General features: G+C 39.3%; 1 protein-coding gene across 2 annotated transcripts; it reads left to right on the top strand.

Annotated features, from left to right (window-relative positions):
* The first annotated feature begins 29,697 nt into the window (after positions 1-29,697).
* On the top strand, positions 29,698-41,359 carry LOC148015406 (ATP synthase small subunit 6, mitochondrial-like). 2 transcript variants are annotated; one of them, XM_087664958.1, is made up of 4 exons: positions 29,698-29,853; positions 40,653-40,782; positions 40,870-40,915; positions 41,033-41,359. In XM_087664958.1, exons 2-4 carry the CDS (start codon positions 40,665-40,667, stop codon positions 41,034-41,036), a joined length of 168 nt encoding a protein of 55 aa, XP_087521084.1. In that variant the 5' UTR covers positions 29,698-29,853; positions 40,653-40,664; the 3' UTR covers positions 41,037-41,359. The 2 variants fall into 2 exon arrangements, with proteins under 2 accessions (XP_087521084.1, XP_087521085.1); XM_087664959.1 differs by having other exon boundaries at positions 29,739-29,933.
* The last annotated feature ends 30,730 nt before the right edge of the window (positions 41,360-72,089 follow it).

Here is a 72,089-nt window from a genome sequence, read left to right as displayed (position 1 = left end):
TCTAGCCACTAACCTTAAACCTCTCCAAGATCTCTTGGATGAACCTAAGTGGCAATGGACCAAAGTGCACAACTTAAACTTAACGTACAATTAGGCCCAGTCACCCATGAGAAGGAAAACCCTATCAAGACCTAGGAGATGACAAATAGTCACAAAGAAGGATGGTTCTGGAGAAGAATACGAGGACTGTTGTTCCTTCGATGATGGAAGCGAAGGAGATATGGACACGGTGGAATATGACACCGAGGGAGGGTGATAGAGTAAATTCAACATTCAAGCCGACTCCAACCCGTGTAGGAAGAATGCATTTTGAATCGAGAGAGGAGTCATGTGCATTGATTGCGATTGAGCTAGCTGTAGCATGTAAGGGCAATTAACTACAACCAAGTAAGCATTACCCAGCCAAGTGTTTCGCCAGTGCTTAGGACAGAGTCACCATCCGAACTACAACCACCAGGCAAGACTCCCTCTTCTAATGAAGATGGAGGGTTTGATTTTGAGTCAAAGGTAAGTTTAGATAGTGATCCTGAGGTGCCACAACCACCTAAGACCAGACGCACCAAAGGGGACCTACCAATCCATTTCAGGCACCGAAGGTTGAAGGAAGAACAACATAAATAGCTTAGGGATGCATAGGCTGAAGAGAAAAGGAAGCTACAATACCTTTTGAAGTGATTTACTGAGTTTAAGAAAGGTGACAGGGTAGCGATCTTGCTAGAAGCCAAATGGCAAGGGCAAGCAAGTGAACCGATAGAAGGACCAGCCAACGTCAAGGATGTTAATCTAGCTAAGGAAGGGACGACATCCCAATGTGTCTTTATTGCCAATCACTTGACCGAGAAAGAGGAGGCAAGTCTCATTGCTCTCTTGCGAGAGTACATGGACGTCTTTGCTTGGTCCCTCGATGAGCTGAAAGGGGTAGATTCGAGTGTCATGACTCATAATATCCCCATGACCCCTGATGCAATGTCAGTCAAGTAGCAATCATACCATAGCACGACAACCATTTGAGAAATGGGGGATCGACTTCATTGGGTCTATCAGTCCTGTGGCTCAATATTCACAAGCCAAATACATGATCATTGCCACCAATTATCTCACGAAGTGGGTGGAAGCTCGGGCCACCCGAAAGAATGACACATGACCACTGCTAAGTTTTTATGGGAGTAGGTAATCTCTTGATACGGCTACCCCATCAAACTTGTCAATGATCAAGGCACACACTTCATCAATGGTGATCACTCATCTCCTGTCCACATTCTTGATCGTCCATCGGAAATCCTCACCCTACTACCCTCATGCAAATGGCCAAGAAAAATCTATAGATAAAATCCCAATAAACATCATGACCAAGGTAGTCTCTGCTTCACACAATGTTTGGGAATAACAAGCTAATGGCAGCCTTATATGGGCCTATCAGACAACCTATAAAATTGCTGTGGGACAGACCCCTTCAAGTTGACCTACGGAATTAAGGCAATTCTACCTATAGAGTTCTTCGTTACCTAGCTTAAGAATCACCATTCAAGAGAGATGGGAGGGGAAGGAAGCATGGATGTCTCTGCTTCACACAGTGGCTAGGATAACAACCTAATGGCACCCTTATATGGGCCTATCGAACAACCTATAAAACGACTGTGGGACAAACCTCCTTCAGGTTGACCTACAAAAATGAGGCAATTCTACCTATAGAGTTCTTTGTACCTAGCTTAAGAATCACCATTCAAGAGAGATGGGAGGGGAAGGAAACATGGACGGAACGTCTAGTTGAGCTAGAATGCTTATCGGAAACTCGACTTCTAGCCACCCATGCATTAATCTGCGAAAAGCCATGACACAAGAGTTGGTTTGACAAACATGTTAAGCAACACGATTTCAAATAGGGAGACTTAGTACTATTGTACTCAATCAAGGGACATAAGCAGAAAATGAAGTTTAGGGAGTTAGAACCTTTCAAAATCTACACCATAAGCCAACCGGTAATGTGGAACTTGAAACTCTGGAAGGCGAGGGCATATGCTTCTTTAATGGCAGCCACATTAAAAACTACTACCCCCCCATGCATCCACTTCATGAACCTTTGATGCTGGAAGTCCCTATCATGTGAAAAGCTGCAAATCTAGAGCATGTCATAAGCTATGGTGGATGAAAGATGAAGACCAAACTCATAATGATATGAACAAGTAGAGACAAATTGTTACACAAGTGAATTAGGTTCCAAGATAGATTAGCTTGGACTCATAAACACAATCTTGTGTAAGATTGATAATGACACTTGAAAGTACAAAGCATCATGACCTTGTATTCATCTCATATTCAAGTACAATGCTTTATAGAGTTTGGGTTGTTCCACTTTCCTCACTGTGCATATGGGATTCAGGACAGCTCTTCCTGGAGCATACATCATTTGTCTATTTTTCAACACGCCCCTCAAATGATGAGTCCCTACACTTGTTGGCTTTTGCCCCCCTTCATGATAACATGGCTCGGAAGACTAGCTCATAGGTAACCTAGTCAAGTTAAAGCTTGAGACTTTACATCTTTGGCAAGGGTTTTACAAATCAAATCCACTAAGGGAAACATAGAGATCCACTATGGGAACAAATTCCTTAGAACAACCTGTCAGAGTTATTGATGGTAGCGGAAGTATCTTTTTCTTCTTCTTCATTCATAAATTGACTTTGGTGATGGTCATTCTGCATCTGCTGTGCTCTTTTCTTGTGGAAGCATTCATTGACAATATGGCTAGTTTTACCACAATAATGGCATATCATCCAACTTCTATTATCGTTGTTGAATCCTCAACCTCTTCCTTTGGGTCTAGTAGCTCCTCTAGTGTATGAGAGGTTTTCCCTTTAGTTGGTCTCTTTTGCACATTTGCTTTTAAATTTGCTTTCTCCATCAAGCAGTAAGTGCTCAATATCTTTGAGTGAGAGACTCGGAACATTACTTAGAGTGGACACAAGGTTCTTATATGGATCCTTGTTTACACTTGCAAGCAGTACAACTATTGCTTCATCTTCATCAATATTCTTCTTAAGAGTTGCAAGCTGGGTTTTTAGGCTCTTGAACTTATTAATGTGTGTGGTCATAGAAGTACTGTCTTTGATATCTAGTTTATAAAACTACATGAGGAGTTTTACCTTTGAGTTCTTTGCTTGGTTACCAAACATTCTGTCAAGTTTCTCCCAAGCGGTTCTAGCATTTCTAATGCCAGATATATGATGTAGCACATCATCACTTAGTCCCCAGGCAATGATGCCTAGTGCCTTGTTATTCATCTTCTTCCATTCTTTGGTTTTGAACTGGTCTTCTTCAATGAGTCCATCTTCATCATCTTCCTTCTTGTTATTTGCATCATCTTCTTACAGGTCCCACAAGTCCTTTCGCATTAGGTGATACATGGTCTTTTCCTTCCATGCATGAAATCCTTCACCGTTGAATTTAGATATTTGCTCAATCTCTACCATGTTACTAAACTTCAGTTAACCAACAAAATATTGTATTTTAATGTGTCAAGAGACACAAGAGAATCAGTGTCAAATTGACACTAATACTAGTCGATACTTGATCTGCTTTCTCTCAGGAACTTCATGGACGGCTTCTGAGCTTCCTCGGGCACTTCCAGAATAGTAATGAACTTCAAAGAGTATTGCTCAGTGATTAAAATTACTATTGATGATGGTAGTGAGAAAAGGAACAAGGTTGCCAAGCTTTTCAAATTTCTAGATATGGCTTCCTCTAGGGTTTCAGACAGCCAACTATTCTTTCAGTTCGTGCAGCTCAATGAGTTGACCATTGCCCAAGATATTGCATGGGGAGTAGGCTTGCATAGTGAGCTTCAAAATCCCTATGCTCAAAGGGTCGATCGCGAACTGTACGATTGGCGATAGCAGTAAGGCGCAGACAGGACAGTGTGTTTCAATTTCTGCAATGCTAGAGCTGGGAAGTAGTAATGTCATCAATTGAGGTGCCAGTATGAAGCGTCTTGAGCAGAGGAAGATACCTCCAGAAGGAATCACTTGAAGATATGGCCTATAGAGAGAGATCCAAAAGCTCCAAGGTGGGTAGGTGCAATCTGCTGGCTATGGCTGCCACAAGGTCCAACTGAGATTTGAAGTTGAAACTAGAGATATGAGTTGAATGTGAGCTGGTTAGAGATCACCAGAGGTGAAGGGAGAATAGAGATTCATAGTATGAGCTATGCCATGCCCAATTGGGCTCTAATACCATGTGAAAAGCTGTGGATCTAGAGCATGACACAAGCTATGGTGGATGAGACCTCTCGCGGCGGGTTCGGTCTAGGTTCCTGGCGCGGTCAACAACCCCCTTGGTTAGGGTCAGGCAGGCAGTTGGGGTTAACTGAAGCTGCCTCTCCCTTCAGGCCTTCAACCTGAAGTATAGATATTTATTTATTTTGTAATTCATTGGTCAAACAAGTCAAACAGTGCTCTAAAATCTCTAGTAAGCACAAACATTTCCATTGATCAATTTTGTTATTGGCAAACTGCTAAGGAAGGAATCCTTCCTTTCGAATGCATCCAGCACTTGATCCGAGGTGTCTTGCAACTTGGCAAGATCCCTTATATTCTAGGTTAGGGCGTACCCTATTAACCCAACTTGGTCAAACCTTAAAGTTCATTGGATACTTCAATTTCTGGTTTTTAATCTCCAATTAATCTTCCTTACTCAGAAGGATATCAAAGTATACATCCTCTTGCAAGATAACTTGCGTACGGATCCACCATCCTTGTTGCGAGAATTTGGCCTTTCTTCTTGTGATTCAATCACAAGACCATATGACTCCGTACTTGCTGCGCAAGTCCCGCATCGTACTATGCGATAATGGAGTTACGAAACAATCCGTTTCAGTTTCTTTAAGCGGACATTGTTAGACCTAGGGTTTCCTAGCTTTATTTTTTTGTAAGAAACTCAGGGACAAACCCTAGTTCCTTTTACATTTACAATTCACTGACCCTACAATCAGGGAATGTGGGCAAGTATTTAAGGTATAAACGTTTCTTGGATTTTAATTCATTCCCAATGAATATTTCGAAGCATAGGTATTTCTAAGTCTATATTAATTTGGTTAACTTTAGAAGGTAATATCGAGATTACCTCCGCATGATTTGTTATCTATGTGTCAATTGATTTTTCAATCCAAAACTTTATCGATTTGAGGTTAGGTTAATTCAACTAATCTTCCCTTTTCTTTGCAAACAAAACTCATGCTAAATAAGCAACCTTTCCATTGCTAAGTTATGCAGTTAGCAATGATAACTTCCTAGAGTTTAAGCATCGTAAGAATCCTTTCATGATTTGCACTTTCCATGATGATTCGTTGTAAAAAGAATAGGGGTTAATAGTGCAAGGTGCAATTTTATACCTTTAGGCTTAACCGAAGTATACTACTTTAATGGGTAAATAATCTTGCTCATAATTCATTTCAATGCATAAAGCTATTTGAAAAAAAATATGTTTATACTTTATTTATTTTGCATGTTCCATTAGATGTATTTCGTCGTGAATGACTAGGACAAGATATATCCTATTTCTAACAACTAACCTTGCATGATTAAATTACAACGATATAAAATAAAAATTAAGAAGGAAAAACCTGGGTTTGGGGTGAGATATCCACATGGATTCCGGGAGATGACCCTCCCGCAGCTACGCCTTGGACTTTCTTAGGAGGCATCACAATTGTAGTCGTTCGGACGTGGAAGCAGTTTTTACAACTCTTCTTTGGAATTCCACCGTCGCTCCCTTGCACCGTCCGTCAAAAGTAAATTTTTTGGAAGGCTCCCTCCTTGAAATCAGGAAATTCGGAAGGGTGTTTCAGAATCTTTTATGACTAAGACCTATTGAAGCCATGGGGAAGGGTTAATGGCCTTATAATGACTCGTTCAACGAGGCATGAAAAAGGGAGCAAAAAAGCACAAGGTGCGGAAGAGAACTCCAAGGAAATATAGTAATCGTACTGGTTATAAGTAAGGTCAAAGGTCCTTGGGTCAACTTGGAGGGAAGGGTTTCAATACGCCACAAGGGAAGGGCTAGGGAAGGTTTTAACACGGAGGAAAGAGGGGTGGTTCCAAGGAAAAGGGGTTTTAAAGGATTAGCACGCGGGTGTGGTTCCAAGGAAAAGGGGGCTTGAGGGTTTATAAAATACGAAAAGGGGGCTCAAGGAAAGACTTCTAAGCCCACTCTTTATAGGGGAAAAAAGAGGCTTATGATCCTTTATACACGAGGGGGGGTGAGGTTCCAAAAACATAAGAAGGGGACCTTGGGGATTTTTAGGACACGGGGGTAATAATAAGGCTTTTGAAAGATACAATAAGGGGGGTGAAAGGCCCTTAAGAGAATAAAACCGGGGGGGGTAATAAGGCCTTTAAGGCCTTAGATCTTTGGGGGGAATAGGGAGAATTTGGTGAGGCACAAGAAGGGGTGGGGGGGTGGGGGGGGGGGGGGGGGGGGGGGGGGGGGGGTTAAAAGGGGCTTAAGGGCCCCTTGGAAGCTTCCACGCCACCTGGAAGAAGAGCCCAACGGTGAGAAAGTGTGACAAGGAGATGCGGGGATCTTCTGTGTACGAGGGACCCCGAGTGCAGGTGGTGCTTCCCAGCGGCGGCGAGCAGGCGACGTCAGGTCTTCTGGGCGCATCTTATTTCGGCCGTCCTCCTCTATCCCATGGCAGCAGCATAGGGAATCGGCAGCCCTCTCATTTTCCCCCTCTCCATGACAGCAACCCCTCTCTTGAATAGGGGAGGGAGGGAAATCCTCCCTCTCCTTATGTGTCGTTATGCATGGCAGTGGAAGACGCCGAGCTCCATCAAGGAGCTTAGTCCTTCATTCTATTTCCCTCCCCTTACAACACGACAGTCGGTTTTGGGGAGGGAATATTTTTTTTTTTTTTTGCATTATCGTAAGCATTTCTCAAAATTATCCATTTGAAAGGGGTTAGTTCATGCAAAGGGAAATGCAGAACTTTACAAAAGCCACTAGTAGAGAAACCCACCATCGAGCCTAAGGAGGGGGATTGTAATTCGTCATCACCTACCAAACCTCAATACCAGTGAAAAGCCAACCACAAAGCTAAAACCGTTAAACACTAGCTCCAATGGGTGCCAAAACATCCAAAATCACCGTTGAAGAGCGCCCAACCACGTACTCGCCAAAGGCTAGAAATCTTCCCTTGAAACCTAGGCGGCTTGGAAGGAGCTATAGGCATCGATGGACGGTCAAGCCATGATGGGTTCTAGGACCTTATTGCAACTGCAAGGCTTTTACGAGGGTAATACCTGGATTTGGGTACGTAAAGCCAAGACGACCAAGCACACTACCCAAATGCCACCCTCAAGCTTGACCACATGAAGCATCAAGACAAACCAAGCATCAATGCCACAAAATCCCCTAGCTGTAGGCCCCATTCCCCTTCCAAAACCTTAACCCATGGAAACTCAACAAGTCTATCAATCCAAACCATAGCCCGCTACTCCTAAACCACCTCAATCTCCCCTTGCTAGTACCCCAACTGCCACCCAAGCATTTGGTAGTGCGCCACCCACCGCATGGGCCACCCCTAGTGCACCAATGCCAGAACCACAACTAGAACTACACCCGACAACTGCGAAACTATCCAGCCCAACCAAACCTCACCCACTTTCCTGCCTTAGACCCTCTTACGAGTGGAGATCCATTCTAACCTTGGCCGCTGACTTAGCTGAGAATACATGAGATGACTTGGTTGCTTGCCTCAGATGCTTGGATGCCACGTTTACCATGCTTGCTAAAAGCTACAATCAACTAGGACAGAGGTCTTTTAGATGAACCTTTAGCAACTGAAGTGAGAACGCTACCTTGCTTGTGGGAAGAATCTGAATTTGTATTTGTTGAAACTTCCCAGGCAGTCGATGAACTCATTGCCACCGAGCTCTCCATTGAACAAGCATGCAAACAATGCCTTATTGCAACTTATGTCAAGAGCAAATCCCTTGCCAAACAGACCAGGAAATTGAGAAGCTGAAGCAGCTCATTGCCAAGCAACTCCTCTTTGTTACACAAATGGTATGCTCTCTGACTTCAGTAGGAACAAGAAGGCTACCAAATCATGACCAATGCTGAACAACGATGCGACATTAAGACCTCCGAGTATGATCCCACTTAACTAGATCCTACCTCTTTTAGGGTATTGACCATCACTTGCAATCGATCATTGGAAGATCATGTCATGAGCCACCCTTACCTAGATCGAGTCCTTACTAAAGAAGAGCTACTTATTGCTAGCAGGATCAACTCTGGTGATGTTATTGGCCAATGTCCTCACTATATCACACACGTAGGCACCAAACCTCACGATATGGACCGCCATGCTCAGTTGGAATATAACCCACAATTCTATGCTTGGCTTCTGCAAGGTAACGTCTCACCCAAATGTGCTTAAATGCCCTTATCCCTTCGCTCTCCAATCCTAGGAAGGATTCAAATCATTCTCAGGGGAGGGAGGGGGTAAAGTGGAAAGGAAACAAGCATAAAAAGAAAACTAGAAAAGAAGAAAACAAACATGCCTTAAACGCCAATCAATGACTAAAATACAAGACTTACAATATGAAAAAAATTATCATGGATATTTTTGAATCATGCAGATTGCTTGAAGCAAAAACTTAACTCTATACTTAAGCATTTCACATTCTTAAGAGCTTTCATGTATGTTTTATCTACCTCCTTGTGGAATATGACTCAAGAAAACTAATGATGAGCCATGATATATCACAGGAACCTAAAATGGTAGGGCAAGATAAAGGTGGCAAGCTCCCATTCACGAAGGAAGAGCAAGAAAAGTATGACTTGACAGTAGAAATGAGGGGTTATAGCCAATTCACGTTCAAGCATGCCCTAAACCTAGAAGACGCCATCATGGAGAAGTGAGCTATAAAACAACTCTTGGACTAGTGCACCCTACAAAAGTATGTAGAGAAGGTCGGGCACGCTATCGATTACAAGAAGTGCGCAAAATTTTTGAGGATCTTCAATGCCGAAAGAAACTGTGGCACGGTGATGATAAGAAGAGGAGAAGCCCAAAAAGTAGAGGTGGAGTTGAGCTGTGCGATGGTGGAGAAGGCCTTGGGTTTTTAGCCAAAAAGAGATTGAGAAACACCCAAGGAGGGATGCGTATAACATGCTGGGGGTGAGAAATGATGTCATGCACGTAATGGATGGGATAAGCTTGGTGAACATCCCAAACCCTGAAATCAAAATGCAGGCAAATATGGTTCATGCCCTCTTCTCCAGTCAAAGATATAACGCCCTTATGAACAAAAACAGGGTGCCATTGCTAGAAAGCATTGCAGCCGGATCCCTGGATGAGGTGGATTGGAACGCCTTCCCATCGAAAACTTAGCGAAAGCATTGGCCACAAGTGCAACATCAACAGGTGGGGAGTCCCCAACCTCCACAGCGAGGTCAACTAGGAAAAAGTCCTCCTCCAAGGCATCCACCATCAAGTTCAATGGAGTACTGATGACCATCATCCAAGAAGCCCTAAAGGATGCAAAGGGAGGTGAAGAGGAAGTAGGGGCCAAGAACTCAAAGGTTGAAGCAGTTTTGATAGTATCAAGCAGGGGGGCAAGACCCTAATGCACCCCCTCCCATCAATCTTCATGTCCCACACCACGACCACCTCAACTACCCAAGACACTGCAAGCTGTTATGGACACTAGCAAGTTAATGTCCATGCTATAGTTTTTGGTAAAATGAAAATGTAGGAGATAGCTCCAAATTCAAGAGCAGGGGTCCCCACTACAAGAGCTAAAAGACTGGCCACTTGTAGAGCCGACATTGAGTCAAGGCAGGATCCCAAGAGGCAGAAGCTAGAGGACTATATGCCTATAGCATCTCCCACGACCACAACATATGATGAGTATGTCAAAGAGATTCTAGCATAGCTAGAAAAGGCCAAGAAAGAGAAGAGAGTAGTAGCAGCTGAGCTAAAGACTAAAAGAGAAGCCTTAGTAGCACTCAAGTTGGAAGCAGCCCACCACACAGCAAAGCATCAACGAGAAATTTGAGAGCTAAAAGAGTAGCTCAAAGCTAAGGAAGGAGAAGAAGAAAAGTGGGAAGCAAGGTTGGTTTAGGAGAAGCAGAACCTCGTGAGCATGCATTGACTTAATGAGGAGCTAGCAAAGTTGTATGAAGAGCTACAAGGAGATAAGAAAAACATCCTGGATGCCACAAAGGGGCTAGAGGCATCAAGAGAAGAGAGGGCATGTAGATATAAAAAAGAAATAGAAGACTTGAAGAAGAGGACTACCCTAGAGTTGGAGGAATAGGAGAGACTGGAAAGGGAAATCAAATGCTTGGAGAAAGACAAAGAAGAAGCCATCAAAGAAGCAACCAAGGGCTGCAGGAAGAGCTAAAGAACCTAGAACAGGAGGTGGAGGAGATAAAAACCATGGCTGAATCTGAAAGACAATGTGATAAAGGGAGACAAGAAGCCCACGTGCAGAAGAACAAAGATCTATTTAAAAGGCTGTCAGAAACTTCCATGCAACTCTCATTGGTGCAACAAGCCTAGAAGATAGCCAAGGAGTAGCTGAACCGCCGAAACAAGGAAAAAACATATATGCTAGAAGTATGGAATGAACAACAATAGGTGGTAATGATGCTGTCTCAAAGCATGGAGAAGATCAAGGAGGGGAGGAATTAAAAAGAGAACCAAACAGTGTGCAGAGTACAACTAAGCACAATGCTCCATGTAACACAAGTGGATAGCGAGGATTCTGTGGAGAGAACAAGAAGGAAGTTAGAAATGACCACCAGAGCCCTGACGTACGGCCTGCAAGAGCATGCTCTTCCAACCAGCACTAGCCTAAGGAGAAAAGAATGATGCGAGTATTTGAGGCTAGTTGAACTCTCCACGGAAGAGCTAAAGGAGCTCGGTTTTGAAGAGCAGGAGCAGCTACATCGACCCCCAGCTCCGACCCCACAAGAGCAAACACTAGAGAAAGGACATCGAACTTTGAGCAAGAGCTAGAATAAGAGCAACAGACCTGATAGCTTAGCCCACCACTGCCAAATGTGCCTTAGGAAGTTCCAGAAGGCAGCAGCCAAGTACCCGAGTGCATCATTGCAGCTAAGAGAAGAAGACAAGAATTGGTAGAGCAAGCACAACAGAGAGCTAGAGCACAACCCCAACAATTTCCTAGAGAGCCCATGCCACAATGCGAGGATTGCTATCCCATCTCAACTGCCCCCCCAGGAAATGAGTATTTGGGAACAAGGAGAACTCCAAACTTGGCCCTTCGAGCTATCATTCCTCTACCCATGGGCCCTAGACCGAGTTCTACAAGTGGAATTATTGGATATCATCATTCAAATGGCCAACGACTTGGCAAATCGATGGGTGTCGAGGAGCGGACCATAGTTATCACTTGATGGAGGTGGAAGGTCCCATACTACTAGCATGACAAGATGTATGAGATCCCCAAGATGATCCAAGGCTATGAAGCACAGCCCATGGTGGCAAAGAAGGATCTGGGATACAAACCTTGATGCATGGATGGCATTCTGCAACACACTCCTTAAAGAAAGAAATGATTCTATCTACATGCATTACCCTTGCAGGCACAAAGTGGATTACAATAGGGAGGAGCATGGTAGGTATGACTTTCCCAAGATCTACAATGCCAATGCAGAGAATCCTGAGGAGTGCCTAACCTTCAAGGCAGGAGACATCTGTCCTTTAATCATGCGCTTCCTCGATGATTTTTCATCCTGTCCAAACCCCGCTTTTATCGCAACTTATAATTATCTCAGGACTATTAGGTTTCTACTTTCCAACTACACCGCTGAGGAGGCCCACCTCCCTCCACTCTTTTTTTATCTCAACCTAGGAATAGATAGTTGAGCCATGGCCTAGCTAATGATGAGGGCCACGTTGTTACCCTCTTTTTGTATGAAGGTACTCGAAGACATGAACGATAGCCGGTTTACGAGGTGTGTACACCCCTTTTTGTCAACCACACCTTTAAATGTCATGGCTAATCTCAAGAGCTACATGCAAAGATGTGCCTTTTTTAGCAAATCCCTTAGGCCACCCCATGATGCATCATCAGAAGAGGATCGGGGTACAGCCCTGAGAGCACCCCTGTATCTATGGTATTGATTGTGTTTATCTATTAAAAAAAATAGAAAAATAGAGAAAAAAAAAGGAAAAGGAAATAAAAGAAAAAAAGAAAAGAAAAGAGGAAAAGAAAGAAAAAGAAAGAAAAGGAAATGACTAAGTCCTTGAAATCATTCGAGTGCCACAATCACTGCACTTAGTTTTTTTTTTTACCTAGCCCCATCCCCCACTTCATGCTTAGGGCACCTCAAGGGTAGGAGTTCCAAACCTATCTCCCTAAGCTGCACACTGCACCTACAATGATGCATGAACTAGGTCCTCAAGTGTGGGACAACACCGTAGGCTTCGACCCAACTCCCTGTTCCACTAGCACCTGCACCATGAACTACAGGAGAGGTAGATATACCCCTTAGGAAGTGCACAACTTTGTCTTACAGGTTAAGATTGTGTTGTATCGACCTTGAAGGGCATGAGGACGGATCCATCCAATACCATCTTGAATTTCAAAGGGCATATCCATCCAACACCATCCTCGGCAAGGGCTTGTATACAAACCCAAAAAGCCATATGGCTACACCCACCCCACCTTCCAGCTACTACCCATCAGTGCCATGGGACTAGCACTCCGCTAGGAGGGGAATAATGTTAACCTCATCACAAGAAAAAGCAAAAAAAGTGAAAAAAATAGAAATACGCAAGTCGGGAGCTGAAAGAGGTGGCCCAAAAGGCAATCGGACTTGGAAAATCCCAAAAGTGCATTCATGGCCACACGAAGTCCAAGGCACAGTTACCGGAGCCCAAAAAGTGCTAAAAAATAGAAGGTGCACCTTTGAATGTAAAGGCGCATCCAAAATCCTTGTAAAAGAGCACCAGGCTCCCTCCTGTGCAAATTATAGGGTAGACAGGTGGTAGAAAGGAAGCTAGGAAGATAGGAGGACAATATGAAAGAGGGCCTAGGCCATGTAAAAGAGGGGATGACTGCCCAAAAGGGATAAGGGTTTTGTACATAAACTCAAAAAGTGAATGAGAAGCTCATTCTTTGGTGTGTGGAAAAAGTTGTTCTTCTGCTTCTTCTTGCCTTCTTACTTGTGCTTGAGTGAGGGAGTGAGGGAGTGTGAGAGTGTGAGTGAGTGAGTGCGTGAGGGTGTGAGCATAATGGTATTGGGGTCTAGCATGTAGGGTAGAGGAGCTAGTTAAAAAATAGGGCCTAGAAGAGCAACACTTTTTAAGTATTGATATGACCCTTCCACTTTATTCCAAATGGGACCAATAGTGTGATATGAAATGTCCATTGGTGTACTTGTTTAGGTGAGGTGTCATAAGGCTAAGATGTTCACATGCCGGTCCTTTTTGTTGTTTCACTCATCCTCTAGTGTAATTATTTTTGGCAAATGCAAGGGATGGTTTTCCTAAATTTATTAAATTAAAAAATTTCATCGATTGTCTCTACTTGACATGTGGCATTGCAAAAAAAGGTTGATATTTTCTAATGCATTAGCAAGTGTGACTTTGCTCAGCTATTAAAGATCAAATTTGATGCCTTTTGGGCCATGCATGAAGCGATAAAAGGAAGATGTTATGTTATTGGCTATGAAGAAAAAATTTAAAGGAAAAAATGCGATGAAATTGTGAGGAATTTGATGGATCAAGCCAAAATTTGCATCTTTTGAGTGGTTGGGGAATTTGGATTTTTTGATGATGCGAGGAGGAGGACTAGGCCAAGGTCATGAAATGAATAGCCTAGGCCTAGCAAATGATATTTAACTTCCATATACAAAACCTCTTTTAGGTTGGTTACACACCAAGTGGTGGACACCCACCTTGCAAAGTACAAACCAATCAAAGTGCCTCTTTAGGGCTTGGGTGTCCACAGTCCTTTACACACCACCAAAGAGGATATGACGTGTTGTTTAGTTGCTAAATAGGTGGATTCCCTACCCACCTTTGGATAAGGAGTCTCCCCCGCGTAGTTTGTAAGTGATGGACAAGAGTGCACTTTTTGCAATTGCAACCAATTAAAAAAATAAACATATTTTTAAAACTTTTTTGTAAAATGTGTCCTTTTGGTATGTAAAGGCTTTGTGCCCATATCCATGCATAATTTCAGAAATTGCACGTTGACACTTTGGGCAGGAATTAGGCATTCATCATTTGTTGTATAGCCAACCTTAGCTTATGTATATCAAGCACATGTGGTGAGTGGGTTTGATAGGAAACCAACTAGGGGCACTAGTTGTTTCTTGTTTATTAATACTCTATCTTTTCATGTCTAAAATACATCTATATATCTCTTCTTTGGCCAACACACAAACATAGGTAGAATTCCAAAAATCCCATAAAAATAGTCAAAAATACCATTTCTTGGTAAACATGTCACATTTTGATATTTTCAAGCTTGGAAGACTTGTACCACTCAAAATAAGTCTTTTACATTGGTAATGTCCTCTAACACTTTATTTTGGTCACTTACATGTTCTATATGAACTGGTATTTTACAATGTCATACATTGACTTAAACTTGATTCATCAAATAAATAATTGAACAACTCATTTATAGGCACACAATGAAATCTTGCAACATTGAAGAACCTGTTTGTTATCACACTTTAGACATACAATGTCTTGATAACATGATAATACAAGGTAGTGTGTGCGGTGTAGTGGACTAACAAGGATAGTGCAAAAGTGTATATGCACTAGGGATAGTGCATTAGAAGTTGCAACATGAGGGCTTAGTGCACAATGGTATGCTAAGATCAAGAGTGGATTGTTACTGCACTTGGGGAATGTATGTACACTAGTGCAACATGCCATGCGTAGTGTACTAAGGTGAAGCTAGTGCACTATGGAGTGTAGGGTGCTAGTGGGTGAGTACTAAATGCCAATGGGTGGGTTTGGTGTATGTGTAAGGATCTAGTGCATACTAGTGTACGTGCCAACATCAATGCCAATGTGAGTGTGTATGCACATGCGCGTGCAAATGAATGTGCACTCAAGTTCACACTATTGTACTAGGGTGTATGCAAGTGCACAAGGATGTGCGGCTGAATGCACCAAGTGCACAAGCAAAGGCCTCATGGTCTTCCATTACTCCCCCTTGGCCCTCTCTTACAAATAGGGTGGGTGTCACAGTTGGAAAGGAAGAAAGAGGGGCTCTTTGTGTGTGCACCAAGGTTGGCTAATATGCAACAACTCTACGGTAAGTGCACTAGAGTGTGCTATAGTGCGAGTGTGGTTAGGATTAGTGCACTAATGCAAGGTGCAATGCAGTATGGTGTGTCCTAAGGTGCAAGGTGACTACATGGATGTGCAAAGGTTATTATGTAAGTGTAAGAGGTGCTTATGGGCATTGTGCAGTACAAGCTACAAGTCTAGGTGCACAAAGTGCACATGGGTGCGTCAATGCAAGTGCATGTGCACTAGAGTGCACAATTGTGAATGTGATTGCATGTGGGTACACATGGCTACACAAGAGCGCACAAGAGTGCATTGGGGTACAAGGATATGTGTGCTACTTCTTCTACTAAAATGTTGGGATGGTACATAGGCACTGCGAGGTGCCTTGTTCCTTGCTCCTTCCACCCATTACCCTCCCTCTTGCAAATAAGGTGGACACTTGGCCAAAGTGAGAAAAGGAAGGAGGGTCTCATTGAGAGCCCAATATGAGTGCCTAGTATCATGTGCATGCATGGTGGAGTGTGCAATGGACGGTAGTTTAAAGTGTGCATGGTGCATGTGCCAAATGTGTGAACATGTGTCAATACACATGCTAATACATGTGCTAGTGTAAGTGCCGGTGCACAAGATTGGGGTAGTGCATAGTGAGGTTTACTATGCAATGTACATAGGAAAAAAGAGAAAAAATCTAAAGTCTTAGTGAATCAAAAGTTGAAGGGAATCAACACTTCAATCAATGTAGCACATGCGGGCAATTGCATTGAGGTTCACTCCTCTCTTTCTCTTTCCTATTCCTCTATTCAATGTTCAATGCACCCTACCCCCCAACTTCAATGCTAATATGCAATCTCCATTCAATGTTTGAAGGAGAGGCATGAGTTCTTACTTTGTATTGCCATCCCTTGCTTCTAGTGGCGGCTCCTCTTTGCTATTGGCAGTCCTTGCTTCTTATGAGGTAGTCCTTCTCTTTGACGGTAGCTTCTCTCTCTCTTTTGTGGCAGTTATGCCTCCTTTCTAGTCATATTGTTGGGGTAGCCTCCCCCTTTTCACAACACAATGGTGATGGGATGTGGTGAAATTTAAGGATGGAAGGGAGAGGAGGTGGAGGTGGAGGTAGAGGTAGTGGAGCAGATGGTGCATCCTTCCAAGCCACCTTCATATGAGCAACAAAATGGGATCATGGCATGTTTACATGTACAACACAATAGAATCTAGGTTACGAAATACTAATGATTGTCGACCAACGGTGTGATGATGGTGAGGCAAGTAGGCAATAATCTCATTATGGAGAAGGCAAATAAGTTGATGCAGATGTTTTCATATGCAATGATGATGAGGAAGAAAATTTGCAAGTGATGGAGGCAACACATTGTGGTGCAGACATAGGTAGGTGGTTGCAACTGCAAGGCACTGATTCAGCAACAATTCATAAGACATGGTCATTAGCTAGGAACGATGATGGTGATGGTGATGGGGATGAAGTTGATGGGAAGGAGGAGGATACGATTGGTGATGTTGCAACATGATGAGTTGCACAATTGTTGTTGTTGGGCTCCATTATGGTAGCTTGCAATGAGTATTGTGACTAGCTTCGAGTGTGTAGTGGCCATGATAACTTGCAAGCTGGGCACAAAGGTGGCACGATGACTCATTCAACACTATAGGTGACACAAAGTGGCCACACTATGGATGACATGGCGGCTCACATCCATGCTATAGTAGCCGGTTAATGTCTCCATTGTGGCTCTAGGTGGTGCTTACATACTGTAGCATCAACAAGGTGGAGAACTTGGTAGTGAGAAACCACTTGAGCTAGTGATGGGGGTGATATGAGAGTGTTGTAGGGGCCAAGACTAGATTAGCAATAGCGAGCATGGAGGGAGCGATAGTGTTGTTGTGGCAACTCCAAGCAATGGAGCATGAATGAGGTGATGGAGATGACGGGGGGTAGCCTAGGGTTAGACCCCCTTAGAAAAGCAATAAAATGTTTTTTACTTTTTTTTAAAATAAAATAAGAATAAATTTTTTTGTTTAAAAAATTAAGTGCCTCCCATGCAACATACCTTTGTTTCCATGTCTCTTCCCCTCTTCATGGAGGTTCTCGCTATCCTTCTTTCTATGCCCCCTATGCACAGGGATGCACCATAAGTGATTGTAAAAAAAAAAGAAATTAATACGTTATGTCGACCCCTTTACTCACCTCCATATTGAGAAATGGAAAAGAAAATGTTCACGCTATTCTTATCTATTACTTGGTAATTTCATTGCAAGTCAATGTTATAAATCTCATTATATCCAACAAAAACACAATCTATGCATTTGGCTAAACCCAGAAACAATTCCTAACTTACTTGCATGCATATCAAAGTTGATGTTTGTGCACAAGCAATCATTCGAATATGAGTCCTAGATCCAAGAGCCAAGACCCACCAGAAAGCTAAGGTATCAAAATACCTTTATAGGACTAATTTCCTTTAGATAAACATTTTCAACATGTTGTTGTCTTTATTAAGATGCAATTGAAACACTTTACACTTCTCGAAGTTGAGTTTTTGAGCCTGACACTTGACAATATTATTACACACCCTATAGCCATTGCCAAAACTTCCCTCATGGTCTAAGACTATTTTTGTTATTGTCTACAAGACTTGACAAGCAAATTATGCCATGTTTGGGAGTGGAATATTCCAATAACCTTATGAGATACTACAAACTCAATGTTTCTAATCAAATGGCCATTGAGAATTGGAGATAAGAGGGGTGTGACGACCGGGAAACCCTACCTAACGGACCTCTACAAGAGAGGGAATTCTAAAAGTAGGTATTGATACAATGTTGTGGCATTCAACACAACTAGAGGATCGTAAACTCCCAATGAGCCTATGATACACTTTATCCATGTCCATATTTATGATTACAAATTTTGGATCCAACTTATGAGCACCAGATTCATATGACTTCATCAATCCTTCAACCTTGAACATAACCAAACTATGTCTATAAATAATCACCCCAAACACGCAAGCCTAGGACCTTGGTAGTGATCTTATAAGAGACATTTAACAAAGTAATAGATGTCCAATTTTTGCATATAAACCTCCTCGTAGTTTTTGGAGTGAATTCAATTAACTTCTACATTGACCTTTTCTGTAAGCTTGTATGATCTCCTAACCTCATACACCATCAGGATAAGATCCTAGGCAAATAAATACTAGCATTCTTGAAAAATTGCCCCACGAGTCCATCCATACCTAGGGACTTATTGTTCTCCATCTTCCCTATTACAACTTCTAGTTTAGGACAACTTTTAATTCAATGAATGAGCAATCTAGCACCATAGCCCTTTCAACCAAAGTACTAGATGATGCCCTTTGTTGGAATTGAAAAGTCTACCACTACCTCTTATCCCACTATGTTAGAAAAAAAGAAGTTAAAAGCATCACCCACTCTTTTATCTCCTTTATGTAGCACACCAACTTTATCTATCAACTCCAAAAGAGTGTTTTAAAGTCTCACCTTCCTAATTACCTCAAAGAAACCTTGGAGGGGGGATCTCCAACTCTAAGCCATTGTATTTGAGATTGAACTCTTGCACTCAAAACTCTTGAAAAAAGACAAGGTGGGGCATGTCCTACTCTAAGCCCCAATATTCAAGATTGAACTCTTACACTCAAAACTCTTGACTCCTCTTGGTTTTCCAAGAACATAATGATGCACAATCTCAACATATACATGTGAACTAACAATAAAATCTCAACATATACATGTGAACTAAGAGTAAAATCCCTAAATTGAGTTGCAACTAGGACCATCTCCCTTCTCTATCTTCTTTGTCTCTACTATAGAGCTTACTTGCATTAACTAATTAAATAATTTTTTCGTCCTAACCGAATTTCAAATCTCTTATAGCATCTATAGTCTTTCAAGCACAACCACCTTAATTTTAGATGATCATGCTTTGTAAAAGAGACATTTCACTCGATTTCTTTTTTTTTTGGGGGGGAGGGGAGGGGTTGAGCCTTATTAATTTTAGGATCATACATTCATGCAAAATATATAAGAAGCAAGAAGTGATTAGAGGTGAATATTGCTGCAAAATGTAGAAATAGAGTGGATACAAAGTGATTAGTAGTGGATACCAATGTTAAGATTTGGTAGATAGAGATGGATTCAACCAATGTGGCTACTCAATGATGCATACATCCAATTAGTTGCACTACTCTCTAGGATTTATCTAAATGCTTATATTACATCAATTGAGTTAGTTGAGACTAAGTCCTCTTTCTATGTTAGCTAGAACAACTAAATCATGATGTGAACAAAGACTTTCTCATGCATGATGCTTGTAGGTTACGATCCCCACGTGTGAGTGATACTCTAGCTCTAAAGGCATGTTTTAGTCCCTATAAAAAGTGTGCCCTTCTTCAAATCTAGCTCTACCATAGATGATTGCTTAATGTAGTCCAATTTGCTATACCAATTTAAGAGTGTACAAGATGACAATGGTAAATCTTTGATCATCATGTCCAATAGACATTACAACTGGCCATGGTAAGTTTGGGCTACAATGAAGGTCTACACGATATCAAAGTACCTCCACTACTCCATAGTGATACAAAAAATAGAGAGTAATTAAAGTACATATCAAATTCAAAGTCATGCTTAATTTCCAGTATGCATTTGTGAGTTGGAAGTTGTCGAGGATTTGGAGCCTAGAGATGATACATCAACATGGGAATAATCCCACATCCAATCTACCCAAATCCATAATAATGGTTGCAAGGTAGAGACATTTTTAAATTCCATCGTTCCTCCTTTGTTAACATCGTTTGATGTGGAAGCCATGAGTATGAATATTCATGACAACCTAGACCCATACTCATATGTGAATGTAAATAATATCCTCCATTCTAATTGTGGAGATTTTGCTTTTGGTGCATCTAATCATTCAAATATCCAACTTATCCCACTCATTTACATAAGCTCCCTTTGCCATGTGCGCACGCACGCATGCACACACGCACACGCACACGCACACGCACACGCACACGCACACGCACACGCACACGCACACGCACACGCACACGCACACGCACACGCACACGCACACGCACACGCACACGCGCGCACACACACACACACACACACACACACACACACACACACACACACACACACACACACACACACACACACACACACAGAGTTCAAGATCATGGGGGCATTACCCTTTGGATGTGTATCGAATAGGCACTCTCTATCCTTCAATCCAATGGTGGAAAACACACACACACACACACACACACACACACACGCACGGCGCGCGCTCACGCACGCGTGCATGCACACGCACACACACACGCACACGCACACAGAGTTCAAGATCATGGGGGCATTACCCTTTGGATGTGTATCCAATAGGTACTCTCTATCCTTCAATCCAATGGTGGAAAGTGCAATAGGGGTGATGAGGATTCATCCTCCAAACCAAATGCAATTGGGGACCCACATGTAAAGATCTATCCCACATGTGTCAAGCCCCAAACATCCTCAAATTGCCACAAAATTTGCACATATGCCTATGCCTAGGACCTTCCACCTTCTATTAGGCTTTGTCACCTTCCATAAGTCCCTCACACGAGTCACCATGATAAGTACCTTGATGTCATGTGTAACGTTGGACCAAACATTTGTCTACCTAGCCCAATCCACACATTCGAAACCTCATCATTTTATTCTTTCTATGGACAAGGGTGCTTTTAGATAAAACTCACTTGAATGAGTTGCATTTCACTAATTTCTCAAACCTTGTGCAACATGTTTTGGACTCTGGGATCTTATTAAAGGGCTAGAACCCCAACCTTACCCTCTTTGGTCCTCTTGTGTTGGGTTGTTCACTTGTCCACTCTAGGAACAATAAAAATGCTACTACTATAATTGAGATTATGTAGGGTCTTTGACCTAAATGTTACTTACAATTACAACATTTTGGTCTTCCGTCTAATTGGTGGGCCTACTTGACTAACCTTTACATGGCTTATGATAAAGCTACCGTATAGAACTTAGGCATGGGATCCAAAAGTTCAAGATATCTAACTAGAAAACCTTAAAGGTCACACTAAGAATTACTTGATGAGTTTGCAACTAGTGGACCTTCCAAGTCCAGTGATAGCCAAATTACTATATTCCTATACAAGTTGCCACCAAACTATCTCCATTTCATGCAACAAACCATTTCATAGTCTCAATTGCCCGCTTTCTATGAGTTTTGAAGGCCAATTGTTGGATATTGCAATAATATTTGACTAAGTTTATAAGAAAGTTCATTGATCATCTTTCAGGGGGGTTTTTCACTCCCAAATGTGGGAAGGAAGGGGAAAGATAAGAACAATTATTAGACTAAGAAGATTGAAGAAGCAAGGTAAAGGTAAGAACATTTGTTAGACTAAGAAGACTAGTGAGAAACATGGCTAAGAAGAACCCATATTGCCAACATTGTTGATCATTTCAATGAGACGAGTGTTGATCTAAGGCTAGAGGCACCCATCCCAAAACCGTCCATTTAGACCTCTATAGAAATTCAAGAATGTTCAAGTTGGATGAAATTAGATGTGAACTTCTAGACTTTAGGCTGATTATCTTACTTTTCATTGGCAAGGGGCTGGAGTTGGATGGTCTTTTTTCATATGGCCTTTACCTTTGCATCTACCACATAATAGCTTGTAGTCCATTGAACTTCTTGGATTTGGATTGTTTGGAAAAATGTGACATTTCCTTTTACATGTGTAGCATTCTACTTTAGATCTGTAGCCAACACTATGGCATCCTTTGTAACTTTGAGAAGGAAACTCCATAGGCTGAAAGTTTGATCTAAAGTCCCTAGGCTTTAGCTCAATATATTGACATCACATTGGATTTTCCTTCTTATGACATGCATCTCTTTTGAGGAAAAAGTATTTTCAATATGGTTCATCCTTAAGAATAGGAGGCACATGATAGTGTTGACTTTTCGATACACTCAGTGGGCTAAATGTGCTTTATGGTATAAAGAAGTTTCACCATTATCTTCTTGCTACATCTTTCACTTTCTTTGTAGACCATTAAGAATTGCTTTACCTTATGAAAAATCCTTATGCTACTAGTCGCATTGCTTGTTAACTTCTCTTGTTATTAGAATTCAATTTTTTTGTTATTGCAGAGAAAGGAAAACAACACTTTATGGACAACTCCTTATCACAAATGACCAATAGTGAAAAGGCCACAAGAGTTGATTATCAACTTCTCGATGCTCACCTATTCCATGTTCTTCAAGAAACTTAACTCTTTAAGGCCAATTTGACACCTCAGTGGGCTAACAACATGGCTTAAAACAGGTCTACCAAAATGACCAATCAAGAAAGCACGACTCGTGCACCTCTTAATTAAAGCTCAGTCTTACCAATTGATTACTAGTCAATTGTATCAAGTAGGGCATGATGGTCTTCTTACGAGATGCATTTGTGAACAAGAGATCGAGACCATATGCTAGAAAAGTCCTTCAATTTGGTTGTGGTGGCCCATTATTTTTAAATACAATGCCTGATTATTCAATACTATGATGAGTGCCAATGAACAAAATTGCCTATCAAGAATGATAAAATGGAACGTACACTAGTAATCGCATGCTAAACCTTCGAGAAATGGGGTATAGACTTCATGGGACCTATTAGCCTAGCTAGTCAATACTTGTAAGCCCAGTACCTCATTGTGGCCACGGATTATATGACAAAATGGGTGAGGCTAGGGCCACTAGTAAAAATGATGTAAGAACCATTGCTTGATTTCTCTAGGAGCATGTCATCTCACATTTTGGATGCCCCATCGAGATCATCTCAATGGTCAAGGAATGCACTTCCTCAATGAGGTGATTTAGCAACTCTTGTCCATGTTCTTGATTATCTATCAAAAGTCTAGTGCCTACTACCCACGGCAGAGGCAAATGGCCAAGCAAAAGCTACAAACAAAATCCTCATTAATGTCTTGACAAAAACAATTTCAACTTCAAGATCTGATTGGGATTACAAACTCATGGAAGCACTTTGGACCTATCACGTAGTCTACAAGCCTTTTCTACATATGGCATTGAAGCCATCATGCCAGTGGAGTTTTGATGTGCATTTCTATCTAGCATAAGCAATGGAAAGGCACCAAGGCTTGGTAGTAGTACTTGGAAGAACTCAAGCATTTGAGACACACCCACTGACTCCTTGCAACTCATGCCTTTCTTGCTGAGAAGACTTGATACAAAGCCTAGTTTAACAAACGCTTCAAAGAAAAATCCTTCAACAAGGATGATCTTGTCTTGCTATACTCGATCAAATGCCATAATCAAAAATTAAAATTATGAGGCCTTGGACCTTTTTGTGTGCGTACAATTAGCAAAACCAAAAATGTTGAGCCAAAAACCCTAGATGGCCAACTCATCATCTATTTTAATGGTAGCCAAAATAAGAAGTACTATCCACTTGGACATCCATCGCATGAACCACCCATGGAATATATGGAGAGTCCCATATTGCATGTAGAGGTCTGATAAGCAATTGTTAAGTCATAATACTATTTTTCATGCTTTTCTTGTAAGCAGATGGCTTGAAACTTATTGTTTATTCTCTTTTTTTGTAGCTTAATTTTTGTAAATCTTCCATTTGATCAACAAAAAAAGGTTTTCATCATAGACTCCCTCCTATTTATAGTATTGATCCAAGAGAGGACATCTCTTGTGGATGTGTGCCTATTGTACAAGATTGCAATTTGGATCTCGTAAAGTATCTTGTGATAGCATACCATGAAATGAAAGGAACTCTTTGTATGTTTCTTGTAAAATATCTCAAAACTATTTTTTGGTAATTTTGTTGTCCTCCTTGCTTGAAGAAACTTGGGGTCCTTTTCCACACCACATGTTTGACCTTAGGACATCTCAAGCTAATCTTGTCCCATTGTTTGCACTAGTAGTATTCACTTTCAAAGTCTTAAATTGCTCTATTAGCACATCCATCAATTCATTCTTAATGTTTCTCCCTGGATTGGACAAGTGATTTTTTAGACTTTTACCTTTTAATGCATTCACACTAGAATTTTGGAGTATCTCTATTACGATAAACTACACAACTTGAGTTGCATTCAAAGGGACTTTACTTTGTTTTTGATTTATAAGTTTAGGTTGGATTGCTTACTGAGATCAATTGGATGGGTTCATTATACAAAGAAACTTTTGTGTTGGAGCACTATAATGAGGCATTTTTGGCATTTGTGGGTAATGGTACATGACAATGCCTAAAAAGGGGTTAATTTCCTACATTCGTCCTAGCATTGAGGTAGGAAAGAGGCATTTTTCTTGTGCCATAGCTACTCTAGCTTAGTGAGGAAAATTTGCTTCAATTTGTTCCATGTGTCAAACTATCTAGCTAGTTGCCTTTCGTATCACTAAAACATCATGCCCCTAAATGTGGCACTGAATAATGCTAGCTAGTTCTTTAGTGTCCTAGCATCGTTGGCCACACATGTTACCATGAAATTTTCTATATGAAGATTAGGGTCTTTATTGTACTCTTCTTTAAATTTTGGTGTTGGGACTACATTTGCAAGGTGATTATCCATTTTCATAGGGAGAATCTAGCTAGGAGGAGGGCATTGGTTTGCAACTTGAGCCATTAGGGCTTCTTCAAAGCTCCTCGATGGTATCACTATTATGTGTACTAACATATGACAAATAATAGTCCAAAAGGAGAATGCTTCCACAACCAATGACATCAAATACAAACTTTCAATAGATCCACAAAGGAGTAGGAAAAGTGGAGATATTATAGACTTTAGATGAAGTTATCCTATAGTCCATTCTTAAAGAGAGGAAACGCATGTAATACAAACACCACATTCCTAAGCTGATTTGAGAAGCCCATAGAGTCAATCGAGGAGTATGACTTAATAAAAGATCTAGGCTCATTCTAGCCCACTTGACATTTCTTTAGTTGTTGATGCTTTTTGTCATGTATAGAAGGAGATTGAAAGTAGTTGTCTAAGAGACATATGTTATGAATTCCTAGTCTTGCAACTATAACAAGGCCCATCATAGTTCTAGAGCCCATAAATGAGGTAAACATGGAAATTTCTTTTATCACCACCAGAGGAGGTAGGAGTATGGATTAAAAAAATTTTCATACATGATGTGTTAGTTTCTAGAGGTTTTTGAGTGGGCATAATAATTAGCGTTGCTACAAAGGATCTAGGATTGGAAGACATGTAGCTAGCTAAGTGGCTCATTAGACTTGCTAATCAAAGCAAGGTAAAACTCTTGGGTGTCCTCTCCCATGTGGAGATTATTGGCATACTTACTTGATTGTCAAACCTAATTCCTATGGCACCTCTTATCCACTAGTATTGGAAAATCATTGACTATTTGAAGCAAGGATACAAATTGGTTCAAAGCAACCCTAAACCTGGGATGAGGAATAGACAAATTGGTCCTAAGGTTCTATGGACCTCTCCACTCTAAGAAGGAAGATAGAACCTTGAGACAAGAAGATGCGATGAAGTAGATCTTTCCATATAAAAAGAAGAACAGTCCCTATAGTTCAAGATGCCAATCACTTGTAGCTTGAAGCAAAGTCAACAACCGTGGGTGAATATTTCCTTCTTGATACATTGATCAACTTATTAATTTGTTCCAACATTGAAATTGAGGCTTGGATCCACTACTCCCCCTACTACATGGCTATCCTATAGCCATAGACCAAAAAAGATTTAGAAAGTAGAGAGCTTGTGCTTCTCTTACACATTCGTATCAAAAGATAGAGTGATATCAAAAGTTGATGACAACTCACAAAATGATAAAGAAGAATCAATGGAGGTAGAGGTGATTCTAACATTAATGAGGGCGCCCTTTCCAATTGGGGGTTGTATAATGATTCAAACACTATAGAGCTTACACTAGCCATATGTGATCCAATGATATGATCATAACTAATTAAAATGTTAGTGATAGTCTCTTTTGGTTTGATCAATAGCCCTCATAGACTACATTATGTGTGAGTTCTAATATTACTTTTCACTAGTGGCTTTTGTCACCTTATCAAACCATCCTCTAGACAAGATGATGAAAATCTACCATGCCATAGAGCACATACCAATTGTATAGAAATAGATATTTACATTTTGCCTTATAACCTTCCTAGAAGCCTTATTGAAAGGTAAAGTATCTAGTCCAATGGTGATGGTTTCTGTACCATAAGCAAAAAAAGCCATCATTCTATCTTAGTCCTGTGCATTGTGGAAGGGCAAGAAGGGAGCTTTAAAATGAGCTATTTTTGGCAACATAACCCACTTGTTCCACCCTTTGCAACCATCTCACCATTGCTTGCCCACTACCATCACCTTCATTTGCTACCATTGCCACCCCCACCATCATCACTACTCTTATTCCTCTCCTCTTCTCTCTCTCTCTCTCTCTCTCTCTCTCTCTCTCTCTCTCTCTCTCTCTCTCTCTCTCTCTCTCTCTCTCTCTCTCTCTCTCTTGTGCTTGCATATTATCTAGATATCTCATTTTGAGTGTCTTTGTTACTTGTGCATGCCTTTTTTGTTTGTACTCCCCCCGTCCTCTCTCCCCCTTTATAGAGTTGTTAGTCTCAAATCATTAAGCTGGTATTTATAATTAACATTCTGTAGCATGTAAGAAATTTACTTGGAAAATCTAAGAGCTAGGCACACTCTAGTACAAAATTTACATGAACTATGGGCATTATTTTAAAACTTGAGAGCCTTAAAAGTAATGTATTAAAATCGATAAACATCTCACAAAAAGTTTAAGAATAGAGTAAAAGGCTAAAGATTAGGACATGAAAAAGGAATAGGGTTTAGGGTGCCAAATCATGATCAATTGTTGTGTATAAAAGCTTAAAATATAGAAAAAAATCATTATTATATATGCTAACCTAGTTTTACCTTAGCTTCTTGCTAAGTTGTTCCTTTTTTTTTTGGCAAAAAAGAACGCGTTTCTTTACTTTCTACCATGCTTGAGAGAGAGAAAGAAGATTGTGATTGTATTTTGAATGAGATTTAGAGAGTCTGATGAATCATGGATGCTTTGAAGGAGCTTTGTGGCTAGCATAAGCATCACCATTTCCATTTATTACCAATTCTCTTTCTTTCTTTCTATCTCCACCAGCATTGTGCTAAAGGTTGTGGTGTAGAGAAGGGAGTTCCCATTACCACAACTTACATTATTTTCATCTATTTCTTATGTTTTTGGGCATTCAATAGAGTTTGCTAAATTGTAGAGTGTAGAAGCAACATTGAGAACTTGAAGCAATGGCACAAAGACATACATGAGTTGAAGGAGAACTTTAGAGTAATGCAAAAGCTACACTTGGAGTAACAAATACAATGAGTGTGTTGTTGGCTTGATTACATTGAGAAAAGTAATGATTTCATCTCATATTTCTTCATTCTTACTACTTTATGTTTTCATTGTATCCTTGGGTATAGGAAGAAGAGGGCATTCAATAGCTAAAGGACGTTGGAAGCAGGAACCACCAATGAGAGGCAATAATTCTATGAGTACAGTTGGAGCCCTCGAAGGAATAAGGATGCTCCTATTCAATCTTGGTTGTGAAGGTTAGCACCCCCTCCACACGCACACCCCCCTCCCCAACACACACACTCTCTCTCTTTCTCATGTAACTCTCTCCCTGTCTCACACTCTCTCTGTTCTTTTACTTTTGTCCTCTCTCTATCTCTCTTGCCACACGTACATGCTCATCATATCTCTCTCTCTTTATCTTTCTTTCTTTCTGTCTTTGTCATTTCCTTGTTATCGAGCGAGAGAGAGAGAGAGAGAGAGAGAGAGAGAGAGAGAGAGAGAGAGAGAGAGAGAGAGAGAGAGAGAGAGAGAGAGAGAGAGAGAGAGAGGACAAGGGGGAGAAATAGATAGTGAGATAGACTATACAGTCTCTCATTTCGAACATGTATTTATTGCACCTTTATCTAGACCAATCTATATACTGACACCCTAAGTGCTTTTTGCCTAGTAGTATCAACAAATGACTTGAGCTTACTTAACTCGCAAGTCCCTTCTCTCTCTCTCTCTCTCTCTCTCTCTCTCTCTCTCTCTCTGTGGATCCCAAAACAAACTTGTCATCTTCAACAACTTCACAAGCTACTAATGAGATGTATATGCTTGTAAGCTCTCTCATTTTTAAACCAATCACTTGGTATATCCATAGCTACTTCTTATTGGTGAAGAAGATAAGCTTTGTATTGACAAGGATGGACAAATTCTTGCTAACACCCATACAGATGGTAGAACACAAACTATCCCAATCCATGGTATTAGAGATGAGACTAGTTAAGCATTTCTTTTGAACACCATCATTCACGTTATTATCTTGTGAGCAAGGGAATGAAACGATATCATGTTAGTCACCCACAGTAGCTCTCATTAGAAGCCCATGTGGGGCAAACAATGATTAATGTGGATGGTTGGCCAAACCCTCCTCTTGTCAAATGAATGAGAAAAATGGTGCTATAATTAATGCGGGCAAAGAGCCATATGCAATCCACTGAAACCAAATGTGCAGTCAAGTATATCAAGTCTTGTGTGGGAGACAACATCGAGTGCTATATCAGTGGCTCCAAAATAACGTTACATTAGAGAGGGTTGTGAAAATCCCACCTTTGTACAATTGTAATGTGGTACATGAGTTGCCATCCATGGTGGACAACACATGTCCAATGGAGGATATGGGCAAAAATATGATGGTCATTACTTCTTAGCATTATTTGATGAAGTAGGTGTTTGGGAGAACTGGAGTATCTTTTGCATATTTGTTTTGTACCTCTAATGCTCCTCCTTGATAAGAATGTTTTCAACTAGTTATACGGCAAATGTTTTTCGTGCATTACACCACACCTTCTTATAGTGTATCTAACTTAGCGTAGGGTAAAGGTGCTAGCAATAGGTTGCCCCCAAGAAGAAGATCACACCCATGTGCCTATGTAGGATCACTTCCAATCTATTGGAATTCCAGTTTCGTGGAGCTACAACCAATGGTTGAGCACTTTGCTTGTTGCTCATCGGTAGATTTGGGTGATCTTCTTCTCCCCATAGTGCGATCCCTTGCTAGCACATAAGGATTGGGCATCAACAATGAAAATCCTAGAGGAAGAATGACCTACGTTGAATTGCTTCTTTGCATCGAAGCAAAAAATCAACTCGAAAAGCAATAAATGTTGCAAAATATAGGTTTCAAAGCGTTTGCCTTCACTAACCTAACACTGGCTCATCTACCCCATATCCGGAAGTCTTTTTTAATAGATTATGCTGAATTAAAATAATGAAAAATGCAACCTTACACTTATTTGACACCCCCAAAGACGTTGAAAGTGGTATTTGACATTGGCCTGCTGTCTACCCTCATACCTTAAGATCATTAACGGCAGCAATACGTATTTCGCACAGCGCTACGGTGGGATCGTGCCCAGCTTCTCTGCCGCAGTTCTTTCTTCTTTGGTTTTGCAGCACTCGCCAAGTAAGCGTATGCGTGAGCCCTGTCCATCCTTTTATGGCGTCCTGCTTTCAACCCTACAATTCGCTTGTTAGTCCCTTTTTGTAAGTGCATTATAGTTCTTTGTGCTTCAAACCTGTAAACCCTAGAAATTTTGGCCAATGGTCGGCTGCTTCAATGCTTCAATTTTGTAAACTCTAGGTATTTGGAAGCCTAAACAGCAGACGCAATTCTTCAATCTTGTAAACTCTAGATATGTCGTAGTCTAAACAGCAGACACAAAGCCCGAAGTTTCCATGTTCAGTCAAATATCGGGGAGAAATTCCACAGCTATTCTCCAAGTCATTGGTTGTCTTGAAGGTTATTGTGATTTTCAATTTATCTGCGACGGTCTGATGAAGACCTAGATCTTGAGCTGTCAAGCAAAACTTTGGCCTTCTACAAAGCTAGGGCTTTCGAGGCTGTTCCATCTGATGCCAGCCAAATTGGGTTAATTGAGATGCGGTCATAGACAGGACCATTGAACGCAAGGATGAAGTACAAGACCATTGATGTTACGTGAACAAAAATGGGTCCATCCAGAGGTATTGATAGACAGGAATCAGACACAAGGCCAACCAGTGAACTCTTATGATTAGCCACAAGTTGGAAAGGCACAATCGCAAACTAATAAGAAGAAACGCATCAGTCAGCTTTCACCAGCTTAACTAGCAAGGAGGAGTTGAAAGCCACTCCAATAGAAAAGCACAGAAGATAAACTGAAATGCTTGAAGGCAAGAAGGCAAGCTTAGAGAATCCGCAAAAGTAGCTGACATCTATAAGGAAGAGTCAAAGGTACTCCACCGAATAATTGAAGCTAGCATATAGGAGGACAAAACATATTTCAATTTGATGAATATTCCTCCTTTGCCCTGTACCTTGTTAGGCTACAAAAGAGCTTGTTTTGGCTCTTCTATGGCCCTGGAAAAGCAAAACTCAAAAGTTCTCATGGGGTTTTCATACTATCCAACTCTATTCAAGGGGGAGGGAAGCTTATCGTATCATCCCAATTGTATTATTCGCATTGCCATTGTGCCCTAGTTGCTCATCATCATCACTCAATCTCATTGCCCATTCCAGCCTTTCTTTGGCTTGTTTAAGCAACCTTGACACATACATGAATCTACACAATAGACTCCCACTACAAAGTAGTCACAATACGACTTCAAACATTTTAACTTCTTGCCACGTAGGGATTCTCTTTTGAGCAGTAATAGAGTTGCTGTACTTTCTATCCTCACTTTGCTTTTTTCTCAAGGCTATATTGGAGGGAGTTTTGGAGGGTGGAAAGTCATGACAAGTGATTTTGGAATTCTTTGAAAATAGACACCAGACACATCGCAATTTTCTATTGTATGGCAGCCCATTCTTTGGAAAATATGACATCTATTAGTGAAGATTGTTTTGTGAACTTTGGAAAGATGAAGTCTTCTGAAACTCTAGGAAGATGGACTCTACTATCAAGGTATACAATATCTAGGTTGTATCTAGTAGGTTTTCAGGTTTTGTCTCTAGGATATCAAGTTTCTTATAAATGGTGACCTCATTGTTTGTGTTGATGGTATCACAAGACTTTGGGCAAAGAATTCATAGCGATTTACCATAGATGCAAAGATGTGCTAGCACGAAAGCACACAGGCCAATGGAAGCTTGTGGTGCTGCATACAACCATCAAGACTCCAGGGATCTCTGCAAGAATGGCTTGCTTGGTTTCTGTTAGACTTTGTAATTGGAGACAAGTTTGTTTTCTGCGTTGCATAAGTCGACCTCTTGAAGAGAACCAAGGGTGGTTGTTTGAGCGTCCACTGCTTGGTTCATAAGCAAGTTGGGACAACTTTGGTTCCATGAAGTTTCTAGAAGATTCCATACCCCCAACATGCATATGAACCAAGGGTTGTCCTTGCTTGAGCGTCTGCTACAGGAATGATCTTGATTTCCCTTGCTTTGCAGAAAACCTATATTTAGTAGAAAATTCTCTATGGGATGAGAGATTGTTACTTCAGGCCGCTAGACTTGCACTAGAACATCAATGTCAAATGTTTAATGTTGCTTGCAAACTTTGCTTATCTCGGCTTGCATAGCCTTGATGTAGGCTTTCTCAGAAAATAACCTACCTTCTGATAGTGTTTTGAACTTCAAGGCCACTCATCTTGCATTTGGCTTGTGAGCACAAAGAATGGAACTAGAGCCTAGCCAGACCCTCATGCGACAAAATTTCTACATCATGTGACTTTCAACAGAAAATGTACGAACTAGTAAGGTTGTTTCCTATATCTAAAAATCTTCATAAACTTTGTTTGCTTTCATTTCACTCCCATGATATAGTCAAAGAGGAGATGGCCAATGAACTTCATTGTTGCTTCTTTATCCTTTTCCTCCTTGTGCTATTGTGCTATTGCTGCAGATCTTATTGATGTTCAATACAATAGAGGGAGAAGGGACAGTAGCCATTGGTTATCAATGTGTTATAGATGAAGTCCAATTGTAAAGAAGCTAAGTAGATGATGATTTTGAAGCTGTATATGAAGGAAAACATGGAGAATTAGTGGAGATTGTGTTGAACTGCTGTCTTGAATCCTGAGTTGTATGCTAGAATAATAGTGCTTAGTCTTTTCTATATGATGCCAAGATGAACCTCCTAAAGTCCTTGGTAGATGAGAGAGAAAGATCTTGAAGAAGTATAGACTTGCAAGCCTAGGTCTACTATGGAAGCTTGAAAGAGAGCTTGGAAAGGGGAAAGTGAAGGCCCATCTTCAAAAGTAGCACTAACTTAAGTCTCTCTCTTTTTATAAAAATTACTATTAAAAATGCCTAAAACTAAGTGAGGACATGCTAAAATGACTTGGTTGTTACCAAATTTGTCCCAATCTCCAATGGACTCCTTTAGATATGGAGTTTTCCAATTGTAGATGTTTCGCAAGTCACTACTAGCGAAAATCCATGTCCTGTATCCGTAGTACTTTTTTAAGACAGGGTTTTTTGAATTAAAATTGATGTTGGATATGAAGAAAAGGAAAGAAAAATGGATCAAAGACCTATGCTTTGATACCAATTTCTAAGAAGGGACTTGAGAGAGAGAGAGAGAGAGGAGAAGATTACAGAAGAGAGGAGAGTGCAGAGAAGAGAGATTGGGCACGAAGAGAGAACAACAGGAAAGAAAGAGAGAGCTGGTTGGTAGCTATGAAAGGATAGGTGAGAAGCTTGAGAAGGTGAAAAGACAAGTTGTATTATTCAAAATGATGATTTGTACAAGTTTGCTTTACACCTTTTATACTTAGGTCAATGTGATACTTAAGTATTATTCAAATATTTCTCTCCTCTACAACACCAAAAGCATTGGAGAACAAAAGAGGGACAAGCTGGGCCGAATCAACCCTTTTCCTATAAGCTTAATAACCCTACTTATTATCTCCTATTGCTAGGCTGCAATCACCCTATAAAGTGGCTTATTAGGAGGGCTATTGCTTGGGATCAAATCTATTGAATGATTATTATACCTTTCTGTGGAAAAAATCAGAGTTGCAGCATTGGAATGTGTGCACAAGAGGGAGAAAGATGCTCAAAGTACAAGAACAAATTCTTGTTTATTAAGTTGCTCAAGGCACAACTTGGGTATACTCGATCTCAAGTTTGATAGTGAACCATAGGCTGTTTATATAGCCTCTGCCAAGCTAGGGTTAGGGTTTCCCCTGCCCCTAAGGCTATTCACACCCATTTGCCCTCATACACCTTTGCTTACAGTGGGTTCCTATGCCTATCTTCTAACACTTTCAAGTGGTAGCTGTCCTAAAAGTGATTGAGAAAAGCACTCGGCATACATTTTCAGAAATGACATGTGATCTTTATCTATCTTTGTGACATTCCCTATCATCTACATCTTTATCCTTAACAAGAACCAAGTACATGGAAATATGATTTTTCATTACTTTTGAAACAACAGAGCTAGATACAACAAGGATTGATTTCCCTTTACATAAAGGATGTGGGTCTTGCCCTTATGCTATAGAGCACAGTAATTGCAAAACGGGTTTCGTTGGTATTGAAATGGAAAACATGTCAAATGCCTCACATGTTTTATTGAGACATGAAATGCCCTTAGTCATGAAATGCCCTTAGTGAAACGGTTGACTAAAACATGATTTTTAAATTGGGAAAAAATATATTTTCTTGTTTTTTTGAGGTTTTTGGATACTTTGTATATAGAATACACATCATTTGTTGATGTGAAAGGATTCACATGGTATAAATGTGTAAGCTATAATTCATTGTTTATATAGGAAACCATCCCATATGTATTATTTAGCCATTTCACTTGGTGTTTTGCTTGGGACTTGCCCAAAGGTGAAACGTTTTGGGGTGAAGGGGTGAAACATTTCACAGTTACCTTGTTGTAGAGTAATCACTTTGTCATGGAATTCAATACTTACATGCATGCTATAGCACCAAGGCATACCAAGCAATACATCACAATGCTTAAGTGGTGCAACGAAAAATTCTTTGTTGTCCACATAAGTTTGAATGTGTAAGTGAAGTTTTCCAATAAACAATGTGATAGGCTGTGCATGGCCCTTGCATATCATTCCAATCCCCCTCCCATGGGTCCCATCTCATCCTCTCTCATGCGTAGATGGGCTGCCATGTCAATGGAGATCAAATTTGCTCTTGCTCTATTATCAAGGAATATCAATGTATATTTGTGCTTGAATTTTCCCCATGCTTTACAAAGCTCAATAGCATCATCATTGGGTTGATAATTGACGAGATCATGCATCAAACCAATTGATAGCTTGGGCCTCTTAACCCTTGTATATTCTTTATTTTCAGCCCTATGTTGAGTATCACATTTCCAAGGTCTACCTTACTGTTTTTTGTGGTTTGGGCCTCTTATCCCTTGTATGCTCTTTATTTTCAGCCTTATCTACTTGCTATTTATTAGGATAGCTCCTTGCCTTATGCCCCTCTTGTTCTCAATTCAAGTACTGATTTGCAGCCATGCATTCCCTATACTGAGCACCACTTTTCCAAGGTCTACCTTGTTGTTTTTGCTTCTTTTCAGCTTTATTTTTAGATCTACCCCGTTTGAAAAGTTCTTATTTTTCTTTTCATTAGTGACTTGGAAACCAAAATCTTTCCCATGTAGTAAAGCATCAATTGTACTAGTGGTTTCTATGAGCCTTGACATGCTAGATACGGTGGATTTCATGCAAAAATCCTCGATTCCTTTTGGCATCCCACAAATCTACTTCTTAACTTGCTCATGAAGGATAATTGGACAGTAAGAAGTCATGGGCAGCAAGGCATCCCAAAACTTCTTGTTATACTTCTACAAATTCTTGCATTGAGTTGCATCTAGCTTATTCCAAGTTGTCATAAAATCCACCTCAAAATTTGAAGTAAACATTTGCTTAAATTGTACCCATGTTGAGGGTTATTTACCTTGCATTAAAAGTGTGGACAACAAAATCTTCAATGCATTTTGCTTCAAGAAACTAGTTGCCTTTTGAACTTTAGAGGATTTGGTGAAGTTGCCTCATGAGTAGGCTGCATCAAATAGGTGAATGAAAGTCAAAGCTTTCAGTCTATCTTGTGCACCATCGAAGTCCTCAAACTGCACCCCTTTTCCACCCTCATCATAGTCCTTTGCTGGCTCCTTTGGAGTCAAGTGCAAAAAGGGTGCACTTGTTGCATTTGCATCGTAGCTAGCACCATAAGAAGCATTTGCATGACCAACATTCATCCTTGAGCCACATTAGCACTAGGGAGTGTAGATGTATTATCATACATAGCACTTTCTACCCCAGGCATTATGCAAATACTAGTATATATGGTGTTGTGGATATCACTAGCCATACGTGGATACATTATTTGCGTTCTATGCATTGGTTATTGTATACCGTAAGGAGTTTTGTCATACATTCTTGTATGTGGTCCTCGACCCACCATAGCATGAAATATAGTACCACCACCAAAGTATCCTAGTTGCCTTGTACCTGCATGCATGCCTTGCTGTCCAAAATTCATTGGATTGGCAATGTCAAGATGGCCTTGGATTTGGATGTTGTGCTTTGCTGGCGCTAATTGCTTTTGCTCATTTGCAACATTGGGAGCATCTTCGGGTAGCTTAGGCTTTTCCTTGGGTATGTCGTGTTGTCCTAAAGCTCTAGAAGATGACTTCCTCTTCTTGGCCTCGTTCTTCTTCTTGGAAGAACTCAAAAATCAAGTGAATTGAGGATTCTTTTTTAATTCAGCAAAGATGTTAGCTGTTGCTGTTATTTGATTCATGAATTGATCATCAAATTCTTCATTCTATTTCTAGTCTTTAGCATCATTTTGCAATTGAGGATCCTTTTCCAATTTAACAAAGATATTTTTTGGTGTCCTCATTCAATTTTGAATTGACTCTCTCTCTTGCTAGTCATTAATGTCATTGTGCATGGAATGCCCTACATTTTGGTCTACACCTATATTTTCAGATTGCTGTCCATGCTATGTGTCTTGTCCAACATAAACATATTTTAAACTAAGGGGCATCATCATTGCTTGATCCCATCTCACGATTTGAAGACATCCTTGTTGTAATTGCTTACTGGAATACAATTTCAACACTAGAGCAAAGCTTTTGACTTCCATCAGGTTTCTTGGGCCTACCAATTCAAAGAGTTTGATACCATTCTAGCAATGCAACCATGAAACTAGCCTTTATTTAGGAAAAGAGTGGTAATGACTTGATTTAACACTAATTCCAGGAAGCAAATAAATTCACATAAACTGAATTGCAAATGTTACCATGTAATCTTGGACATTCGACACCCAATTGGTTTCAAAATTTGGTGTCCTTTGTAGCATTTCTTTAACTTGTATTGCAAATGGATGGAGTATACTAAGATTCTTCAACGTCTTTCGTTAATCCAAATATCTCTTGCTCATACAAATGACAAGCAAGCTTTCAAACCAAATTGCCCCTTGGTTTGCTTAAGGAATTGGCCTTCATTAGGATCCTTTAGCGATAAATTTAGCCTCAAATTCAATGTAGGTTGGCTGTCCTCTTGAATGTCGTAAAATTCTTCAATTTTAGTAGTTGATATCCAAGCCCTAGGTTGCAAACCTGAGCACACTTCTCGATGTGGTTGTCTAAGCCTAACCCTTCTGTAAATTAGGGTTCACAACTAAGATGTTTCAAATTCTCCACCTCAAATGGCCGGAACTGTTGGGATTTATTGAGGGAAGATGACAAATGACTGGAGAATGAGAGAGAATGCTGAGGAGAGAGAAAATTCAGACTTTGCATGGAGAGAGGTTGGAACTGTTGGGATTTGTCGAGTGAAGATGACAAATGGTTGGAGAATGAGAGAGAAGGCTGAGGAGAGAGAAAATTCAGACTTTGCATGGAGAGAGGTTGAAATCTGCTGTTGCCCTATTCAAATATACCTTGTAGCTATTGCCCACAACGAGGGACCCCAAGAAATATTGTTGCCTCTTGTTGGATGCTATCGCTTGCTTATGTGTAGGGCCTTCCCTAGCTATTACTTCTTGTTTGGGTTGCAATGGTTGATCAAAATTACCTCCTATTGGTAGTTTCACTTTGTGTCTAGGGTAGTAGGGGCAACAATTGTGTTTAATGACTATTTAAATGCCTAGGGAGCTTGGATCATCGATCAAAGGGCATTAATGTGTAGCCCATGAGATGGCCTACAAGAAGCTTTGGCTAGGAAGGAAAATATATGTTGTATCGCGCTACAATTTTCCCATTGAGATTGCAGATGATTCCTCAATTGTAGTAGCTAAATTGAGATATTGGGGAAAGCCCTTCCTAATAAAGTATTTTCCAATTAAAGGAGATAGGATGTGAAGAGGAGCTTGATTCTATTGATTCGAATCACACTCATGTTGGCGGATAGATGTTGTCATTGGCATGTTATTATTGTGAAGTGGATGTTCAAGGTGATCTTTTAGTTAATGGTGGCAAAAGGATATATGTATTAGGAAGGGCAGAGACATCAACTACATTGAGGCATTTGCTCCTATGACCTACTTGGCAACCATCAAAAATTGGTCTTGGTTCATGTGTCCCATTGTCCATGGCCTATGTATCATGCACATTAAGAGTGCCCACTTGAATGGCAAGATTTGGAAGTAGCAGCTTGAGGAATTCATCATACTAGAGCATAAGCAACATGTTGAAAGTTGTGTATGGCTTGAAGAAAGCCCCTAAGCATGGTAACAAATTGACTATTCTTTCACTGTGATCCATCAGCTGTAGTTGGATGTAAAAGAAGTACATTTGTTTTCAGTCGACTCTCTTCTTTGATTCATCATAAATAATTTTTTGTCATAGATTCATGTGGTGCTAAGTGGTTGATGCCATACGTTAGTTGTGTAACAACTTTAAGATGACATACTTAGATCAGCCTCACGATTTACTTGCCATGCAGATCTTGCAAAATGGGTATGGGATCTTTCTCTCCCAATGGAAGTATTCTCTCGAGATCGTTTATTGTTATTGCGTGATTAAGTGCATCGCTATTTCTACTCATGCTGATCCAAACAACACATTTATGCTTGATGATGGCTTAGAGCTGATGCTACACAATACAAGCAATTGATTGGGTCTAGAATCTATCTTTTTCGTAGCCAACACAAAGTTGACACTTTCTTTTGCGTTGCATCTTTATCCTTAAGCATTCATACCATACATGCCATACTTCGGAGGGTTATTGATACTTAATTTGGGGCAACATTGACCTAGGAGATCACACGGAGTACCTAGATTGAGCTGGCAACATTAATCTAGCAGATCACATGGAGGTTATTTTTTCAACCTTGGCTCAAGACTTGTCTGTTAGTCTAGCTAGGAGTATATGCTTGTGGGTTTTTTGGCAGGGGCACACTTGTTGTGACCCTACTTTGGAGCTCTTGTGAAACGTCCCCCTAGGATCTAACTTGCACACGAGACATGACACAAGCCTTATCCACAAATAAAAGGGTCTGGACATCAAACTCATCCCTTTGCCATAGAGCCAAGCAAGCTCATCTTCGAGCTTGGAAGCTAGCAGCACTTAGGGTCATGACCACATCCCAAGGGTTGGCATCCCATGCCATCAGCCTACACTATCTTGGTGTACAGTTGCATTGGCCAATGGGCCAAGAGTCCAAAAGTGGTAATCACACAATGATCTGCACAATAGGGCCTTGAGTACTATAAATAGGACTCGGTTGTGGCTTGCCCTAACTTCAAAGTTCCCTTAGTGCCTTTGCACTAAGTCACTTCGTGACCATTGTGACCAATGTTGCTAGGCCAATTGGGATGTCTAAGGATGTAACATCTTGTATGTTCACAGCTTGTTTGGGAGTTAGCGCATGCATAGCATGCATAGGAGCAGTTCACTGTCTAATTTGATGGTTAGGATCATAGCACCTCACAACAGCGTTTTGGACCCCTATTTCGGAAATGTTGTTTTGGGAACAACTTTTTTTTTGGGTCGGATTTTTTGTTTTTGTTTTTGTTTTTGTTGTTTTTTTTTGGGGGGGGGGGGGGGGGGGGCGGGGGGGTTGTGTGCAGATTTGTTTAGAGGGGAGAGGCCTTAGACTTTACCCACCTGTGTTTCAGCTTTTGGCTGACAGACAATGTGTTTTAGTTCTCAGATTTCAATTCTAGCCGTCCAATTACACTTTTATTGCATGTGTTTGTGTGCATATTTCTCTTCAGTAAAACCATCTATAGTGAGAGGATGGAAGCGGTCACACACAGATTTGCATAACTAAGACGGTATTACTAACTCTCAAACTCTTGCTAACAACCTCTAGCTATTAAATATTGACATGAAGGCTTGAAACCCTCAACTTTTCACATTTTGTTTGTTATAAGAGGTGGAGAGAAGACAAAGACAAGTTCATCTGACATGAAGGCTTGGAGTTTTGTGTAAAATTTAAGTAAGTACTAAGTAGTGTTATGTGCATTGATATATTAGAGTACCTATGTATGGATTTAATGCTAAAATCTGAAACTCCTGCCCCCCCATTTCCAAAACTTCCGAAACTCCGGTTTTTACCGTTTCTGTTTTCCCTGTTTCTGAAACTCCCCCGTGCTATGGTTAGGATGGTAGTGCTTTAGTCAGGAACTTGTTTCCTGTTGGAGGAACAAGCACGTGGGTATTGTCATCGTCTTATTTGCAAGTACATCAAGCTGGTGACATTGGAGTAGTCCTTACTCTTATGTTTTACAAACACATTACCAATGAGCATCATGATTGATCTACTGTACAGAGTTGGTAGTGGACCACCATGTTGTCTTTCTTTATCTTGAGACCAGGTGTTGTTCTTTCCCCACATTTTTTCACTTGTGCGGCCCCTCAGCTCACTGCGGTTCTTGTTCTCAGATATGTTGCTGAGAGGGTGTGTTGAGAGATTTTTTTGAACTCCATAAATGGGCACTTCTTGTCTAGAATGTTTCTTGCCTTATGGGTCCCCTGTATTGTTGTCCAAACCCTTATTCTGGGCTGACCAGCTGGCTGACTATTATTTGCATTCCTAAGCTGGCCAGCTGTTGAGACAAGTGGGTGAACAAAGTGCACAAAAAACATGAATTTTCCCAGACAGAAAAATGTGCAATGAGAATGAGAATGAATGAATAGGTACAGGTATCTATCTCTACAGGAGCAAGGTATGAAATGTAAGAAAGCACACGCAGGTATTCCAAAGTCAGGAATTCACACATACCAAGCAGCACTAGCTAAAGATGGTTGCTGCTAACACGATCACAGCTATAGTTATTGTTTTTTATGCAGGTTACAATAATCATGGCCGTGGAGTCTTTTGGTAGAGTGGCTCTGAAGGAGGCACGCCGCAATTGGCCCTTTGTGGCTGGCTTTGGAGTGACATTTGCACTGGTTTTGAAGCTTTCTTTATCTTTGACACGTAAGACCTTTTCTGTTGGAACACATTTGAGCTCAGTCTACATGTACTGAACAATCATATTTGATATTTTATTTAACATTTTGACAGCGGAACAGGCAGAGAAGTCTCCTTTTGTGAAGGCTCACCAGCACAGGTTTGCATATCATTAACTCTGTTTGAGCATTCATATTAATTTGATTTTTGATGCATGCAAAAAAAGTGTTTTTGTTTTGAAAAAAGCTAAATCTTTGGGTGTTGGAATGCTGTATAGATGAAGACCAAGTTTTGGACCTAAAAAATGGATCGGATGGTTATGGGTTAAGTAGTCCCATTGAGACTACTCGATTTAACTTCAATAAGTTACTGTACTCTCATGTCAGTGAAGAAGTTCTTGGAACCATTTTGTTGAGATAACATTGAATATTTTTTGTTTTTCCCTTTTTCAACATAATCATTTATCCCAGCATCCACAGTTGCAATGTGCGAACCAGTTTGATCATGTTTACCTCCCTTTCTACTGTGATATTTTTGGTCAGATACCTTGGCATCTTTTCATAAAGTATCTGCAACTACAATCAAACCCAGTGGACTTCCAAAATCATGCCATCAAAGGTTCATTAGAGTTTTCTTCCCCACTTTACTTTCCTTTTGGTTGCTCGCAAAAATTGGGTAACTGCTATCTAGCTTTAATAATAAAGTGCAGAACAATACCCATCGGCCTTGTCTGTCACACTTGCCTTGCAAAGCTTAGCTTACTTAAGTTTTTCCCTTATTGATTGCTCAGACTTAGAAGGGGGCCTTGCTTGTGAACAGTCATCTGGTTCATATGCTGCCAAGCTCTTCATTACCTGCAAAATACTATAAAAAAACCACTTGGCTGAAAAAAGTATAAAAAGTTAGTCATTCAAAGTGACCTTGTTAAAGTAATAGGTTGAAATATAGAGGATTGTGAACAATTGATGTTTAATATGCTAGTTGACTCTATTTGGCAAGGTAGAGGAATACATATTGTGGGGTTTTTTAAATTGCTATTGTAGGTTGACATGTATTCGTTGAAATTTCAAGGAGATAGCATATACCTTTTGTTGTTTATGTGCCTTATTTAGAGATTATTGAAAAGAGGTTGGAGATGCAATAGTAAAATTTACAAGGCATTTAATGAAAATTTCTTTCGTACTCTAAAGCATAAATCATATCGTCTTATGACTCTCGGGAAGCATGGTTGCAATATCACTCTTAGTTTTAGTCTAGAAATTGTTGGATTTTGAAATACAGATGTATCTTTCACATTTTTGTTGAGTGCTAGTTGGTAAATGTATTATGAGAGTATATATTTTTGAAAATTTACTTAACATGTGGATTACTTTTCAATCATATGATTAAGTAAATATTACACATGTGAGATGCAAACGGTGTTAAAATAAATTTACGAGCTCGAGATTCGAAAAAATCACGAGATATTAAAGATAAAAGTTACTATAAGTTATGTCGCACATGTATTTAGTGATATTTGGTGTCAGTTGTTAGTCTAGGTTATTTATTTGGACATAAGTGTTAGTCGGTGACATTAGAGAAGTGACGTTTAACGATACTTAATGTCCATTTGATGGTCAAAGATGGCGTAGATACTCGAGAATGGAAGTTGCTTAGTCAATTTAATTATTGGTCACTTAGATTATTTTTCAAAATATTGAAATAATTATGAGATTAATTTTCAGTATTTAAAGGTTAAAGTAATATTTAATTATGAAAAATGTTATAAAAACCATTAAGAAAGGTTGTCACTTGTAAAAAATACTCATGTAAGATTGAAAAACCTCTTTAGAGGTTGGAGAGACGTTTTTTTATAAATTCAGCTTGTGAGAGAGAGAGGAGAGGTGGTTGTTTTGATTTGCAACCATTAGAGGACATTTTAAGGTAGCAAGGAGCAGAAGAATACTTATCAACATCAAGAGAAAACATCTATAGATTATTGAGACATGACAGCAACAATAAATGATTGATTTTTTTCAGCTCTTAGTATTTACATTTTTTAATAAATTTAGCTTATAAGAGAGGGAGGAGAGATTGTTGGTATGATTTGCAGCAATTGGAGGATCTTTTAAGGCATCTAGAGACAGATGAATACTTATTAATAGCAAAAGACAATATCTACATGCTGTCAATATACGATAATAGTATTAAATGACTTATTTTTTTCAATTTCTAGTATCTACATGTTGTGGCATAACAACAATTGTTTTTGATTGATTTTTAGTCATTCTTCGCGATAAAACTCTGAATTTTCACTCTACAGATTTTTTTCTCATCTTCCAGTCATTTCACAGCCTTGCTCTAAGGATCTTACTATTTGGACCCTTGGACTCAAAGGTGATGTTTTGTTTTAAAATGAAAAGCTAAAGCTTCACTTGAAATGAAAGAAAGTTGCTAGATGAAGCGAGCGCTTACTCTCCAAGATTGTACGATATGGGTTACATCATGCCATTATTTTGAACGGACTTGTATAGCTTGTGCCCTACTAAGGAGCTTTAAAAAGACAGTGACTTATCTTGGCAGCGTTTGGGACCTTGGATTCTCGTGTAGTTAATCTACAGAGAGCTTTTGATTAGTTAATTATGGATTTTTTGATGGCAAATTTGGCCACAAGCTAGAACAACACTCTGATGATCTGTGGCTTTATCTTTGGGACTCTTAGTGGTGATTAACAAATTATAGTTTTGATAGCAAAGCCATACGAATGGGTTTTTCCTTTTGGTGGCTGGGCATCTGCATTGAAATTATGATTCTTGATTGTTGTATACCATTCATAGTAATTGAAGGTTGCTTCAAAGGAAGCTACTTCACTTTCAAGCTCTTATAGTAGTAAGGCCCTCTTTTAAGTAAAGGAGACAATTGAATTATAACATAGCGGGTGCAATAGCCTTATTGCACTAAAGTGCTCTTGACAGTGGTATGATTATCAAGACCATTTAGTTATACTACTTATGCAGGTCACTTAATTGTGGTTTAAGTTGTTTTTGTCAAAAAATAGACTTATGATGATTCAGATATGGTTATTTGGCTGTTTTAGTTATGATCAAAGGGTGATGGTTCAATTTCATTGTAGACATAGCAATATCACATGTGGCTGTGGGAAGTAAGCTAATTATATGTCTAGGTCTAGTCCTGCAATCTACAAAGGTCTCTAGTGACACGAATAGTCTTTTCATCCAACCCTTGAAGGCAAGCTTATGCATTCTGTATATATTGTGAAATACTAACTTTGCCTTTATGCCACCTTGCAATTATAGAATCAGATAGGATATAATCACTTCAGATAAGAGTGTTTTCCATGCAAATGCTTGTGTATCACATAACATGGGATAAGAGATTGACTAAAAACTTGCCCATTATCATCACCTTCAAGTTGAGACACCTACATTTGACAATAGGCTCTAGTATAGCAATCCCCAAGGAAATGATATACTTTGCCACCTAGATATGATGGGAGTACTTCTATATGTCATTACTCAGCCTAGTACAAGTTGCATGGCAGCTTCCTCTCTTGAGATGGATTTTGCCTTCTTTTGTGAGTTGAGTTTTCGGATTGATGATGCTTGGTAGGGGTCTCTCTTAGTAGAACCACATGATCATAGAGTTTATTTTGAGACAACACATCTATAGGCAACATGCCCATGATACTTGTTGAATAGCCAACAATGACTTTTTTGAAGGTGGCAGCAAAGCTTGTAGTATCATAAAGCCTAGCCCAAAGAAGCTACACTTTACTAATATATAAGAGTCTACAATGCATCTATACCATGGTCTCAACACCATCAAATCATTCATTTTATTATCACATGCCATCAAGCAAACCACATGCAAATCTAGAGAACTCGTAGGTCTTTAAAGGGGTGGTTGAGTTACAGAGGATTTTAACGAAAAGGACAAAAGTGCCAAGAAAGAAAGGATATGAAAATTTGCATCTTATAGTGATTGGTTGAATGTTCTTACAACCTGCAAGAGTTATTATAAAGCTCTTAGCCTTTTTGCTCATTATATATTGAAACGAGATTGAAATTAAATCATGTTTTATTTTTCATTCTAATACATGTTTAGATTAGCTTCCATGGTGAAATAAAACATGATTGTGCCTACCATTATGATGGCATTTTCTTTGACAAACTATTCATTTTATCCCCCTTTTTATTCAATATGGCATTGCACAATCATTTCTCACCGTCTATTTTATTATTGCATTCTTTAGTAATAGTTTTAAAATTATGTAACTCTTATAGAGGGTCCTAAATTTATTTTTTCATGTATCAAATTAATTTCATAACAAGTGCATCTTCAATGATAGGTTGACGTGAACAAGACTTATGAGCCATATTAATCACTAGTATCAATACGTATAGTATGGATGGTCCAAAAATATTAGATATTGGGTAAAACTAGCATATTCTAGATATTATCCTAAAAAGATATGGAGATTTCTAGAACTGGATGTCGTTTAAAAAAAAAGACAAGTGATATTTTAGTTAGTTTTGGAGATTTTATAAAAAGAAAAAAAAAAAGAGATGGGCGAAATCGCGTCCATCGCAATTGTAGTCTACAAGCAGTAGACATCACTTTGAGGAAAGAAAAGGAGTGAATTGAGAGCTTTCTAACCAAGTCTATTGGTGTCGTGAAGTTTTACCTTCCTTTTGGAGTCAATGGAACCATAAGATTTATGATCTGAGTATCAAATCACTGATTTTTCCAAGATCCCTCTCCACAAAAAGCTCCTCTTCTCAGCCACAAGCCTCTTCTCTAATTCAGTATAAATATGAGGCATAACGAGGCATAAGAAGAATAAGGAGACCCTGAGAGGCTACAAGAGAGAGGTAGAGAGAAGAATACCTCTCCGAGAGAGAGAGAGAGAGAGAGAGAGAGAGAGAGAGAGAGAGAGAGAGAGAGAGAGAGAGAGAGAGAGAGAGAGAGAGAGAGAGAGAGAGGATATACCCCGAGAGGTTGCATAATTCTCTCTATCTCGATCCTCGACTTAAACATCTTCTCTTATATTTTCCCATCTCGAATCTATTCCGTCTTGTTTATTTTTTGAGTTTACTTGCGGACGATGGCCCCCAAGCGAAGAATGTCACGTGCGGATGGCAATCCCATAACCAACAACAAAGCTTTGGACGAAGGCAACACTGTCAATCCAACTACGGTACCAATTGTAAGCAATGTATTTTCAAATTGATAGATGCTTGTTTTGGATTCTCGTATGAGATATGTTAGGCCTCATACTATGATGCATGAGTATAGGCCATTTCATCTCACGTATTCAAAAGATTGAGCTTGCAAAGTGTATGCATAAAGGGAAGTTAATTGCACCTAGTTGCATATGGCTTGTTCGTTGATAGAGCAATTATAAGGAAGAATCGGTCAAGGGTTATGAATAGCATAATCATGACATTAAAAATTGTGCATACAAGTGTTAAGTAAATTTTACATAGAATCGCTCTTTGATCCCAAGGGGAATAGTAGATATGCGATGGAAATGCCATCAGGACTATTCTTGCATTGTTTGTAAAGAATACAATTGGTTTTTTGTTGGTTGATCAGAAAACATCCTAAATGCTTTTACATTTAATTCATTGTTAGTTTGTTGTTTGGATGATTGTTTCAAGTGCTTGTGATTTATGGTAAATGTATGGCAAGGGTTTGTGATGACAAGTTGCCATGGGAATAAATGAATGTTTTTCTAGAAATTGATATTAGGGTTGAATGCCTTGTTATGCTGGATTCTTAAAGGATTTAAATAAGGAAGGATATATTGCACGAGTTGGATCACCTCCATGATCGCACTGCGAGTTAACCCGAGAGGATATTGCTCGATTCATGGGCCGAAGGTGGAGTGGTGAAAATGCCAACCACAGGAATGATGTTTCGCTCCTAGATAGCTTGCGGGTTAGGTGGAGCTCTGCATAACCCTTGCTAGGTCTAGAATGGAGTTGAAGGCCTCCGTGGCCCCCAACGTCTAGGCATGTTGGGAGATCTTATTCTAGATAAAGGATTGAATTTGTGGTGCCATGTGATTTGGACTAGTTACTTTTGCAGGGTAGAAGGGATATTTCTGTTGGACAGAAGGGATATATAATTTCTCATATATGGGCGAGAGACAAAGATTAACTTGAAGATAAGTTAATGAACTTGTTTGAACTTGTTTGTCAAAGGATTGCTTACTCTGTTTTCATGTCTGTGCTATAAGTTATGCGAACGAACCATGTTCCCTAAAAGGCTTAATTAATGAAGCCAATTTTAAATGTTGCACATAAATGTGGTAGGACCTAATTAGAAAACTAAAGTTATCAAGGGAAGCGGGTGGGCGGAATCCCCGACGGGTCTGTTCTATGGCAGGGTGGTCCTAGAGAACTAGGAGGCTTCTCACAAGGTTTTACTGTCATAGAACCCTGATTCATACCGTTTTAGGGGACCGGAATGGGACTATGCCCTACGGGCAGAGAGGTCGAGCAGTGCATCCCTCTCATTTCCCATTCTCTTTGAACCAAGTGCGGCATGGGTCTACTTCGGCTTGGGTATCTCTGCATAAAGTAGGATGTCCAAAATCTGACGCTAGAAGGCTGTTAGGAGACCTTGGCCACTAGGAGCCCATATTTTAGGTTGATCCTAGTGGGTTCGGTTGTGAACGCTCCGTTGTGAGGCAGATTCGGGAAAGCCTAGGCCACAAACCCCAAACCATTCCATGGGAGTGCTGGGCAGTGACACTTAGATTCATTTCTCGATAGACTGCTAAAAGTGTGCCTGGACATCTGATGGGTGGGCACCTTACACTCGAGCGCAAGAGATCACATGGTTGCTCACTATTTTCTCTCTTTTTTGGATCTATCTCACTGCTTGTTGCCAATCTCTCTCCCCCCACCCTTTTTCACACCTCTCCTCTGTGATTTTTCTCACATATTTGTCACCTCTCTCTCTCTCACCTCCCTCTTCTCTCCCTCTTCTCTTTTTATGTCTCTCCTCTCTCTGTAACACCATTCACTTTCTCTCTCCCCTCCTTTCCACCTCTCCAAGAATTACAATTAAATAAAATACACCACAAAGTCTAAGTGTATCCAAGCATTACAAACAAACTCTCAGTATTAATAATACACATAGGTGAAATAGAGCCCAAAATCAAAGTTTGTTCTAAGACTACACTAATAAATTTGCACCACAAAGTGAAGCATCAATAAACCACAAAGCGTTACTCCTTGATTGTGTCTATGCATTTGTATCCAAACGTTACATAAAGGGTCCCAATGCGAACAAAAAAAAATAAAATCCTATGGAGCCTAACAAAAAAAAAGCCTTATTTTCTTCGAGGAATCATTGCGAATGATTCCATTCTCCAATACAACATGGTTAGCTGAAGCAAGTCTTGTTGCCACTCCTTGTCTTGGCGATGGTACAGGGGACATGATAGTCTTTCCTCTCTTTCTTACACCTAAAATTTTAGAAAGCCACAATGTAAATGCAAACACATCTAACAATTGACAAAGAATACTTAACTTAAGAATAACAATACCTGGTCTAACATTTGCAAACCACTTAGTAGGCATTGTCATAGCTTGATGTAGTGTCACAAAGAAACTGAGGTCTTTAAATTCATATGTCGACCATCCCATTGGTATTCTATTAGTGTGAGATCATCGAAACCTCTTATCCAGTTCAGCTTCACCCATATGCACTCAAAAACATGAAGTATATCAACAATGAACCACCTCAATAAAAAGTGGAAGTAAAATCTCTATATTGATATCATCATATAAACGCTCAATGACCCTTACAAGCGTTCTTCTTATAATATCATGCATTGTTACTGTGCGCAAGATACATTGCAGTTCCTTCTGATACTCAGAAGCTGGATAATAGCCCCAACTTGGAGTAGGCATCTGCAAAAATTCGAGCAAACACTTAAATATAGTGTAGGAAACAATCAGTTACTATTGAGTATATGCCGACTGAACATGGCATAAAGGCCATTTCACATATGTGCCAAGAAGAGCCTATGAAACTGTCAAATTTCAATAGATACATCTATGCAAAAAAGCAACCATATCATACCACCCTCCAAAAAACACATCTATGTATGCATCCCTATAAAAAAAGCAATACACCTTATTGCACCTTTTGAAGCACATCCTTGTATACAATGTTTGTCATGATATTCACAGTGCTTCCATTTTCATCCAGCAAGACTCTCACACCACATGAGGATTTTACCCTTGAAAATGCAACATACAACAGTCCATGTATAAATACCAGTGTCTTTAAGTAAAGACCAACAACAGACAAAGTCTGGCCTTATGACTTATTGATCGTCATAGCAAATGGCAGTCGAATAGGAAACTACCTCCACCTCATGGTAAATGGAAATTGCAAAGTGCTAGGAATAAAAGTGATCCTAGAAATGAAAATCGTTCCCCTACATTTGTTTCCGTTATTATCTCAGCATCTATCACCTTTTTATTAAATGCCTTACATATTAACCGTGTACCATTACATAGACATTTTCCTAGATTTAAGTTCCAGTAGAATAATAGGTGCATTCATCTTTAGCAATAATAGACCCACCTCCAAGATCTAGTGTATTTAAATACTCTCCAGAGTAAAAAAATGAGCTATCATTCGTCTCTACAATTGAATCCGCACTATAGTACTGTATAACCTCTCCAGGCATCAATTGCAATGCATGATGATTCAAAGAAGCCACCTCTATATTTTGTGCTACAAGTATAGCACGCTCGTTGAAATATGCTCAAAAGTCTCTCATTGTGGATACTTCACTATACACACTATCAACCAACATTTCAATGGAGTGTCCTTTCAATACCATGCTAGATGGAATATGTAACTTATCACAATTCTTTGTAATACCCACTCCATCCCTTATCCCTTGAATCCAACTAATAAACCCATTATCCATTACATCACCAATGGTTGACATTTGCATATTCCCAGACAACCTTAGTACCTCAACATACTGCCATAAATGAGAGTAACATAGCATTGCATTAACGATATCTTCATGGGAGCCCTTCATCACGACGGTTAGGATCTGTCTAAAATCACCTCCAAGTAAAGTGACCTTTCCACCAAATGGTTTATTACAACTCATAATATCCCTTAAAGTTCTATCAACCACTTTAAATGCATACCTGTGCATCATGGGAGCCTCATCCCACAAAAGAAAGCTTGACCATCTCAATAGTTGAGCAAGATCGCTCTCAATAAGAATATTACAAGTGGATCGATTACTTAGATCTAATGGAATTTTAAACCTCGAGTGAGCAGTACGACCACCCTATAGAAGCAAAGCAACAATGCTAGATGATGCCCTTACTAATGCTATACAACGATCACTACGTAACCTAGCAAGCAAACACTTATGAAGAAATGTCTTCCTAGACTCACCGAGACCATCCAAAAAAAAAATCTCCTAGAGTTTGCACCAAGAGCATCTATAACTACATTATATGCAACTCTTTGTCCATCATTCAACATTGCCTCCATAGAAACACAAACTCTACATTGCTACAATACATTATATCTTCCAAAAGAGGGTTAGCACACAATTGAGAATTTGTTCGATGAGGTTCTGGCAATCCATCAAAGTCAAATAATATTTGCCCATGTTGTTGTAAAAGATCTTGAAGATGCAATAAAGCCTTGTTTGATGCCTCTTGTTGCAGAATTATAGAAGATACATTCACATGTTCTAGCTGTAATTTATACAGAATATCCTCTATCATTGGTGTCATAAACCTATTCCAAAGCTGACCAGGCTAAGCATGCTCACAAAAGACTAAAATTGCAACAAACAAAGCATGCAATTGAGCACCAATCTACACACAAGCAGCTTCTTCCAAGCACACCGCACACTCATCATCACCCTTTAACATGCCCTTTGCAACGCATGCTTCCTTAAAAGTATTGTATATCCCATTGCCAATAGCACGCAAATCCTCAAAAGATGTACATCCCCAAGACTCTATCAAGAGCATTCGCAAGTAATAACACTCACCACACATAGGCATCACAAATTATATTCAACCACATGTATTTCCACGCTTTCTTTTCGTCCACACCTTTCGCTGTGCATTCCACACCCCATACACTGGGAAGTCTTGATAGCAAATAACTCGAGCCTCTGGATGAATACGATTGCATGTAAACCATTCTATAAGACTTTTCCATATCTTCAAACACCACACAATTCTCACTAGGCAAGTGCACCTACAAACGCTATATATCAGGCTTCTCATTATGCAATGCATAGTCATATATTTGCCAACATGCTTTTGAAGTAAAAACATATTGTGCATCTAAATAACTCTCAATCTCGTCCACTTCATGGATGCTCGTACCATTCAAACCTGAGCTTCCAACAAAAATTTTAATGGTTGCATGATCATGTCCCTTATATATATACTTATACAAATACTTAACAACTGCCATTGTTGAGCACACCTCAACATTTATATGTGCATTGTATTTTTTACTTAAGTAAGGATTGTATGGAATAATCCATCGATTATCAAGAGTATTACCCTTTATTGTGACTATGTTTCCATCATCCCATTTCTATAAATAAGATAGCTAGAGCTATCAACAGTTGTCACATTTAGTAACCCCTGAGGAAAATTTTTAGTACATTGACCATCACGCATGCAAGGGCTCCTGGGATTCAATGCACCGCAAGGACCATGGACACACACAGAGAGAGAGAGAGAGAGAGAGAGAGAGAGAGAGAGAGAGAGAGAGAGAGAGAGAGAGAGAGAGAGAGAGAGAGAGAGAGAGAGAGAGAGAGAGAGAGAGAGAGCAAATGAATGCATATGCATTTAACATTATTCAATATTAAATTCTCTACACATGATCTACATGCAAATTCAAACGCAAATCTCTAACAAAAAACTGGACATCTAAATGATTCTCAAAGATTTTTTCATTATCAATTACCTTCCTAAGCACAACGGATGTAGAGAGAGAGTGCGTGTGTGCAAGTGAAAGAAAGGGAGAGAAACCAATGCATACATATGCATTCAATATGAAATTATGCCACTACTTATTGGAGACTTGACGGAGATTCAGGAACTACCTTTGCCATGACAACAACAGCAGCAGAGTTGTTTCTTGATACATCTACTCTAGCTTAGTTTAAGTTCATCACATTAAAAGTGCTGCATAATTTCTTAACCCATGAAATGCAACTTTATACAAAGAAAGCACACAACATTACAAAAAGAATGTGTCGTTGCACTAAGTATTTTGTAGAGAATATTAAATCCTAGATATCAAAATTAAATTATACACTAAGTATTTTGTAGAGAATATTATTCTCTCATATGTATTACATTGCAAAAATGAATTGAGTCTTCTCTCTAGATTGCAAGACACAATAAGTCTTTATATAGATTAAACCTCAAGAAAGAGGCATTACATTGTATGTACCCATTACATTTCACTCATTACATTTCAAAACCGATGCAGGTTTCAGAAAAAGGAAGTATATATTACCACAAAAAAGGGGTGGCCCAAGCACTTTACAATAAGCAAGACAATAGTAGCTTATAAGTTTCATCCCGAGCAACGAATACATAACACTATAGGTACCCAATACATTTTACTCAGCTTAGCTTCATCACATCAAAACCAATGCAGACCTCACAAAAAGGGAGCACACATCATTACAAAAAAGTGGTGGCCCACACACTTTAAAACAATAAGTGAGATAATAATAGCCCATAAGCTTCATCCCGAGCAAGTCCTCCTCCTTAGTTATGACCATTCATTTGACGACTCAATTGTTGTAGCAAGGCATTAAACCTATTAACATTCATTTAAAACTGCAAGAATGGTAGTCAACAACCCCTTTGGCAAATCACAGGCTCGTGGTTATCTCCAAGCCCCCAAAACAATGGCCACATATCATTCACCAATAAATTCATCAACCTGCTTGTCTCATAGACAATTGTCGAAAGTTCCCTTCCTTCACCACCCAAACCACTCAAAACTTGTTGAAGAACAATCTGGGTGTGCTTTGTCTTGCACACAACACTATACAAACCTTTAACTGTTCATGTAGCTTTGCAGAGTAAACGGCAAGTGCATGATCGACACATGTGCATAAACTCATCTGCAATTCCATCAACTCATTCATATTGGTCTCTGGACGCTTCAAGTTTGAAGAACTTGAAGCAGCCTTTGTGGTTCTTCGAATCCTTGCTGTTCTTGTAGATTTAGCAACATGTGTTCCTTGTTGCCTTGCCACTTCTTTCATTTTCCGCACATTAACTTTATTCACTCTATTAGACTCCACATTTTGGCTACAAAAAAATATACAAATAATTATCTCCAAAAAAAGCATACAACACCTTGATATAAATACAATTAGAACTACCCCGCATACCCATGTGAATGGCTCCAAGCAGGCAAGCATCGAAGAGATGATGTTGTGGCCGTTTTCATTAATTCTACTGAATGAACTGCATTCAATGGAGTCGAATGCACTATGTTTGGAACATTTTCCATGGCTTTGCTTTGTTCCATGATGGCTACACGAAAATTTCAAGAGAGTATAAGAGTTCTAATAAAGAAATCTCAAAGATATTCAAGATACAATTAACAAACACATTTGCAACTGAAAACCCTAAATCGAAGTTGACCTAGACTCAAAAATGAAAGATGGAAAATAAAACCATTAAAATGGTTCTAAATTTTTTTAATAATTTGGAAGAGATAAACAATGTAATGGAGATTTTCATCATAACTCATTCAAGAAGCCTTGTAGAGGTTATATATATATATATATATATATATATAAAGCAAAGCATGGATTCAAAGATGTGCTTATGTGGCTATTCATCCAAGTCAACATTGCAAAAAACCTATCAAGATAAACTTTGAAAGAAGCAAGTTGCACATCAAGGGCAATGTTCTCTACTGCATCTATGTCAACATAGACAATAACCTTTTAAGACAAACTTTCAAAGAAGTAAGTTGCACATCAAGGGCAATGTTCTCGGGTGTGAGCAAGCTCTCATTCTTGTGAGCAATTAACTCACATACTCCATCCTCTATATGACCTACACTGTCAATAAGATCTTTCATCTTCTCATCACAATCATCCAAGGATCCAATACGTGGCCAATATTTTCAAATATGGTCATATATCTCCCCTATATGGCCCTTGATTTCTTCCAACTCATCCTATATCCTTACTCCGTCACCAAGGTTCCCTTCATATTTCTTCCCCAATATTCTCTCAATCCTTTGTAGACGGCTACCAACGTTCTCACTAAGACAAATCAAAGCTCTTTGTTGTCGAAATAGTGTCTTCACTTGCTTCTCAATCTTGTCCAAGAAATGGATGATTCTCAAGAACCCAATAGAACTATCATACCCTCCAACATGCTTGAGTGCACGAAGAATTGCCTTCTTCCTTGTCATCTCTTTTGCCTTGCGCATACCCATTTGCATGCTGGGAATGCATTGTACAACGTTTGATGTAGATATGTTCTTGTTTGCTACAAAAGTTTCCATGCTATGCAACACATGCGTTAACATTCAAGTGCGTATCAACTATCCTTAAAATTTAGAAACATGGAAAAATCCTAGACGACATTAGATTAGCCTTCCAATGCATTAAATTTGAAACATACATGCTTTACACCATGTGATCAATTACGATAATATTTACTATACCAAGTATCACTTGGAGTGAGGTTCCAATATGTTTATCTCACATAGAGAACTCAAGTGGGTCTTTCACCAACTCACATACAGGTCATGCACATGTCTTCAAGCTTCCTAGTAGGCGAGAGATTAGAGTTTTTGTCACAATGGATGTATTCATTTGAATATCCCTATGAATACATCCATCATGATGTGAAACCCCTCTCGTAGTCTCAAGTTTGACAATTTATCTTTGTTCACAACCCATGGACAAATTCAAAGTTCTCTATAATTATACCCACCTCACAAATTGTAATGAGCAAAGTTGAGGATGGATCTTTTAATGTACCTAATGTTACATCAACCAACGAGTTGGCCTTTTAATTGGAATGAGGTTTTTTCCCTAGACAAAGAGTCTCATTACTTGTGCACACTACACAACATCCTTCCCTAGAAAATCATGCTGTGCAATGATGCAACAATCCCCATCCTTGCTAATAAAATCCACATTAAAAAACTCCCAAAGTTTAAAAATGTCAACAATAGGGTTTTTTATGTCATTAAAGTATTATTATATGCATACCAGCCTCACGAATTGCAATGAACAAAGTAAAGGATGGATCTATCTCTCAATAATGAAAGTCATGAATAAATAGTATTATCACTTAGCCCATGGTGCACTGAATGCTAGAACTACCAATGAGTTGGCTTTTCAATTTGAATGAGGCCTTTTCTCCAACACAAATAGTCTCATTACTTGATCTCATTTGCATGTATAAGATGGACCCCTATAGTCCAAGGGTGCACACCACACAATATCCTTTCCCAGAAAAGCATTATTTGATAATCCATGAAGAACATAAGTATAGAAATTTTTAGTCTCTACATTAGAATTCAAGATATATAGCTCCATCCTAGTACCTATAGGGGTTGACAATCCAACACATATCTTAAAATTAGTACAGAAGATAATAAAATAAACATAGATTTAAATCCTCATATTGTTGATATCTTGCACTCCATGTCTTAAAATGCATATCTTAAAATGCTTATACATAATGTAGATCCTCATATTTTAAAGTGCGTGGGTAGGTGTTCTCTATATAAATCCAACATTAAAAACTCCATTATTTCAAAAGCCGAGACACACACACACACACACACACACACACACACACACACACACACACACACACACACACACACACACACACACACACACACACACACACACACACACACACACACACACACACACACACACACACACACACACACACACACACACACACACACACACACACACACACACACACACACACACACATTGTACCTATAAAACCAAATTATTACACAAACTCAAATCAAAATACTAAAAATTCATACCCTACATGAGACTTAGAGAGAGAGAGAGAGAGAGAGAGAGAGAGAGAGAGAGAGAGAGAGAGAGAGAGAGAGAGAGAGAGAGAGAGAGAGAGAGAGAGAGAGAGAGAGAGAGAGAGAGAGAGAGAGAGAGAGAGAGAGAGCTGAATCTTCCACTCCATGTACTAAAATCAGTGTAGAAGATAATAAAATAAACATAGATTTAAATCCATGTGTTGTTGATCCATGTCTTAAAATGCATAACTTATAATGTTTATTCTAATCTAAGGTAGATCTCTCTTCCCACTAACAAATAAAATAAACTAACAAATAAGAAAGTAATCTCTCTCTCTCTCTCTCTCTATCTATCTATCTCTCTTTCTCTCTCTCTCTCTCTCTCCATGTCATAAAGAAAACTCTAACTAACTTTAATTATTAGCTACCAAATCTAACTAACTAACAAATATAATATAAATCATGTAATTGACACAACAAGCTATACCTTGTAACACACAACCCTTCTTAGGGGATGGGTCTTTTATAACACACAACCCTTCTTAAGGGATGGGTCTTTTATAACACACAACCCTTTTGTTAAGAATTGGTTCTTTGTGTCATTTTTCTTTTACTGTTGGTAATGATATTGTTTTGGTGTGTTCAATAGCACTTGCCTCTGAGGAATACAAAGATGATGTAATTCAAACATTTTCTTAAATTCACAAGTTATCAAAGAAGATACTACACAATACACTAGTCTAAATGTCTTTAACAATCAAAGAATAATGTGTTTCTACATTATATCATTCAGCCATACATATTCAGTAGCACATCTTGAAAACCAATACATATGCTATGGCGTCAATCAAGAGTCAGATCCGGGAGAAGGTGGACTTGATGATGGCTTCATCCTCTTTAGGGAGCAATCTTGGTCATTCTCGTCTTCCACCTCCGACATCAGCATCACCATGGAGGGGCCTTCATCAGGTTGCGGCAGTGCACCCCTGCATAGCCTTGTTTTCTTTTCCCTCATGAATCTTCTCTTCCCATATGGATGCAGGTCCTCAAATTGTGTCATCCCCGCTGAAATAGCTTGACCCGCATATGACAAATAATATGGCATTTGAAGCACATGGCATCCATATCCTATACCAAAAACTCGCAAAGTGAATTTCTTTGCTATCAATATCACCTTCTCGGCATTGGTTGCCACAGGATGGCCACCCAAATGCCTCGAAACTACCTTTAGTGCAAAAAGAGGTAGCACCCCATTTTCTGGAGAGAAATCATTGTGAAATATTATGATCTGTCCAAGAAACAAGAAAAGAAAAGATGCTTGTAAGGAAACATTGCCAAATAATATGTATATAGATATTTGTCTCTCAGTTGTGTATATGTACATGTGTACATATGACTTGTTACCTTTTTATGATTGAAACATTCCACATAGTGGGCCAACCCAGAATCCTTTCTGGTCTCCTTTAAATTGGAGGAAGATGAGGATGCACTGCCTACCGACCTACTTCCTTTGGCTCTTTTAATGAACTCGTCTTCGCAAACGAGAAGCTTGAAATCAAACATATCAAAATTGAAAAATGCCATAGCAATAGCAGCCACTTAACTACTAGATGATTCTCATCATTTTCTAGCATTCTTCTTGACCATAGCAGGATTGTCCCCCCAATGTCCAGCATCGCTTCTCTCTCTTGGATCCTGCCCATATCCAACACTCCTAAATGCTCCGCAGCTTGAGCAGTCTCTATCTTGGATCACCTATATGGAGTATTAATTATTAGTTATTAATTGTTTTTATATGGTTATATTATTATTAAATTTGATAATTAATATTAATAATGATAAGATTAAGATTAAGATAAGATTTTTTTAATTATTATTGGTTATTAGTTGTTTTTATATAGTTATCATATTTGTTAATGGAGAGAGGGAGCGAGAGAGAGTCCATAACTAATCATAGTTAGTTGATGATCCATAAATTATCAAAGGCTTTGTGTGTTACAAAAGATCCATTCTATAACAAAAGGTGTGTTACAAAAGATCCCTTGATAGAAGGGTTGTGTGTTACAAGGTACATCTTGCAAGAGAAGCTCAGGTTACAAGGTTGCGTGTTATAAGAGTGGCTCAGGTTGGTAGTACTAAGCTTTGTCCTAAACTATGCCTTGAAGGTCCTTGCACAAAATCCATGATTCCCTTCTTTTCAGTACACACTTTCTATTGTGTACGAAGTAGAAGTCTTTTGGTAGCATATTGGGTGCCTCATCGTTGATGTCTTTGCGAAGCTCAACCAAAGCACATTCATCTCTTATGCTTATAATGGTCAATAGAGATGAGGCCTCAACTACCATCTCAATGTCTATAACCTGGTTGGCTTGCAAGCTTGCAGCCTCCTGGTCCATTGGCACAAGCACTCCATTGATATAGTGCTCCCGAAAATACTAGAACAATAGTATAAAAGTCTGGGTTGTGATCATGTACTTTGCCACAATTGTATCAAGGACAATGCAACAGTGTACATGTCCCACCTGTTTCATGAACCATTAGCTCCACAATATCTTTGCCAGTAATTTGTTGTCCATTTTCGTGCAAACTACCATTGTCTTGGTAACGTTAACATCAAACTCCCAGAATAGTTCCACAAAAATGTTGATAGGCATAGATAGCATGATCTTCACTAATTTCATTGGAATGGCAGCCCATAATGATCGTTGCACATCTCTGTATATCTTGCTTCGTGTGGACTCTACTCCTGCAGGGAGAGAGGTCATATTGCTCTTGATTTCCCTTATCCAAGAATAATAGGAGGGGAGATGTATCCCATGCCACAAGGGAATGCTATGCAAGATGGTAGACCTCAACAAGAACAAAGGCCACTTGAACTAGCTAGGAAACAATTGGAAAGAAGACCTAATGAAGGCACATCGGGTATGAATTTGATCGAAACCAACATGTCTGATGATGGGAAAAATGCAGATGTTTTTGCTAACAACAGAGTCAGAGAGAGGGATACTGAAATTGAAACTCAAAGGGCAGCAAGGATTAAAAAGGGAAAATAGGTTGCAGACGATCCAGAAACTAGCAGAAAAGTTAGATCACGAAGGAAGATTCAAATGGGAGACTTTGCTTTGGGAGTCAATCAAGTTCCTTACAACCTGCTTGAAGACTTAAAAGGTAAAAAGGCTGATGTTACATACGATCAATTGCTGTAGATAAACTCATCTCTGAGGAGGCAATGTCATGGATTGGTTAGCATTAGGAAAGGAAAAACCCAAATTGGGCATCTTGGAGTGTTATACCTATCAGATGTGGAAGACATTATACATGTCATGGATGCATGGATACATAGAAGGAAAATTGATCAAGTTTATGTTGATGGTGGTGCGCAAGTTTGTGTAATCATTGAAGAAGCAATGTTGCAAATGCATCTTAAAATGACAGGGAAGTCACTGTTTAAGGTTAAAATGGCAAATAGCTCAAAAGTGAAATGTTTGGGAGTCATTGAGAACTTGGAGATCAACATTGGAGGCTAGAGAGCATGTTTGGATTTCCATGTTATGCCTGCAAAACTTGGGTCATATCCTCTTATCTTGGGACGATTGTGGTTGATTGGTATGAGATTCAGACAAGATTGGTATAGATGTCAATTGGAACTCTATCTAGAGAAGCCAGCTCATATGAGGGTGATCTTTGACATGAAAACAAGGTCCATCATTCAAAGTGGACATGAAAGTGATGTTGGAGGTGATGAAAGTAGTGATTCAGAAAATTCCAGCCTTGATGAGGAAGATAGAGAATGGGAAGCTAGCCTACTCTCTAGGGATGTTGACCTCTTTGGGTTGTCAATCCAGGGTTCAAAAAGAGAGGAAAAAGTTGTAAATTTTGCTGCAAAATGTACAGACTTCATGCAAGAAACTTGTGATTAGCAACTTGAAATGAATGTTGGACTGCCTAAGCTTATGAATATGCTAGGAAATGACTTGACTAGTGATGAAAGAGATAAATATTCAGCCATTTTTCAGAAATACCCAAAACTGTTTGTTACAGAATATCACCAAATGAGGGGTACTAATAGCATTATGCACCATATCAAATTGAAATAAGGGTATAAACTAGTGGCTCAAAAACTTAGAAAACTTGGTATAATTCAGGAAAATGTACTTAAAGCTGAAATTCAGAAGTTGCTTGATGTTGAATTTATCTATCCTATTGATGATGTAGAGTGGGTATCTCTTGTTGTAATTAGACCAAAGAAGAATAGAACGTGGAGAGTATGTGTTGATTTCAAGCCTCTTAATGCATCTACTAAGAGGGACTACTATCCTCTTCCATTTCAGGATGAGATCTTGGATCAAGTGGTTGTTCATGAATTTTACAGTGTGTGCGATGGATACTTTGGATATTTCCAAATCAGAATAGCGAAAGAAGATCAAAATAAAACAATGCTCATTACCCCATGGGGATGCTTTTGTTATAGAGTGATGCCTTTTGGTTTGATGAATGCATATGCTAGCTTTTCAAGATGGGTTAGTTGGGTATTTGCTCCTTTCATTGGGAAATCTTTGTGGGTATTTATGGATGAATTTTGTGTGACATATAGCTCAAGGGAATTAGACTCTAAAAAACTTGATGAAGTTTTTTGTAGATTTGATGAGGGTGGTGGTTAGTTGAACCCTGATAAATGCAAAATAGTAAGAATAGAGTGATACTCTTGATATTTCACCTGAGCCTAGTAAAGTTGAGGCTTTACTTCTTATGGATTCTCCAAAAACAGTAAAAGAACTGATGAGCTTTGTTCAAAAGTTGAGGTATCTATCAAGGTCATTCCATATGCTGGCTGAATATGTATATCCTTTATAGAAAGCAACTCAAAGGGATCCTTTAGTTTGGATGCAAGTTGAAGAGGATGCATTCTTGCAGATTAAAGAAAAGTTAAGCACTTTTCCAGTTCTTATGTCTCCAAACTAGGATGAACCTTTCTTCATTAGTATCAGCGTTGGGAAAAATGCAGTGGGAGCCATTTTAATGCAGAAGGGAAAAGGGATGTTTTTATATGGGGCCGGTGTTTTATATAAGCAGATCCATTGGAGCGACTGAAAAAGCTTGGATGGAAGAATAATTGTTGGTATGGGGGTTGGTAGATGCAGTTAAAAGATGGAAATCATACTCGATTCAAAAACCATTTGCAATACTTTCTAGTTCCCAGTTGCTTCCACAGATTTTGCGATTTGCTGAAAATGCTCCAAGAGTTACTAAGTGGCTGCTGGCTTTGCAAGAATTTGAATTTACATGTTTGAAGGAGGATATTGTAAGAGCTAGCTTGATTGATGTCTTGACTTATAAAGAACCTGTTGAAAGTTCAGCCATTATAAGAGGAAAACTGATTCTACATTTGCAAATTCATGAGGAGATGAAGGATAAAGATGCTACCTTGTTTTTTTATGGCAGTTACAGAAGAGTGCTGAAAAAGGGAGGATTGGGTTTTGTCATTATGGATGTTGAAAATAGAGAAGTCTTTTCTGGAAGTCAAGAAAGTAAAGAGATACAAAGCAACAATGAAGCTGAATATGCGAGTTTACATGCTGGCCTAAAACAGTGTATTCAGCTGGGATGCAAGAAGATAGTTGCAAAAGGAGATGCTATGTTGGTGGTTAGATAGGTTCAAAATGTTTGGAAAGCCAATAAAGATATTTTGAAGAACTAGATGTTTAAGATAAAAGGCCTCATGAGGTGGCTGCAAAAATTTGAAATTTTGCATATTGGTAGGGAGAACAACCGTAGAGCTCATGAATTGGTTGAAAATGCTCTTTCCCAATATATTGCAGCAATGAGGGTGGATAATCCTAGATGTGAGGGCAGGGAGAGCCTTCAGCTGATTGAAGAGTTTCTAAAAACTGGGAAGTTAAAGTCATTAGCTGATAAATACAAAAGATATGCCATTATTAGAAAGGCCAGGGAATATGTGCTCATAAATGATCAGTTGTACATGAAGGGGATTGATAATGTACCAAGAAGAGTGTTGGATAGTTATGAGATCCCTGTTTGTTTATCTTCCTGTCATGAGGAAGCATGTGGTGGTCATTTTGGTTTTGAGCTTACCAAAGGGAAAATTCTAATAGCAGGACTTACTTGGCCTAGTCTAAGTGTTGATGTTGCTCATTGGAGTAAAAGTTGTCATGCTTGCCAGTCATATGCAAAAAGGGTATTAATTCCAAAACCTGCTAAAGCCATTGTTGCCTATGGACCATTTGAGAAGTGTGTTTGGATTATATTGGACCTTTGCTTGGCACAAAAACAAGAAAGTCTTACATCATTACTGCAGTTGATTATATGACCAAATGGCCTGAAGCTAAGGCTACAAGGAATTGCAAGAAAGAAGATGTAACTCATTTCCTCATGGAGGACATATGTTGTAGATTTGGAATATTGCTAGAAATAGTGACAGATCAAGGTCTTGGCTTTAGAAATAAGCTATTGAGAGAATTAACAGGGAAACTAGACTTGAAACACAGATTTGCTACTCCTTATTACCCTCAGTGTAATGGACTAGTGGAAGCATTCAATGGAACATTACAAAAGATTCTCTTTAAGCTAAAAAAATGCAAAAAAAGTATAGGATTCACCCCTTTTCAGTTAGTATATGGTCAAGATGCTTTAGTACCTATGAATGTCATGTTCCCTATGATGGAGTTTGCAAGAAAGCATCAATTAGATCAAACAGAATTGGGAACTGACATAGGATTGAAGTTGCATACCCTACAAGTGGATAGGAAACAAGCAATGAATTGTTATGAAAAATAGATTGTGAAGAGAAGGGATTGGTTTAGTACATAGCTAAAGAAGAAGAATCTTACAAAGGGAATGCTGGTTATGAGATATGATGGTAGTTTGGACTCTACTTTTCAAACTAAGTTTCGGGTTAGATGGGAAGGACCTTTCCTCATCAAGCGGAAGTTTGAAAATGACACTTACTTGTTACAAGATTTAGATGGGACTATTCACAACAGTACAATCAATGGGTTCCGTCTAAAGAAATATATCTACAATAATGCACATACTCTACATAAAGTAGGTTACTTCTAGTTTACTGTTTGGGGTAGATTCAATTTTCTAAAATTTGGTGTTGATTAAATGACTATAAATGATGGAAATCATATTAAAAGTGTTCTTTGATACCTATAAAGGTCTCTGTCAAGTTTGGTGTTGATTCAAGCAAGAATGTGAAAGTTATGGTCTCTGGAAGATTGATATCTAAAGTGGATTGCATGCAGGGATTATGACTACAGATTGTGTAGAGTTGTTTCAGGGAAGCAAACCAAATAATTTGACTCTAAGTTGTTATGAAAAGTTATAGATTGGAAAGAGAGCTACAACTTTCCTTTTTGAAGCTTGGCAATTTGAGACTTGATTAGAAAGTTATGAGCTGTTTTGTGCAATGCTCTATGAAGCAGATTTTCAGAAAAAGGAATTTGTCTTTGTCAGATGTTTTTAACGCTTTTCATAAAGGTTTGTTCATACTTAATGTTCCAAACCAGGGGGTGGCTAATCATGGTGAGTGAAAATGAGTGACCGGGGACATGATGCTTCATGAAGTCAGGTGGGGTAACACATGCAAGTATCCTTTTTTTGTCTTTTTAACATGCACTTGTAGTGGGAGTTGGGTTGATAAATGGAAATCCTAAGTGGTATTATGCATGTTCGACACGTGGTTGAGTTAGTTCAGTTTTGAGAAACGCGCTTCATGCAGGAAGAGAAGAAAATGTGTTCTCATTTTTTATTTTGAGTCCCCGAGTGGAATTTTATGTGGCAAGGGACATGTTTGCCATCTAGCAATTAAGGGGAAACAAGGGGCAACTTGAAAAATTAAGGGAAAAAGCAAAAACATGAGTAGTTCTTTTTGGGGGAAAAAGAGAAGAGAAGTGTTCGATACAACACAACGCGAGAGAGAGAGAGAGAGAGAGAGAGAGAGAGAGAGAGAGAGAGAGAGAGAGAGAGAGAGAGAGAGAGAGAGAGAGAGAGAGAGAGAGAGAGAGAGAGAGAGAGAGAGAGAGAGAGAGAGAGAGAGAGAGAGAGAGAGAGAGAGAGAGAGAGAGAGAGAGAGAGAGAGAGAGAGAGAGAGGAAGAAGAAGAAGAAGAAGAAGAAGAAGAAGAAGAAGAAGAAGAATTAGAATCTTGCAGGCTGAAGAAGGGAGAAATTTAAAGCTCAAAAGAAGAAGAAAAATTTGTCAAAAGGAAGAGACCGTGAAGTTGAAGTTATTGGAGTTGAGGAGCAGGATGGCAGAGCTGCTGAAGTCAACGGGCTGATGTGAGTTCTCAATTTTCAGATGATGGTAGCAAGAGTCTTCTTTTGTCTTGTTTTCTTATAGTGCTTTTTGTGAGGCAGAGAGTTTGCACATCAGTTTTGGTGTATGACATCATAGGGATGTTCTTCTTCATGATGAGAGTGACGTTTTTTAGTTGTTGAGTGAGGCTTCCCGACAATAGAGAGGAATGGAAGTGAAGGGTCTCTACATCTAAAACTGGGTATGAGGCATGGAATATGTATTATGAGCAAGTATTGAATGCACGGGTTTGAGTTAGTGAAAATCTGAAAGGATTTGCATGTAAGAAAATAATAGAACAGAGTTTGTAAAGCTCCCCACGACTCATCATCAATGCAAGATTGTACTTTTGGAGAATAGAGTAGTTGTGTTTGCTGTATAGAGCATGCAGGAATTTAGGATTGTAGACTGTGCAAAGCTGTTTCAGGGCACAGATCAAGGAATCAGACTCTAAGTTGTTCTGAAGAATTATAGATTGGAAAGAGAGCTACAACTTTCCTTTTTAAAGCTTGGCGATTCGAGGTTTGGTTAGAAAGTTATGAACTGTTTTGTGTAATGCTTCATGAGGCAATTTTTATGCTCTATGAGGAAACATGTGAATTTAGCAGCTTCTACAACACCAACTTGGTTTCCCATGGAACTCATCATGATTATCCATTGATATATCAATGCCAACTCGGTTTTGATGCAATAATGGAATGCATACAATGGTGAAATGCTTGAAGCGTTGAATGGATATGAAAATTTATCGTATAAAGATTTGAATACCCATGTATTTGGTTTGTATTTATGTGTGCTCTGAGGAAAGAAGAATAGAGAGGGTCTACAACTAATTTTGTACTATTTGAAGCAATCACACTTTGTGGGGCAGTTTGCTGCGTGGGGTTGCCATTCCTAAAAAATAGGAGTTGTGTGAATCTGAAAGCTCGTGTTGTAAGAGTCTCTACCATGGTTGTTTCAGTTTCAGATTCTCTCTAGAAGTAGTAAAATCTGAGCTTGAAGGTTTGAACTGTTTAAGTGTTGAGTTGAAGTCTCAGTCTGAGGAGTGAGTGATCAAGAATTTTCGATCATGTGTTCCAGTGGTGCCGTCTCGTGGGTTTTGTTGAGGGAAGATCCTCGGTCTTTATCCTGTGGTGTTGTCTTGGGGGTTGTTAGAGGTTGACTATCCAATTCACCTACCAACATGCTCACTTTTTGAATAAGGTAATTAGAAGCTTGACTTTGAAGCATGGAGCATTAATAATAACAAGACAACCCCCTATAATCCGCAAGCCAATGGATAGGTTGAAAGTACCAATAAGTAGCTTGTGGGTATCCCATCCAAGATAGTCTTTAAAAAGAAACGGGACTGGGATACAACTAAGGAGCAATGATGGAGTACCACATGGTGTTGGTAGACTTTCTTGGAGATATCACAAAAGCCATGGCCAAGCTCGAGATACTTAGGTTAAATTTAGTAGATTGTCACCAACCCTGAGGTAAATTTTGGAGGCACCATGTCAAAATGAGTCTATTGTAGCTAACTGAGTTTCAAGTCATAGTTACTTTTTGAAGTAGAGTTCTTTCCCTTCTCCTTTTCAATCTTACATGTAAGCTCCTATGGAGTTGGCTCAAGAAATCATCACTTCCCTCTTTGATCTCTAGCTTTCAATCATATTGGACTGCTTTAAGACCTTCTTGGCAACATATGCAAGAGGTAGAGCACCCTTTTCAGGGGGTTTCATCGTCTTGTCTATCTAGTGAGGGGTAGCATTTAGCAAGTAGAGCAACCATGATTGCTATGATGAGACATTATTTGTTCAATACTATGTGTCATGTCTCTATTTGGTGGAAGAGAGGTCATACTCTCACCACTATGGAACAAGCAAGATGAAGGAGTCAAACTGGGAACTCTACTAGGTAATTATTTGCATATGTGAGTACAACAAATGGTGTATCTCTACAAACAGGTTCAAAAGGGTATTGTTGGTCAAGGAAGAACTTGAAAAGGCTTTGTCATGATACAAGCACCTACTTGTTCTTTGGTTTGTTCATGTGCAAGCAACACATTAGGGTCCTTGTTACAGCCATTCCGTGTCACATAAATATTTATAGAGGAGTGGCAGCTTAGGTGATGAATCTAAACAAGATGAGAAGAAGTCTGCAAATGATGTAAGGCTATATGAGGTTTTGCCTTTTCCTTCTAGCCAATGCTACTCCTGCAAGGTGTAGATATCATCCAAGAAATCATGATGGATTGAAGCTTGGATCTTGCCATGGCTCCACCATTACAAGCATAAGATAATAGCAGATCAATAGACTAGCTCCCCTATAACTAGATAAAAAGCATAGTGCAATCTTGCATATGTTGTATGTTCCATCAATGATAAGAGATTTATTACCAGTCTAGATTTGTAGGATTGTTCTTACTTGGAATTTATACATCACATCCTTTGAGCTCAAGAAAATGCAAGTTTAGAACACGCTTCAATTGCTCCAAAGTGCAATGATCACACCAATACTAGTAATGTGTACCCATAGGTAATCCATAAGGGCTCATGCATGTAGCCTTTTGAGCTCATGTAGTGCATGGAGCTGTGTTTGGACATATTGTAGGCCAATAGGACTGTGCTTCAATCTACTAAAGCTCCTACCTATTATCCCACAAATCTGGATAAAAGGTCTAACTATCAACCTCCCATTAGGATTGCTAGAGATAGTGTTGAGAAACACGGATCTTGAGCAAGGTTAGCTATGAAGGTTATAAGCCAAAGACAAGAAGCATGTTGATATGTACTAGACACACTGAATATTACTCAAGTGAATTAGGTTCCAAGATTAATTAACTTGGACTCATAAACACAATCTTGAGTAGACATGACAAGAACTGAAAGTACAAAGTAAAATTGCAATGCATTCAAATGATTGCCAAGTACACTCTTTTATAGTTGCACAATTGTACGACTTCCCTCCATTGTGCCTATGGGATAAAGGAAGCTCTTCCAAGATTGAGTTGCATGTTCCTTGCCTAGCTATTCCATACAAAGAGGCACATATGGGTGTGATTGCATATTTCTCAACACCCCTCCTCAATCACAACCATGAAAAGTACTGAGTATACAGAGGCTACTATGAGTAGAACCTTGCTAAGTGTGGGAATACCACAAACATGGAAAAATATCTAAGGGCTATTACAAGGCCCCACTAAGTGTGTAGAGGCTGTGGTGCATAGGTTACATGAGAAGTACAAGGATTATGATAAAAACATTAAGGCAAGTACATACAAGGTTGGTTTGAATAGTGGGAATAGAAGGATTGATGAGGCTTGTCATTCTTCTCTTGAGTGTTTTCTTCTTCTTCATTGTCTTCTTCTTCTTTGACAGCTGCAAGGTAGGCCTTTTGTGATATTTTCCTAGCATGAATTTTTTTTTCAATGTGCCTAGTTCTTTTGCAAAAGTCACAAACAAGTCTTTCTTCCATTTGTACTTGCTGTTAACATAAAACACATGTTCTTCTTTTGAAATACTTATTTCCTCTTTACCTTTGAGCTTCTTCTCTTCCTCAAGGAGTGATGCTTTGATGTCTACTAGCTTTGGATTTGGCATATTACTTAGTGTGGTGGAGACATTACCCAATTCTGGAGGAAGATTCTTAAGCAAGACTCCAATGCATATGTATTCTTCCATTTTTAAGCTAATCCCTACAAGTTAAGCTAATAGACTTTCCATATAATTAAGGTCAGTTGTAAGGGATGTATTATATTTCATATCCAACTTTAAAAACTCAATCAACAATCCATATTTTGAAGATTTAGATTTTGCACCAAATAGTGTGTCCAACTCTTTCCAAGTGGCATGAGATGTATCACATGTGTCTACATGGTGGATATAACTATGATCAAGCTCAAGCTTGATGATTTATTAGGCTTTGCCATCATTCTTTTGCCATACAATTGAAAGAGCAGCATCTCTGGGTCTCTTATCCTATCCACTAGTTATTGACCATAGACCTTTCTTCATGTATATTAGTTTTATCCTTGTTTGCCATGTGTGGAAGCATGTTTCTTTGAAGCAACATGATGATGGATTTTTGCCCATACTAGATGATAGGAGTAGCAACAAATCTTTGGAATTGGATCAACGCAAAAGTTGAACCCAATTGTGTTAAGAGACACAACTAGAAGTAGTGTTAAAAGGCACTATGCTTTGATGATTGATATTGAATCCTCGCCTTCTTGTTGTTGCTGATTTTATATGTAATTCTTACTGGAACTTTAGTGATACAATCTATCAAAGTGGCATTGGGTCGGTTGAACTAAGAAGAGTGAGAAATAGAGTGATTTATGAGCTTTGGTGAAAGTGGCTATGGCTACCCACCTTACGATTTACACAAGCAACTAGTTTTTTGCTTGTAGCAGAAGCTATAGTAGATTATTTGATGAAACCCTTAGTGAGGAGAGAGCTCACATGATGGGCTTCAAATGCGCTATACTAGCAGGAAAGATCGCGACATGTCTGAGCAGTATGGATTGTATGACTAGCAGGTGGCCAGATCTGGATAGTGAGCTGAAGCATGCGCAATATTGGAGCAGATAGGCATCAATATCTTAGTGTGAGGTGCCAGCCTAAAGCATTAGGAGCAAAGGAAGAGTCCTTCATTCAGTTTGCTAGAAAATACTTACTAGAAAGATGAAAGTACAAAGTACAATGGCATTGCATTCAAATGATTGTCAAGTACACTCTTTTATAGTAACTTGCAGGATGGTTCCACTCTCCTCCACACTGTGCTTATGGATAAAGACAAATCTTCCTACATTGAGCTACATGTTCCTTGCCTATATGTTCCATACAAAGAGGTACATATGGATATGATTACATATTTCTCAATAGATAGATGATTGGTTGTCTTTGGATGCAGTTCAATCCATAGTGATGCCTAGCTTTTGAAATTTGAGATCTTCATATATTTAGTACTTGTGATGGTTTGCAGCCATGCTTGAGGTATTTCAAACCTTTATCATCAATGCCATGGAAACTAAGCTTGGAGATTCCAAGTGTTGAGAGGTGCAATCAACCTATGTGATGGGATTGTAATTCTAGACACTATTCCCTGCATTTCAAATGTGTTCCAAAACTATTCCTTGCATTTTGGATCTCTGATTGATGGGATTATCTATCCAGATAAAGGACCTATTTGTTGTTGGCTTTCATGGGACTAGTTTTGAATGTGGCCATGGCGATGTTTCCTAGTTCCCTATATTTTCATCTATTCTAGACACTATTGGCTAAATTTTAGAACTCTCATTGATGAGATTATATGTTCAGATAAAGGACTTGCTATTGCATTGATGGGACTAGTATTGAATGTGACAATGACGATATTTCCTAGTTGTATGCACTGTGATATTACCCCATAGAACTCACATAATAGTTACGAAATTGACGCTTTTGATTGACAATCCTAAAAAGGAGCGGTATTTTTAATTTATGAAGCTGAGAGACATTGAAATTCTAAGTTGAAATCCCAATCTGGAGGGCTACTGATCTTTAATTTATGAAGCTAAGAAACATCAAAATTCTGTGTTGAAATCTCAATCTAGAGGGCTACTGATTGTAACAATCGTATTGAGGGTGTTGTATGCAGTGGATGCCAACCCATGTATGAGGATATTCTTAGCATGACATGCAAGACATATACATCATACAGTGTGGATTATTCCTGTGACAACATGGAGATTGATCAAAGAGAGGAGATGCCTAGGATAAAGCCAACAATAATTGGAAACATGGCTACATTGGTTTGGAACTTGTAGTAGCTTTGATCTTAGATAAGATTAGTGTCAGTAGAAACAACCACTAGCAGTAGTTGCCTCTTTGTCTATGTATGCATAACTCTTGAATCTCAACCTTGAGCATTGGATCTTCCATTTCAGGGAACTTTTTGCTATCCTTGAAGCAACATCTTGCATAGATGTAGGATAAATATCCTTACTATATGAGGGAGATTACTAATGTAGATGATTTGATTTGGAACTAAGGATTCTTGTGCTTGATGTGCATCTGAACTGGTATATCTTAAATTTGCAAACCATATATCCACTAGGGAGGTATAAGGAGCACCCAAGGAGCTACTACTATTCAAAAGCATTCCAGTAAGCCTCTGCAATGTTGACTCCAAAGGATACAATTGAATTCAAGTTAAGAATAAGACGCAAGAACATGTAGACATTTAAGCAAGCTATGATGTAGTATATGAGTGGTTAATTTAGTAAGCTTCTATGCATCAAAGATAATAATCTGAAGCAAGAACATGCAAAGATTGAAGCATGTTTTCATGAGTATCTAAGAGGTCCATTGGATAGTGCACAACCGCTCGATAAACTCAATCATGGCTCCTAGTTCTAGCTCATTTTCTCACTCTTGGCATCCCTAAATAAATGTATTGAATGCTACTCTATGGAAACAAGAAGCTCTTCAAGCTAAGAGCCACAATCAACTACTTGAGCAACATAGTCAGTTCATGTCTAAGATGGACCAAGTGATCTCAACCATCTTAGTCATCAACATGCAAGCCAAGGTAATCAATGACAAACTTGCAGCCCTTACAACTCAAGTTGCTCAAATGGTTGCACTTAAAAGTATGGATTAGTGTGATTATGAGTAGCAAGATGGTCATTCTCATGGAAATTAAGAGTACCATGATAATTGATATGCATTCGATGAGCAAAGGCAATAGCATGTGCCTACTTATGGTCAGCTGTAGATGATGATTGTGCATATTATGAGCACCATCATGCATTTGATGGTGACTATGCACATTCTTATGAGCTAAATTATGGTCATGGGCATGGACAACCACATCTAGGAAACCTTATGTACATGGACAGTATCATGCAAATGTATATGAGTATGTATATGGTGAGCAACATCACTATCAACAATGGAGTGCTCGATATCATCAACCACTTATTCATTACTATGAGCAGCATGGGCATCCCTCTAAGCAACATGATGCTTCTTAAGGATTGCAACTTCATGAGAAAGAGACCCTTCAGTCCAAGGGTCTTGACTTTGAATGCCCAATAGTAGGAGTCTCCTACGTGAAGTTATGCCCCATTTACTAACAGTGGGTCCCATGGGGACTACACTTAGATAGCAGGATAGAAAGACAGAATTAGGGCCCATGAGGAGGTCCAAAAGGAGATTAGGAACTCTAGAGCCTTAATGAATGGAAAAAATAGCTTGATATAATATTTTTATGATGAGATGCAAGAGGAAGTACCCGATATGGACCCTTATAACATCCTTAATCACACCCTTTGATAGCATGAGATCCAGCATATGAAAAGGCACAATGATATGGTTGTCAATCATCACTATATGCTTTCAAATATAGATCTTGCGATTGAACATATGGGCCTTTCCAACTCTTGGACTCAATAGACATTGGAACACCTCACCACCCTTGTAGCTCAGTTGGCCACCACCTTGGTATAAGACAAGGCAAACGAGTCCAAGTGTGAATCACCATGGATGCCACCATTGGACCCACTTCATGGCCCACATGGTATTCTTGGAAGTAAGGATATCCCCCCCCTCCACATTCGAGATTGGTTAGCCTTCTCACAATTAGGATGAGTCTCTCTTGAACTCTACCATCATCCATGTAGCCAATCCCCCTATAAGACCCCTGCCCCATACTAGCTGAACCTCACCCACTCTCCCCCCTAAGGGCCCCAATGGGCCTTATCTGGCTCAGCCCCATCATGGACAACATGGTATTAATGGATAGCATGGTAACAATGGGCAATATGGGTTCACTGCATAGTATGGCATATATGGACATCATGATATGTACGGGTAACATGGTATGCATGGATAGTAATACTATCATGGGTAGCAAGGCCCCAATGAACTTCATGACAAGATCATTCTTACCAAGTATAATGTGCAATCA

This window comes from Lygodium microphyllum, chromosome 24 (genome assembly GCF_053477565.2).
Source record: "Lygodium microphyllum isolate KBCC chromosome 24, Lygodium_microphyllum_v1.1.10, whole genome shotgun sequence".
NCBI classification, from domain to species: Eukaryota; Viridiplantae; Streptophyta; class Polypodiopsida; order Schizaeales; family Lygodiaceae; genus Lygodium; species Lygodium microphyllum.
Note: the sequence above shows the minus strand (reverse complement) of the source record. Positions and strands in the feature narration are given on the sequence as shown.

What these genes read in the sequence shown, in the direction of transcription:
- LOC148015406 (XM_087664958.1), top strand. Translation starts at nt 40,665, where the DNA reads ATGGCCGTGGAGTCTTTTGGTAGAGTGGCTCTGAAGGAGGCACGCCGC. An exon ending in GCTTTCTTTATCTTTGACAC is followed by an intron (nt 40,783 to 40,869) that starts GTAAGACCTTTT and finishes ACATTTTGACAG; the next exon opens with CGGAACAGGCAGAGAAGTCT.